The following is a 72,089-nucleotide window of genomic DNA, read 5'->3' on the forward strand; positions in this document are numbered from 1 at the left end:
ATGAGCTGCCCTTGTTTGAAGAGCGTGAGGCTCTTCTCTTGGAATCGGTGTCGGAGTCATCACTAGAGTCAATGATAACTCGAGAGCTAGTCTTTTTCTTCCTTTGCTCCTTCTTCTTTTTCCTCCATGCCATCCACTCCTCATAAGACATCTCATCATCGGATGTCTCTTCTTCACTTTCTAGTCCACCATTCTTTTTCTTTCCCTTCTTGTTGTTGTTGGATGGCTCTACATTCTTGTCTTTATCTCTTTTATCACTAGAATCACCTTTTTCACCTTCATTAACCGGATTCTCTTGATTCTTTTCATCATCCGACATCTTGACCTCTCCGGACGGTTAAGCCTTTTGAATGGAGAGCCTTGCTCTGATACCAATTGAAAGGATCTTAAGATGCCTAGAGGGGGGGTGAATAGGCAATCTGCAATTTAAAACACTTAACAAAAATGTCAGACACAGACTAAGCCGGATACTCCGGGTATAGGCCTGGATACTCCGGGTTTTGTGATCCGGAGTATCCGGAGATATATCCGGAGTCTCAGGGTATGAATGACCTGAAAAGAAAACTGCAAGAATCTGTGTATGAAAAGTAGATCGAGTTAGAGTAAGAGTACCAGGGGTTCCTTAAGGTGGATATCCAACAAACAAAACTTACTAGAAACTTGTGAGTGAGTAGATCGAGCTCAAACCCTAGAAATGAAGTCTCACAAGCAAATAGCAAAGAAATCAAGTAAACTAACACAAAGGAGACAAGGATTTGTTTCCCGAAGTTCACACTCGAAGGTGCTACGTCTCCGTTGAGGAAGGATTCGAGAGATGGTGCTCAAGAACCCCTATGCTCCTCTTCCAAGGGCGAGATCACCTCTCAAGCCCAAGGTTACTTACTATGGATTTCTCGGCGAGGAATGAAGCTTACAAACTTCTTGTGCAGCTCACAATCTTGATTGAGCAATCACAAGCACGCCTAGCCGTCTAGGAGCACAAGGCTCCAAGAGTAACAAACTTGAATCCGCGGGCTTGACCAAAACCAAGTGCTCAAGAGATGGAAATGAGGCTCACTAGCACTAATCCTTGCTCTTGCTTGCTTCTCACTCAAATCCCTCAAGGGAATCACTCAAGAATGGAGAAGGGAGAGTGAGAGAGCTTTTTTTGGCTTAGGTTTGAGTTCTGTTCGTCAAAGTGGCAAGAGAGAGGGCTGAAGGGGTATGGAGGGGGTATATATATTCTTCAGCCCAAAAATAGCCGTTGGGCGAAAGGGTACCCAGAGACTCCGGGTATATGCCCGGAGACTCCGGGCAACCCTGACTTTTCAGCCTGGAATAAGCACCCGGACACTCCGGGCAATGGGGTCCGGAGTATCCGGCCCTATACCCGGAGTATCCGGGTAAGGCAGGGAAAAACTTCAGTTTATGGCTCCTTTGAGGTGTTTTGTGGCTCACAAGTGTTTGTATAGGTTCTCTTGAGCACAAGATCTAAATCGAAACCCTTGAACCAAGTCCCTCTTGATAGCACGGCGTTCCTATACTCAAATTTCAAATTCAAAATCTAATTTCTTGAGTAAACTTGAACTCCTCTTTTTCATTTCCTTTTTGAGGGTCGTATATCGTCACTTGATTCACCTATACATGTTCACCACCTGCACACATGCTCAATTACACGATTAAGTGCACATGTGTTTTGTCATTAACCACCAAAACCCACTTAGGGGCCTAGATCACTTTCAAAGCAAGGTGGGCTGCACAAAGGTGGCAACGAATGCTGCATGAAGAACAGATGGAGGAGAAGCGCAAGAAAGATCAGGAAGAGATTCAGAAGAGGATTGCAGAAGTGGAACGTCAGAAGGCCGAGGAACATGAAGCTGACAGGGAGAGGAAGCGAGAGAGAGCCCGCCGTGCTAAGGGAGCAGGGCCTGAAGCTATTAGGAAGGAAAAATATCTCCGGTGCACTCAGTAAAGCACCATCATGTAATCCCGGCATTTTACATTTCCTAAGGCATGTCAGGTTTAGTCACAACACGAGGTTACCGTGTTGCACATGCCACTGTTTTTCATTGTTAAAGTACCTAGTCTACAGCAAAGGTCTCAGCGTTATTTACCGTAGTAGTACGAACGCCTTAGGCCTCTGCTTTGTAATCGTAGCATTGTTTACAAAATTATATTGCAAGCCAGGAATTTATGTTTCGTAACCTACCTTACCCTTCTATTTTCAGTACACTACATTCAATGAGCAATCTAATTCAAGCAACCTACACATTTAGAACTGCAACAAAAAAATCTTACTACACAAATACCTTCGTATTGTTACATGCTACGATCTGGTTCAAATACATATCCATACATAACGAAATGTAATTGTCACATACATGTGGGAATACATATCCATACATAACGAAATCTAAACGTGACGGGCTCCAAAATCCGGAGGCAATCCATCGGTGGGATTCCCAGAAGGTCCAACCTCGGCACCAGCATTATCTTCATAAGTTCCTTATTCTTGAAGCGCTCATAAAAGTTTGCACCCATATACCTTATGCACCATCTACTCACAACATCTGGCCATGCAGGAGGTTGTCCTCGACTTCCTTCATGTAGTTGCCTTATTGCTGCTAGAAGACCTGCATACCTGTCACTGATGAGGCAAACATCAGGACTTGCAGCAACAACGTGAATCTTCACACGTTCAAGGAACCAGTACCAGCTCTCTGTGTTCTCATTCTCAACAAAAGCAAAGACGATGGGAACCACCTGCTTGTTGCAATCAACTCCAATCACTGTCAGTATTGTCCCCTTATATCTCCCTGTCAAGAATGTGCCATCGATACACAGAACAGAAAGACAATACATAAATGCCCTCACACATGCACCAAGGCAGAAGAAAGCACGGAGCAGAAATCCAGGTCCCCCATGCAAACTCGGTACAATGTAGGTATCAGTCGCGCTTCCAGGACTTCTCTGCACAATTGCTGACAGCATGTGAGGCAGGTCATCATATGATGCCTCATATGTGCCGAACCTCATCTCAAACACCTTTTATTTTGCCCGCCAAGCCTTTGTATAGCTGATTTTGTATTGAAAACGGTCCTCTATGTCCCTAATTATCAATTTTGGCTCATAATCAATTTTGTCGAGAATCACCGCATACATCTTCTTGGCCACGAAAGTGGATGTGATGTTACGATGATTTTGCGCAACAGCAGTTAATCTACATGTATGTGGTGTAACAATTGAACACTCCCAGTGTGTCTTGTACCTGCCCTTGTAGGCATGTACTCGCCATGTACAATCGCCATTGACACACTTCCCCTCATATTCTTTGCTGCTAGACTTCACAACTCTGAATTTCTTCCTCAACGATATAGCCCAAAGCTTCATAGCATCCTTCACAACTTCAATGCTAGGATACTTTGCCCCCTGCACAACCTCATTCTCTCTGTATTCGTACTCATTACCCCTAATATTTTGTATCACTGGATTTCCAAAACCCTTGTCTCGCCATTCACCTAGCAACGGGTAGTCCTCATCGTCTGATGAGTCCCCACATTCTTCCATCATTCGAGCCTCCTGGTCTTCATTCTTTACAGCTTCCACTATTTCAGGTATCCGCTCCCCCTCATCAGCTAAACCTTGCAGCTCAGGTTGAATGACATGCACGTTCTGATCTTCTTTTTCTCCTACCTGATCAGCTATACCTTGCGGCTCAGGTTCTATGACATGCATGTTCTGATCTTCATTTTCTTGTTCCACTGCTTGGTTCATATGAGATGATGTACTTGTTGACCCTTCACGAAAATGAGCTGCCTTCTGATGAATCTGAATTAGCATTGCAAGAGGCCACCTGCGGTCAAGAGCTGCTTGCATGTAAGTTCGCCATTCTTCGGTATTTGTTATAAGCATCAACTCCCAGAAATCCCCTTCAGTTGCCCAATTCATCACAGTCTGAACGGTTAGGAAATGGGTCTTTGAATTTACATTGAATATCTCGTGAAGGCATTTGCGTATGGAACCAAAACTCCTCTCTAAGGGTTTATCTATTCCGCACTCTCTGCGTTCAAAAGCTGATAGATTTATTCCATACGCATCATGAAAAATATAGTAGTCACCATAATGAACTTGAAAACGAAGCTTGCTCGACATATCTGGCCACACAATAATGATATTAAACTGATTGCTAATCTACTGTGTCAACAAAAATAATTACAACATAATCTATTTGTAAAGCGTACAAGAATTTTGGTTACCTGCAGTCGCCGGCTCGAAAATCCGGTAGGGCTACGCCTCTCTCCCTTCCTCCCTCTCTTTTTTTGGTTTCTGGAATTTTAGTGATGCAAATGAGGGGTGGGGGGACCAGCCAACCCTTATATAAGGGTGGGGGAGCCTGTCACCCTGCTGGCGGACGGCCAGGACCCGCCGCCCCACTGCCGGGCGGCCTGGGGGGCCGGCCGCCCCTCTCCCGGGCGACCGGTCCTCCAGGGGCCGGCGCGCAAATTTTCTGCGAAAATTTTTGCAGAAAAACCCCTGCCGCCCCGCAGCAGGGCGACCGGGGTATATTCCTGTAAATTTCGAAAACGAAAAAATATTTTTGTAAAAAAACAAAATTGAAAAATATAAAAATAAAAAAACCGCTGCGAGCAGGCTGCTGTGCTGGCCTGGTGGCAACCCGCGTGCGCTGGCATCCTTGGCCATGTGCCCCACGGCCTGCTGGCTGCTGCGCCATCCGCGACCAGCAGTGCCCCGCGCACCTATGCGCGTGCGCTGCTAGCGCCTCTCGGTTCTCGCGTGCCGCATCCTCCGCTCTAAGACGCTCAGTTTAGAAGCAAAGAACAAAGAAGCAACGAAAAGACAACGAGCATGCGACTCAAACTTCAAATAAAAATATTCGCTCCCCCCCACCCCCGCGTCGCTCTCGTTGGCGACACGGGGGGCGCCTCGCGCTGCCGCCCAACAGCCCGCCCCGGGCCGTCTCCGGCTGCCGCCGCCGCAACCGTCCGGGCGGCGGTGGCGGTCCGTGGCCGTGCCGAAGTCGGCCGCCCCGCCCCCATGTCATCTTCTTCCTCTCCCACCTCCTTCCTCCGCCCGCCTTACAACCTCGCCGCTCCTCGCCGCCGCCGGCCGCCAGGGCCGGATCCGGGCCTCCCACGGCCGGATCTGGGTGCGCCATTGCCACCAGCTCAGGTTTGCACCTCCGCCGCCGCCGCTTCGGGTGGGGGGGGGGGGGGGGGGTGCGCTGCGCGCCGCCACCCTTGGGCCCCTGCCCGCTCATCCTCGGGTGGTGGGGGGCCTTTGGCCACGCCACCGCCACCTCGGGTGGCCACCTCGGGCGGCCAGTGGCCCTTGGCCGCGTCGCCGCCACCGCCTCGGTGACCAGGGGGGCCTGGCAGCGTCGCCACCGTCTAGGGTTGCTGGGTGCTCCTGGATGCACCGCCGCCGCCTAGTCTGGCCATCTCGCCACTGCCTCGTGTGGTCAGGGCTGCTGGCCGCGCCGCTGCTGCCTCACGTGGCCGCGCCACCGTTCGCCCTGGGCGGGTGCCGCCCTCGTCGGGGGCTGGTGGGTGGCCGCTGGCCTCCAGTTTGGGGTGCTGGCCTTCTGCTGTCATCGGCTCTGGGTTGGGTTTTGGGGAAGGCGAAAGCCCTGATCCGCTTGCGGGCTGGTGACGGCGACGCTGGAGGGCGTCGCTTACCTTGTTGATGGCGTCACTCTTTCCTCTATACCCTCCTCTTCGGTGTGCTTCCAGGTGAAAACCTAGACCATGTTGGTCGGACGACGACGGCGCCTATTGCGTCGCTTCCTTGCTGGAGGCGTTGTCTTGGAAGCCCTTGCCGGTGGTGGTCGCCTGCTTTTTTCGGAGAGGATCCATTTCTGTGCCTGCCTTTTCTTAGAATCCTCTACATCGCCCAAGCTGTGTTGGTCATCAGTTGGTGGATGCTTTGTCGCCCCTCTACTAGCAGATACTTTGCCGTTGTGCTGCTCTGGCGGATGCTTTGCCGCCATCGTTGTTGGTTGGAGTTCACTTTCAGGTGAATGCTTTGCCGCCGTTGTTGGTTGGTCGGGTGGATGCTTTGCCACCTTATTTGTGTTGTAGACCTTCGCGCCTTTGGAGATGTAGTTTCTTTTAGCAGGTTCAGTTTTGTGGTTTTGGTTAGGTTTGTGAGTCTGGGCCTATCTCGTCCTCTGTTGTTCTTGCTGTTCTCGTTTATGGTTATGGTCGACCGCCATTTGCTTGGTGGTACTTTGTATCCGCCTTAATAGTCTCTGCCTATTAAGGTTTGTAATGGTCGTATTGCTTTCCTCTTAATGAAATACGTGCTCAGGCACGTTCGCGAAAAAAAATACTCGCTCAAATTTCAATGAATTGAAACAAAACTCGAGACATAGATTCACAATTGCTAAAGCTAATAAATCTATAGAGAGAAGTTTGCAAAAAGATCGAGTAAATCTCACGGATAGAAATCACTCGAAACATACCGGAAAAACGCATAAAAGAAAAACACTCGGGAGAAGAGGAACAGATGCGAAAACTTCAACACATCAACGACTTTGATCTTCAAGAGGTCATCTTTAGACAAGCATCCTAGCTAGGAACCTCCCTCAACCTCCCACTTTTGGTGATGACGAGAAATCAAGAGCAACCACCCTCTCTCCCTGTCATCCCCTCTCATGAAGCCCTCTCCTAGACTAGAGCAAATGAAATTAGGGTTTAGTTGCCCACAAATCAGCCATGCTTGTGTCTATATAGTCCATGGCAAAAGATGGGAAATACCCATACGCTAATAAATAAGACACATGCCCATGTAGAGACAAAATGGTCCATCTTTTTTGTAAAAACATCGGACGGATACACTGCCTTCACAACTTTGTTTCACCCCGATGCTAGCTTCGCAATGGCACCACGTGTCCTCCATCTCTGCAATCCATCTACATTGGATGCACCTCCAGCATTGAGGTCAAAATCGGGAACCCTGCCTGCACGGTGGTTTTGAGGTCCAAACCACCCAAACCGTCCATCTCCGCTTGGCCGCCACATGCTCTTCTCGATGTCAACGCATGCCCAGCCTCTACCAAGCTTCTGACGCCTCCGTCCCGCTTGACTCAATCGACGCTGTCTTCATTCGTCCATGTGTACTTTCGCTCTTCAGTGCACCAAGTTGATCACCCTCCCGGACTCCTCGGGTCTCTCGGTCCAAGCCTACTTGCGTCCATCCTTCACTACCCTAGGTCCATTGGCATGAACCCTTCACTTGACCTTCACCGCATCCGTCGACGATCACGTCGCATCCTGCGTCTGCATATCACGAGCCAAGAGACAACAAATCAATAAAACGTCATCAATCACTCATCATCCAAGGGTGTCCACCATTGTCCCCACATTCAAATAGACAAATCACAACACTTTGAAAGGAAAAAAGAACTAATCCTCGGAAAAAACCTATTATCACATGGGAGAAATTACAGCAACACTAACAATAAGCTATTGTAATATTACAAATTTATTTGTCGCAACATAGGAAAAGATAAATCCAAAAATGCCTGTTGCTTGAAAAAAAGTAATGGCTATTGCAATATCTAGATCACATACTGCAATATTATAAATCAGCAATTCCGACATGCCCAATCCTTAATTTCAACATCTCAAATCACCAGTTGTAATATAAGTTTGCCTGGTTGCTTGTTATGGGATTTTGTGATTGAATTTGAGGCGGACACTACTACAATTATGGATTTTGCGAGGCACTTAGAAAATAGCTCTGAGACAGGCAAAAAAAATAACCATCTCTATTAATGCCCAACATTAACTGAGGCGGTCATGTCTTATTAACTGAGGCGGTTACAAAAACTACCTCAGAAAATCGTTTAACAGAGGCGGTCACATATAACGTGACGTAAATAGAGGACAAACCCTAAATATCTCCCACCCCGCAGCCACCTCCCTCTGTCTCTCTCCCTCCCCCATCTCTCTCTCTCTCTATCCCTCCCTCCCTCCCCCCCTCTCTCTCTCACACACAATGGCCAGTGCAGCGGCCTCTTTCTCCCTCCTCCTCGACGATGATCTGGCACGGCGGCGGCGGGGCACGGATGGGGGCGGCATGTGGGGCGGCCCCGGCGACGGCGGATCTGGCCTCCCCCATGCAGATCCGGCCTCCCCCGGCCCCTTCGCCCCGGAGGACGGCGGAGGCCACGTGCGGTGGCGCAGATCCAGAGGACGGCAGCGGCGCGGCTCGGCGGCGGCCCCGAAGGACGGCGGCGGCGGGGCGCGGACGGGGGCGGTGCGAGGGGGGCCCCGGCGGTGGCGGATCGAGGCCTCCCCCGCGCAGATCCGGCCTCCACTGGCCCCTTCGCCCCGGAGGACGGTGGCGGCTGCGCGCGGCAGCGCAGATCCGGAGGACGACGGTGGCACGGCTCGGCGGCGGTGGGGTGCGGACGGGCGGCGGACGCGGGCCACGGGCGGGTTTGTTTTTTTATTTTTTTTCAATTAACACAAGTAGTTGTTGCAAAACCGCCTCAGTAAATGCTTTATTTACTGAGACGATAGCTCAGAGGCGTTTGCCTGTAACTGCCTTTGAAATTGGATTTTGACCGCCTCTGAAAAGAATATTGTAGTAGTGAGATTGTGTGGCCAGATTAAAACAAATTGGGTTTTCAAAAGGAGAACCCGACTCCCTGTCATCGTGATAGTTCCAGGATTAGTAGCTATTACATGTAGAACTCATTTTAATTACATGTGATAGTTATACAATGCATTTAAAACATACATGAATTTAATTATTATATAATCTAGAGGATTATATTACAAGTTTTCTGATACAAGCCCCTCGGTTAAAGGAAAACAAGCCGAAAATGGAAGAGGTAGCTAAGCTTTTGGGCATCCTTCATCTTGGTGTCTCTCCTCCATAAGCAAACTTGAGCGTAGCATGGGCCATCCTAGTTACATCCATCGTCGTCAGGCTTGATCTTCAAGTCAGATCCTGCGTCAAACAAACTTTTCCCAATGATGGGATAGGTTCACGTCACAATCCATATGCAAATTTTAAGTGGACGCAAGTGTATAAAGAGTAGCCAAAGAATAAGGCTGGATTTTTCCTATGCAAGCAGCAACAAAGTATGTTCATCATCCAACTCCTCATCACGGCCGTCCTGGCATCCCAAGTCCCAGGATTAACACACACCTTCCAAAACCACCAAGTCGGTGCGAGGACTCCCTCTCCTCACACCTCAACTGTCCTAGGCAGGAAATCATCACTAGGGGGAGGTAGAAATCAAGTAACACAACCTAATGGAAGTAATAGAAAAGTGGGGTTGTTCATAACCGAGAATGTGGATATAAACATAGTTTTCACCCTGCAGGTGTTGTACACCTGGACCCACTCGAATCAAAGAAAGGCAATCCGTCGACCACTTGAACGATGAGACACCGGTCTACTGAGAAAGGAACTAGCCGCTATGACGAGACACCATCCTGCTTTCCCGGGTTTGGGCACGTCCTCCCGCAAGAGGTCGTCCCGGGACTGGGAAGCCTCCCTTGCCACTCGGGGATCGTGAGGCCAATACCCCTTCCCACGGCACTGAACCTCCCCAGCATTGATACCCTATCCTCCTACAGGCTTGGTGCCACGCGTAGCTAGCTTGGACCGGATCCATCCGCATAATGACCGGATCCATACTTACATAGTCCCACGAATCATAGTTACTGCAACAAGGCGTATCCGCCGCAACGGTCCCTCGATAGCACCCATTACAAATAAGTCACCCAAACACTTAAGTATCCATGTATCCAGAAAAAGAATATACCTGCAACATGCACTCCGTAGGGTGTGCCCAACACACACACAACCCAAGCCCCTGATCTGAGGATCAGGTTAATTCGCTCGTCGTCGGCTAAAATCCCTAATCATGAACTCCTCATATGTGTATCTGCACTCACGCCAAGACTATATTGTAACATCCTAGATTTTTCTGGAATGCTAAAAGTCGAAAAATGCGAATTTCAAAATAATTTTGCATGGTATGCTCTAATAAGTTCATTTAAGTAGGATCTCTCCCATCTGGAAATTACTAGTAAGTAAAAATCACGAGTTGAATTTAGGATTATTAAGTGCTAGTGTATTCAATTTGGAGTTAATTTGGATTTTAAGTCGCATCTACCTTGTTTAATCAAATTCGTTTTGAATTTATTTTCTTGTTTGGAATTGAGTGGAATTTAAATTGAAGCGGGCCCTTCAATTTAAATTCGGAAACTAACCCGCTAACTATCCTCGCGGGCCCCACCAGAGCCTCTAGCGCTGTCCGCCCTAACCCTAATTTGACCTGCAGTCTAAACTGCGATTCGATCGACGATAGACACTCAGCCAGCCGACCCAGCTAGCCAGACCGCGTGCGCAGCCTAGCTGACCGGCCTGCTAGCCCGCACCGCCGCTAAGACCGTTTGTGGTCTGCTCAGCCCGTTCGCGCGGCCCAAAACCCAATCGGCCGTTTTGGGCCCAAACCGGCCCAACCCGGTACCTATAAACCTACCCCTACCCCTAACCCTATCCTCTAACTCCTCACCCCTCAGCCGCCGCCTCCTTCATGCTCCTCCCTGTGGCCGCCGCCACTCCCCTTGTGCCCGCCTCCCTCTCTGAGCGCCGCCGCCAACCTTCCTGTGCCCAGCCGCCGCTCCTCCCTTGCCCTCCCTCTAGCGCCGCCCTAGCGCCACTCCACACTAAGGCCGCCACTCCTCTAGCAGCCGCCTCCTCCCACGCGCGCAGCCGCGCCTTCCTCACCCACGCACGGCCGCCGCCCCTAGCTGCACGGGCCGCTGCCACCTGCACACTCACGCCGCCGCTCCTGCGCACCGCCCACACGTCGTCCAAGCGCTGCCGGCCCTCGCGCGCGTGCGCTCACGCCTGGCTGTCGTGCTCGACGCTCCGGCCGCCAGGTACGCCGCTGATCTGGCTTCTTGTTGTTGGGGCTGGCTAGCCGCCATTGCACCTTCAATGGAAGCTACCCTTTCTTCCAGGGCGCGCATCATATCTTCCAGTTCAGTATTCTTTCTCGATCGGCTTCGATAGGTCTCAATGTTAGCACTGAAGCAATGCTTCCATGGAACTACACCCATACCTCGCACATATTCTGTGTGTTCCGGTGTCCCGAGAGCGTACGTCAGCTCATCTTTCTCTCTGTCCGGCTTGAAACTGCCTTCAGACACGGCTTTTAGTGCCTCATCAGACTATTGGCCGCTTCTCTTATGGCGTCGCTGGTGACAAACGAGCCATCTTTCGGGTTTAGGTAGCCTTCATGAGCGTAGAAGAAATACTTTGCTCGCTGCGGCCAGTTGAAAGTCGCCGGTACGATTCCCCTTGCAATGAGGTCGTCTTCCATTTTCTGCCATTGCTACGACCTCCCCGCCCCTTCTTCCCTCCACAGCAACCTCCACCCTAGGTTGCCGTCGTCGCGGTCATGCCCCCATGCCCTGCTCCCCGCCGCGCGGAGGTCTTCGCCACGCACTGCCGCTATGGCCGGGCCCCACCCACGGTGCCTCCAGCCGCTCGCCGCTCACCACAGCTCCTTCCCATGCGCCGCCGCTAGCCGGAGAAGAAGATATGGCAATCTTTTGAAAATATGTTGATCTGGATTTTGATAAATGTTGAATCTATTGTCTTGAGATGTTGAAATAGTTTGTAAAAAGTATTAAGGGTAGTATTTTTCAACATGTTGATGTATGTGTTTCTTTAAAATCTTGAATATATTATTTTCAAATATTGAACTATTTTTTCTGAAAATGTTGAATCTAATTTGGATCTAATAAACTTTATAGATACATAGTTTATCCATCTTTCGAAAGTTATATAGGAGCCCCCTATCTCCACTACTACTATTTGTAGAATGTTTTATGGGAAATAGTATGGATACAAAAAACGAAGAATGTTTGTATACGAGAGTCCGTTTAATTTAGATTAGAGTGAATTGCTGCAATAAAGAAAGTTAGTTTCTTTAGTGGTTGTTTCACAGAATAAAATTATGTTTATTTTGTCAACGCTATAGCAGCTCCTAGGGAGCTGCCGTCATGACCGCTGTAGCAGAAATAGCGGTGATATTAGTCGCTCCAGAGCATAGTTATTATTAGTACCGGATCGGAGATTGAACTGGTGAGGCCATCAGTCCACTGGTTCAACTTTAAAGAACCGGTTGAACCGCTAGTTTGATAGTTTCGGACTGGTGAATTGAACCGCCCACAAATACTTCAAATCGGTAATATATAATAGCACATCTACAGATAAACTGTTGAATAACATAATTATATTAACAGATTCCAGCTAATCTAGCCACAAGTCCACAAAAGATACTCCAAAATTACCATTTTGTGTGTTTGTAGTTGTTAACTCTGGCTAAAATATAATAATATAATGAAATAACAATGTTTCGTATTGCATCATTTAATTTAATAAATTTCATAAATTTTGGTGCTCTAGAGTTGTTTTAATAAATATACATGAAACGATAATCCATAGGGCTAGTTTAATTTGGAAAATATCCAAAGGGGGCAGATGTTGATGTTGCTCCCTCCCCTCCGTTCTAAATTATATTTCGTTTGACTTTTTTTTGACCCCAAGTTTAACCATTCATCTTATTCAATTAAATTTGTGTGGACATAATCAAATTTAAATCATTCTTGAAGAACTTCTATTAATAAAACAAGCCATAACAAAAGAAGTAATATTTTGTATAAATATTTTAGTAAAACAAGTGATTAAACTTGAGGTAAAAAAATTCAAATGAATTATAATTTAGAATGGAGGGAGTACAAGTTTAGAGGAGCAAATCATTAACTTCTAATTAAAACCACGCACCGCATCACACCATACCCAAATTTCTATGCTAGAAGTAATTAGATTTCTCATCTGCATATCCATATAGTATATATATGGAATAGAATAAATCAATAGAATTTCTCATCTGCATATCCATCTAGGATATATATGGAATAGATTTCTCATCACACCTCTCTAGTCTAGCTATAAAAACCAAACACATTGGTTCTCCTGGGGTATGCAGTATACGCACAGCCAACACTCGTCGACAATCACATACAGCCATGTCGTTCAGAAGGAAGAACCTAGTTGTCGCCGGCCTCCTCTTGGCCTTGTTGCTCATCGCATCATTCCATGAGCTCCCAGGAGCCAGGGCCTCATATTGTGAGTTCCCAGGGTCGTCGAACATTCAGCTCGAAATTTCTGTGAAACAAAAGAACTCTGCTATATCTAGCTAATAATTCTTCCAGAGATAGTTAACCTTAATTAATTTTCTTGTTGAGTTGAGCAGCAGGAGGAAGAGGGCTCTGCGACGTGAGCACGGGGCTCGGGTGCACGTCCGACGCGGTGTGCAGGGCCATCTGCAAGCCAAGGGCCAGAGGCGACTACGTCGATGCCTACTGCTCCAAGGATCGCCCCGCGCCCGGATGCGTGTGCCAACAGCTGTGCGGCGACGACGGGCGGCCATCGACGCCGCCGCTCGCCGCGGGAGGACGAGCGTCCGCCGCTGGAGAGGCCGGCGACGACAACGGTAGGCGCCGGATTGGAAGATAGGAGGCGTCGATAGATGGATGATAAGAAAGATTGTGGCTACTCTAAGGGATTTCAGTATCATAAATAAGATCACATAAGTAAATTTGATGATAGTGCAAGCGTATATTTTTTTAGTGAACTAGTGCATTCAAGATATTTTCTTAAATTATACAGTTCATTCCCTATGAATGCACATGCGCAAACTTTATTCATATAAACATCTTCAAAATTTTCGAGATTGACGAAGTTACTGTAGACACCCCGCAGTCGACAAAAACATCGTCTACCATGGAAAGCAGGCCCATCGATGGCCTCAGGCCAGCTGGGCGACGGAACAGGGCCCCCAACGGAGGGGGCTCCAAGTAGTTGGCCCAAGGCGCAGCTGAGCTCTCTACTATTGCCGCACGATGGTAGGATTACGCGAGTGAATCAACCAAATAGAACACAAACCGATCGCTGCTAGCTAGAGCTGGGCTACACGTGCATCCACCGGCTGCGATAGCAGGCCTGCGCGACGGCAACCTCGGTGGCCGCTTGGTGCCTACCGGCTACCACCTACGCTGCCCGCTGGACGTTAAGCGCTGGCCCCCTGGGAGGATGGAGGACCAACCAAAGAGTGCGTGACGCCCTGGAACACCACGCTCCACTCCACGGCAGGTATGGTGTTTTCATTTTCCAATCTCTTTATTATTTTACAATTATCGTTTGATATATTTCTAAATAGTGTTTGAAATAATTGATATTAAAGTTATATAATTGTATTAAAAATATATTCAATATATTTGATATATATTATTCTTATATATTTTAGGGCCTCATTTTGCATTTTTCCCTTGGGCCTCGAATTCCTGGAAACGGCCCTGATGGGAAGTTGAACCTAGAACCTGGGATGTTACTGAAACTCTGATAACCACTAGATTATATGCCCTTTCATATGACATTATTTATATTTCAGAAAGGAAAAAAATCCTTTTTATATCTGTGAATTATGGGACGATCGAGTCCGCGTTTCCTCCCGAGACGACAAAACCATGTGTTTGTACTTCTCAAACTCGCAATAGCGGACATACCATCTCCTTGACTGGTTTTCTCAAATGGTTTTCCTCCTTTTCTTTTATATTTATTTTGCTTGAATCTTTAAAAAAATCATAGTAAATCATATAAAAACTATAAAATAAAAAATCTATTTTTTTGGACTCCATATGACTAGACCTATGTACAGAACATATGATATGGTATACTATAGTACAAATTGTTTTTGTAGTTTTAGATATATATTTATTTGTAATTAATTCATAACTAAAGTTTTTGCGGTCCAATTACGATGAAAATTTTATGGTGTGCTAACTATTACATTCTTGAGCTGTAATAAAAATTTCACACTCATTGGATCATGCATGCGTGAGTTATAGATTTGTCTAGATAAACATTTAAAAAATCTTAGTAAATAACAAACAACTAATAAAATAGAAAAAAATCTATTTTTTTGGATCTCATGAGCAGATCTATATAGTAAACATATTATATGCAATAATTTAGTACAAAGTTTTTATTGTAGATTTAGATATATACATTTTTTGTAACTAATTCATAGCCATAATTTAGTGGGGAAGACAAACAACTCCTATTTCTAACAAAAGGGTAAAAGAAGGCAGGGAGGTAGGCAGAAGTTAGTTAGTCAAGATCTATCTAATGTTCTTTAAATTATTTATACCGTTTACTAGCATTTTATACTTTACACTTACCGTGTGTTTGGTTGTGGGACTAGTAGGGATGGGTTGGCTCCAACCCTCGTTTTGGGGTTGGCTCCAATCTCTATCATGGTTGGTTTGTATTTGGAGTCGGGGTTGGGTTGTTTCCATTTTTTGTTTGGTTGGAGGGATGAAAAAAAGGGGATGGATGGTTCATTTAACACCGTGAGCAACCGTGAGCTACTTCATGGTGGGTCCCACCTAACATAACCGGTCCCTTCTTCTTCCTCGGTTCCTCTCCCACTCTCTGTTCCGCCCAGCCCCCACGCCGCCCCGCTGGCAAAACTCGAGCCCGCCCCTGCGGGACCATGCGCGGCCCTCGCCGCAGCGGGCGCCGCCGTCCGCCCCCGCAAATCCTCAGATCTGAGGCGGCCACCCCGCCCTCCTCCAACGACCTGCCCCGCCCTCCTCCGCCACTCGTCGTCGCCGGATCCGCACGCGATCGAGCTCGTCGTTGCCGGATCCGCGAGCGACCGAGTTCGCGCCGCTGAAGCCCCGCCGCCGTCGCCCTACCTCCGATGCCCCGCCGACGACGCGCCGCAGCCCGGCCTCCGCCGCTCGCCGCCGTCGTCCGGCCGCCGACACGTCGTTGCGCGGCCTCCGCCGGCCCGCCGCCGTCGCCCAGTCTTCCCCGCTCCGTCTGCTCCGTTTGCAGCCGTCGGAAAAATGGGTCGGCTCCAGGGGGTTCGCTTTGTCTGTCGTTTTTTGAGGAACGAGATGAACCCGCATCTGAGAGGAATATTCCTCGAAGGGACCAACCCAACTCCCCTCGGATTGCATCCAAACAGCCGTAGGGGCGGGTCCAACCCAACCCACCTCGCCCGGGTCCAACCCAACCCACCTCACCCCAACCCTCAACCAAACACACGGTTAATGTGATTAGTCTCTATCTAGTTATTCCTAATACACGGGAGCACTATGCAAATGGCTGACAAATATGACTGTCAAGCCATCACATACATTTATACCCTCCTACCCCCTAACCGAACGTGGACGATTACGATGGCACTAAACAGGGTTGTCACCACTTGCAGGCTACCTCTACAAACCAAGGGAAAGGGCGACATACAGCAACACTTAACTAACTCAGACACCATGTCTACACTAGCAAGCGATACTCTAGTACCCCGCGCGGAGCCCCCACCGATGGACAGACAGCATACTAGAGCAAACATACAAATATTGGAGCATGTAAAAGTTAACTAGAACTAATTTTCTAACCAGGCAAAGCATATAGTAACAAAGTAAACTAATTATAAAATCTATGTCTGACGCAGCAGGGCATAAATCATACAAATACAAATAACTATAAGATAAGTCAAGTATACACGACTGAACATTACAAAGAGATCTAGTAGCGAACCCATACTTATTTCCTGAAGAATGTCCGGCGACTCGACAACTACTTCACCTAAGCTCCACTAACCTTAGAACTACTAAAGAGAGAAAGTGAGAGGAGTGCTTCTTGTCTTCTCTACCCTATTCTTACCCCCTCTCATATTTATAGGGGCGCTCAATGGGCTGCTTGCGTCTGGTTACTTGACACGTGGCACCCCAAAACGATCTTGAGAAGGCTGTAGGAAGCTTCCTGTAGAGGGGGTAAGTCGGTGGAGCCTGGCCCCACTCGTCCGACCACTACGGTTGGCCGACTGGCAGGTGGGCCCCACCGGCCCCCTCTGCTCTGGTGGCCTCCCACGTGTCCCCTTGTTCATTTTCCCAGGCGCCTAAACTTCTGGTAAGTTAGTTTGGTGCTGCATGTGGGCCATTTGATCCATGAGAGTCTGAATTGTGCGCCTAAAATAAAAATTTCATTCTCATTGGTTCATGCAAGCCTGAGTTATAGATTTATCTAGGTCTATTAATATTTATAGATTTATCTAAGTTATTAATATATTTAATTAGGTTTTTTCTAGACAAATCTATAACTCAAGAATGCATGATCCAATGAGCATAAAATTTTTATTACATTTCAAGAATGTAATGGTTAGACCACCATAAATTTTTTACCATAATTGGACCACACAAACTATAGCAACGAATTCATTATAGAAAAGTATAGATCTAAATATACATAAAAAGTTTTGTAAAAAAATATTTTATGTAATATATTCATTGCACGTGGAGTCCAACAAAATATTATTTTCTATTTTATGATTTTTATATAATTTACTATAATTTTCAAATATTTAGCCAAAATAAATATAAAAGAAAAGAAGGAAAACCACTTAGAGGAAATGGTAATATGTCCGGTATTGCGATTTCGAGAAGTCCAAATGAGTGGTTTTGTGGCCTAGGAAGAAAATGCGGACTCGTACCATAGTCTAGGAGGGTGAAAAGGATTTTTTTCCCTTTCAGAAATATACTCCTATCTTATATATTAAGTATGTGGGCTGAATTTGTACTAAGTTTAGGCCCAATCCAGCCCTGCAGCCACCGAGTGTATCTGCACTGCTACTAGTAGTTCGCTCTGCGTCTCTTCCTCTCCTTCATTTTTCCCTCCAGGCGGGCGGTTCGACTTCCTCGCCGCCGCCCACGCTGATACCCCGCCGCACATCGTTGTCATCGCCGCATCGCCGGTAGCCGAGTCGTATTGCTCTCTACCTGCTGCCGGCGGCCGAAGGGAAGGAACAACCCACCGTCGGTGAGGCGATCATAGGTTGCACGGATTTCCTCTTCCCATGTTGATCTCCGCTCTTTTTTTCCCCCTCCCGGCTCCCGCAGAACCGCTGTGGCGCACGCAACATGTTCGACGGAATGAGGAAGAAGGCGGCGGGGGCGGACTGCGAGGACCGCATCAGCGAGCTCCCGGACGCGCTGCTCCACCACGTGCTCTCCCTGCTGCCGGTGGACGAGGCCGTGCAGACGTCCGTGCTCGCCCGCCGGTGGCGGCAGCTCTGGAAGGGCATGCCCGCCCTGCGCCTCGTCGGTCCCAGGACGAGGTTCCCCAGCGCCGAGGATTTCGACAGGTTCGTCAACCGCCTCATCGCCGCCCGCGGCGATTCGCCTCTCGCCAGCTGCGAGATCGTTGCCTACCTTACCAGGGATGATTACGCCGGGGAGCCTGACGAGCCCGAGCCGAACGTACAATTCCAGTCGTGGATCCAGTACGCTCTGGCGTGCAGGGTTCGGGAGCTCAAAGTTGTCGGCGACCTTGTTGGCTCCGAGACGGAGCTCGTCGTGCCTCTCATCTCCCAGCACCTGACGAGCTTGGATGTTCACTCGGTGTTCTTGGACAAAGATTTTGTGGATTTCTCAAGCTGCCCTGTGTTAGAGGAGTTGAAGATGCTGGAGTGCGGCTTTTGGGTGCAGAACGTGTCATTTCCTTCGCTGAAGCGTATGTGTCTTGTTGAGTGCAACTTCTCCGAGGGTTACCGCGTTCGTATTTCTGCACCTAGTGTTGTTTCGCTGCGCCTTGATGATTGTAGAGGCAAGACTCCTTTGCTTGAAAGCATGCCGCTGCTTGAAACAGCGTCCATTGACCTTTCGTATGGGTGCAAGGATCAGTGTCGGGGTTGTGGTGGTGATGAAAGCTGTGAAGGTTGCCATGGCTATCCTGTTGGGAGTTATCAGAGCGTGCTTCTTAATAGTTTGTCCAATGCTGTCAATTTGGAGTTGAAAGATCAGCCTAAAGTGGTATGCTTCCCTTATATTGCACACTATGTCTATTCTTACTGTTATAGTGTTATTTGATATATGGTTTGGCATGCATAAGCACGTACTTAAACAACTTCTTTAGTTTTTCATTATCATTTTTTGGTGCTTTTACCGTCAGTAATTTGTGACATACTTTTTAGTTTGTTTCTGATGATTATGATAAATTATTCTTACTATATGGAGTTGTCCATTTCGTGCTCCCTACAATTGTTAGACTGAATAGCCCTTGTCAATTTCTTTAGGAGTTTATAACGTCAGCCATTGTGGTCAATATATCAATTTTTCAGATGCAGAAAAACTTAGAAAGACATGGGTTGTTAATACTTCTCTTTAATTAGAATGGCATATGGATTATGAACAATTCTCACTGCATTTGCATAAGTCAAAACTAGATGCTAACTATTGTACTTACCAATTTCCAATCAAGCCCTCGTACTATTGATTACTTTATGCTAGCCCTCGAATATTTAATTTGTTGAAGTGCACCCTTGGATCACTTCATTTATATATATGAATTTCCTATTTAGAGGCCTGATTCGACAAAATGGTATTCAGGGCCTTCAAGTGTACTTCTGTGTTTTTCCTATTTATATTTAGGAATTCATAAATGTCTACCAAAGTTTCTAGTAACCCCAGTTATTTCATTTCAAAAGCTGTAAATTCTGAGTTTCTGAAAATTATTGCTTCTCTGCAATGTGTACAGTATATCTACGAAAGGGATTTGGAATCCTGCCCCATATTTGGAAGATTAAAGACTCTTTTACTCGACATGTGGTGTAGGACTGTTGACATGCATGCACTAGTTCGCATTCTTCAGCACACGCCTATTCTTGAAAAACTCACTCTTCAGCTTCGCAGTGACGAGGTAGATTTTCTGTATATATGCTACCATTATACTAGTGAATGGGTCATGTATATTATATTGATCTTACTAATGTCTTGTGTCCTGTAGAACTTCTTAAATGCAGGCCGAGGTGAAAGAAAACATGTTCGCATTGCGCAATCATTTGTATGTGCACATCTTAAGGAAGTCAATATTGAATGTGAAGAAAAACTAAGGGTCAAGGATAAAGTCAGGCAAATTGTGAAGATCTTGAATAGAGGTGGCATACGTACTGAGCAAATCAGTTTCAAGAAGATCCCAAGGCCAGAAGGTTGTAAGTTAACTACTGACTTTATTCATGATTCACGTGTCTCTAATAAAAAAAACCCTGGAACCATGTTCTAACCAATATGTTCTAAGCTGTAATTACTCAAGTAGAGTATATAATAACACACTTAACAGTTTCATCCATATTCAAGTTATATTATCCTGAAGTAGAGCTGATGGATTCAGAATGGGTATTATTATCTCACCAGGAACATGGTGCTACTAATAGTTGAAATAGGTTTTGATGGTGCATTGGTGCCTATAAAATCTGTTCTCTTCTACTGATTACTTTCTGATGGATACAGCAGTTCTCATCTTCCAATACAGTTTACCTCTTCCATACTCCATTTCCTTGTTTCCGTCTCACTAAGAACCATTGATTGATGACTGTTTTCATTTTTTATGATTCTGTGCCCAATTTGCCTGTTGGGGATTGATGGTATGCTGCCATTTCCTGATGATCTCCCCTAATGACACCAAGGAAACTAGCATGCCGCCACTCTTCTGACTGAATGCTGAAGCTCTCTTGAACCTTGAGACCTGGCTGTTATGTAGTTCTCTGCTTGAAAAATCATATCCAATCAATCAGAAATTCCTATCTGATCAATGGATGTATCATATAATAGAACTGATAATGTGTTTTTTTTTGTGCAGGCTATCGTTTCCAAGTTGTATCACCTAGGGCCTTCGATGACAACTGGTCCGGTTCTGGTGGCGACTAAGGTGTATGTTCAGCCGTGATGTTAAGCCTGTCGTGTCGTTTGTGCAATCCTCTTTTAGTGGTGGCCCTGTGCAGGCTGTTAGTTTCATGGTGCCACTTTGCTAAACAACTTCCAGTCTGGTCTGTTGAGACATTACTATTTTGGTTTTGCAATTTCTCAGTGGACTGAAGACTTTCTCAATCAAATAGATGGCAAAATGTAAACTGACCATGAAGTTATCATTAGTATATATATGATTTATCTGGTTGGGTTTGCCGGTCAACCAATGGTTTGATAGCAGTAGCAAACAAGACCCACTGCGATGAATGTGATGATTGATAGCAGTAGCAAACAAGACCCACTGCGATGCTATATATGAAGAATACATAGCAAACCTACCGAAAAATTAAAGGATGCATACTAACCAAGCAGCGATGAGCCGATAGGTACAATCAGACTAGCAAATAGATGAATTTATCATGGTCCGCAAGTCTGGCCTTCATTTGCACCTTGTAGATGCACAAAAGGGAGTAATGACCCAGTAAGGGATTTCCTCATCAGCTGTTCAGCTCCAACGATAAACTACAGATAACCTAGTCCTGGAGCATTAGTTAAATGGGATAGATGTCAAGCTAGACACATCTAACGATTTACAAAGATCATGCATTTAGCAGCTTCGGTTGCAGCTCAGCCAAGATGCTGCTAAGCAGTCGTCGGGCATCATCACATGCTTTGTCAATGCTTCTGCCCTCCTCTTCCAGTCTTGAGAGCTCTGATTGTTCATGCTCTCTCTCCTCCTTAATCTTCTGTCCTTTCTGGCGAAGGTGCTCATGTATCTTCTCAAGCTCAGCTACAGCCTTATTATTTTCATCAAGCAATGAACTCAATTGGCTAAGGGAAGATATCTTCTCCAACTTCTGTGCTTCAACTGCATCTTTTTCTTCAAGAAGTTTGGTATATTGAGATTTCACCGCAGTCAATCTACTCTGGCAGCTTTGCACAACACATTCAACATTAGCCTTTAGTTTGGAAAGCATACTGTTCCTCTCTTTAAATGATGCCTCACTATCTGCTCTGCATGATGTCAATGTACTTTCCATTAAGCCATTGACTACAGTTGCATCCTGTGAGCTATGCTGACTAAACTTTTCTTTGGATCCTGTCTTTTCTGGCACTGCAGATCGTACAGCAATTGTCAGTTCAAATGCACCACCATGTTGATCAAATCAGTGTTAGAGCTACTACTTACATCTTTTCAAATGTGTAACATCCTTCCTACTTGAACCTGCTTGATTAGTCTGATCTGACACCTTCACATAAATTTACAATCAGAGCAGAAAATGCACATGAACAAGGAAAAACAAACATAATGAAGGGGACTAACATTATCAGAGGAATCATTGTTTCCATTAAATGCTTCTATAGGGTTTGTTTTTCCACTTTGGTTCCCAGGAAGCATCGTGTTACCAGATAGCAGGCAAGAACTGGGAGAATGGTTGCTTGCAGAACCTACAGCTGATACCATTTGCAGCAGCTGTGGTTCTCACTTTGCCTTCTTTATAGTGGAATATTTAGGATTCTGACTATGTTCTGTTAGCAATTCAATGGTTACTCTCATGGATGAGAGGATGACACTCAAGCTAGGGAAGTTTTCTAGTTTTTCTTCATTTACACTCACAATGCCATACCATCCAACGGGAGGGGTGGCTACATATTTATACAACCAGGCAGGGCACAAGCTAGCTGCCTAGTCCAAGATGCTCCTACTGTCCTACTGTCCTAGCAAACTGAAAGAGAAGATGTTGTCCTACCTAGATGCTAACTGCTGTCCTGCAGTCCAAGATGCTAAAGACTACAAGATGCTGCAGGGGTAGAAGAGATGATGCAGGGGTACAAGGGACCACAAAGACCAACAACAAAGACTTATCCATCATTCTCCCCCTAAGTCTTTTGCGTCGTCTTGTGGGAAGATTGGACCATCCCGGTCCTGGAGCAGAGCTCAAGAAACTTGATCCTCCCAAGAGGCTTGGTGAGAAGGTCCGCAATCTGGTCCTTGGTATTGATGTAGCTCGCCTTGATGCTCCTGTCCTCCAAGCAGCCTCGGATGAAGTGGTATCTCACCCGGATGTGCTTGCTCCGTTCATGGAAAACGGGGTTCTTTGCCAGGGCTAGGGCGGACTTGCTGTCCATCCTGAGCTCCACCACTCCAGTGTCTCTACCAAGTAGATCACTAAGCAGTCGAGCGAGCCAGAGCGCCTGAGTCGACGCGGTGGAGGCCGCTATGTACTCGGCCTCGCAGCTGGACAAGGCCACCACCTGCTGCTTGACCGACTGCCAGCTAACGAGGCACTCGCCGAGTAAGAAGAGGATCCCGCTAGTGCTCTTGCTGGTGTCGATGTCGCCGGCGTGGTCGCTGTCGCTGTACCCGACGAAGTGTGCCGCCCCAGGGCACCTCGGGTAGTGGAGACCGTGATCGAGAGTCCCTGCAACATAGCGGATGATCCTCTTCACGGCTTGCTGGTGTTCTGTCGTCGGTCGCTGCATGAACCGACTAACGTAGCCGACGGAGAACGCCAAGTCCGCCCGTGTGTGGGTGAGGTAACGGAGGCTCCCCACGAGTCGCCGGTACTGCATAGTGTCCACCTCCTCCGCTGTGCTGTCACGGCTCAGCTTCAACCGCTCCTCCATCGGAGTGAGGTCTGGGTTGCAGTCGGTGAGCCCAACTATCTCAACGACGCGCTTGGCGTAGGCGGTCTGTCGAAGCGTGATCCCGGAGTCGTCCTGGTGCACCTCGATCCCCAGGTAGAAGGAGAGAGGCCCCAGGTCTACTCATTTGAAAGGTGGCCTTCATCTCCTCCTTGAACGCCACCAGCTCCGCATCCTTGGTGCCGGTGATCACCAAGTCATCGACGTAGACACCCACCAGCAGGGCATTGCCTGCATTGCCCCGCCGGTAGATGGTCGCCTCGTGCGGGCTTTGCTCAAAGCCCATCCCCTTGAGCATGGAGTCCAGCTTGGCGTTCCACGCCCTCGGGGCCTGCCGCAAGCCATAGAGGGTCTTGCGCAGCCGTAGCACCTTACTCTCCTTGCCGGGGATCGCAAACCCCGGCGGCTGGTGCACGTAGACCTCCTCCTTCAAGTCGCCGTTGAGAAACACCGACTTGACATCCATGTGATGGACGCGCCAGCCCTCCTGGGCAGCCAGCGCAAGGAGAAGTCGCACGGACTCCATCCGTGCCACAGGAGCAAAGGCATCGTCGAAGTCGACCCCCTCCTGCTGCACGAAACCTCGTGCCACCAGGCGAGCCTTGTGCTTGACGATGGCGCTGGCTTCATCCCTCTTCAGCTTGAACACCCACTTAAGGGTGATCGCACGGTGACCGCGAGGGAGATCGGCAAGCTCCCAGGTATGGTTCTTCACAACCGCATCCATCTCCGACTGCATCGCGGCACGCCAGGCCACGTGTCCCTCGGCCTCTGTGAAAGACCGAGGCTCACCGTCGTCGCACGCGAGGTGCAATTGCGCCTCCAGGTCGTGAGGCACCAGACCCGGTGTCGGCTGATCGCCGAGAAGGTCCTCCATCGTGTGGTACCGCAGCGGCTCACCGTCGTGGTACGCATCGATGCGCTCCTTGTCGTGAGAGAGCGGAGTAGCGAACTCCACCAGGCTGTGCTCAGCATGAGCAGGTGCTGGAGTAGGCGTGCTCGGAGGAGTGGCTGTCGGTGCTGGAGTGCGTGGCGTCGCCGGCTGTGGTGGTGCAGCCGGAGTCGTAGCTGGAAAGCGTGGTGCCGCTGGTGTGGCGAGCGCTGGAGTCAGTGGAGGCTCGGGGATCGGAGTAGGCACGCTCGGTGAAGAGCTGCCTACTCCCCCAGCTCCCTCGAAGTGGACGTAGTCGACGGTGAAGTCGTCGTATGTCGGAGCCGAGCCGTCATCCACCGCCTTGTCCCACGCCCATCCTCGCCCTTCGTCGAACACAACATCGTGCGTCGTGCGCACATGCTGTGTCTCCGGGTCGAGAATGCGGTAGGCCTTCGAGGCCTCCGCGTAGCCGATGAACACTCCCGGAGTGTTCCTGTCGTCGAGCTTGCCGATGTGGCCAAGCTCCTTGGCAAACGCGAGGCAGCCGAAGACCCGCAGGTGGGAGACCGCCGGCTTACGCCCATGCCAAGCCTCATATGGCGTCATGCCATCGAGTGTCTTGGTAGGCGAGCGGTTGAGGATGTAGATGGCCGTCACCACCGCCTCTCCCCAGAAGACAGCCGGCATCCCCCTCTGCTTGAGGAGGGCTCGGGCCATCCCCACAACCATCTGGTTGCCGCTTGACGACGCTGTTCTGCTGCGAGCTGTACGGCGCGGAGTAGTGGCGTTGGATGCCCTTATCCGCGCAGTACGCCGCGAACTTGGCCGCCGTGAACTCGCCGCTATTGTCGGTGCGCAGCATGCGCAACTTGCGGTCGCTCTCCGCCTCCGCAGCAGCCTGAGCACGCCTGATGGCATCCGCAGCCTCTCCCTTGCTGCCGAGGATCAGCACCCACATGTAGCGGGAGATATCATCGACGAGCAGCAGGAAGTAGCGCCGCCCTCCTAGTGTGGCCGGTGTCACTGGGCCACACAAGTCCCCGTGCACGAGCTCGAGCCGCTCCCTGGCTCGGAAGCTCGCCTGCTGGGGGAAGGGGCGCCGCCTCTGCTTCGTCAGCACGCAGACGTCGCCGAACTGCTCCACGTGGTCGAGGCACAGGAGGACTCGCACCATCTCCTTGGCGCCGAGCCGCTTCAGGGCCTCAAAGTGGAAGTGCCCAAAGCACTCGTGCCACTGCCGTGCCACTGCCATGCCTCGTCATCCCTGCGAGCTGCAAGACAAAGTGGCTGGGCCACCCCTACGTGGAGGATGTAGAGGCGGTTCTTCCCTCGAACCACTCTGGCGAGAAGCTGGCGACGATGGTCCCAGATGCGGAGGACCCCGCTGTCGATCACCACGCCTCAGCCGCTCTCATCGAGCCGGACTTGGCGGTGAAGATCACGGAGCCCACGCACTTGTTCGCCACGGCGGAGGAGTCCCCAAACCTGACGGAGCCACCCACGTCGGTGTCCTAGTCGGAGAAGAACTCCCGTCGTCTGGTCATGTGGTGCGTGGTGCCGGAGTCGAGGTACCAGCCGTTAATCCTGTCGTCGTCGGAGCCGTTGCCGAGGAGGACTCGGGCACGCGGCTCGTCGAGGTGGAGTAGGATGGTGGCGGACGGTGCCGCCGGGTGAAGCTCCATGGCCCCGTGGAGCAAGAACAGAGCCGCCTCGTCATTCGGCTGGGCCTCGGCAATGTGGGCTTGGCCCCCACGCCTCCGCTGCGGGCAGTCCTTGGCCCAGTGGCCGGGCCTGCCACAGTTGTGGCAAGCGTCGTCTCGTGTTGCTCTGGGCCTATCGGCGGCGGCGCAATCGGCGCGCCCTCGTGCTCCGGCCTGGGCACCTCCGCGCCCCTTGCGCGGCTTGCCGCGCTTGCGGCCACCAGTCGAGGAAGAGGGCTCCGCCTTCTTCCTGTCACCACGCCGGGCCTCCCACTGCTCCCGAGTGAGGTGGAGCTTCCCTTCGATGGAGATACCTCCCGAGGGAGGTTGTGGCTCGTCGCTGTCGACGACCTTGAGGCGACCAATCGCCTCCTCGATCGTCATGGTGGAGAGGTCCAGCAGAGACTCGATCGAGCGAGCGGTCTGCCTGTACCTCTCGGGGACGCACCGAAAGAGCTTCTCGACAGCTCTCTCTGTCGTAGGTGTCGTCGCCGAACGTCACCATCTTCTGCAACAGAGTGTCAAGACAGAGAGCAAAGTCATCGACGTCTTCACCTGGCTTGAAGGCCAGGTTCTCCCACTCCTTGCGAAGTGCCTGCAGTGTGGACTTGCGGGCGCGGTCGCTACCGATGCGAGCTGCCGCGATGGCGTCCCAAGCCTCCTTGGCAGTCTCCTTCTGGGAAAGCGAGAACTGCATCTCGGGAGGGACTGCAGTGATGAGCGCATCCAACGCCCGACGGTCCTCATCGTAGTCGACGTCGTCATACTGGACGTCATCCCACATGTGCCGCACCTGGAGCCTCACCCTCATCACCGCGGCCCACTCGACGTAGTTGGACTTGGTGAGGGTAGGCCACCCGCCACCGGGACCAACGTCCCGGACCACCGCCTGGATGACATGGTAGCCGGGGGCGCCGCCGCCTCCCTGCGCGCCGCCGCCAGGAGCGCGCGGGCCCCTGGACCGTCGCCGGGCACGCCGTCCTCCGGGCCGCCGCCGTCGGGGTGGGCTGCTGCCCACCGCGTGGTCCGCTCCTGCGCCCTCTTCCTCTCCAGCTCCTCAAGGTCCCCGTCGGCGGTGGTGTCGCTGGCGATGGAGCCACTGAGGCTGCCGCGCAAGGTCTCAACCTCAACCTCCGCCGCACGCGCTGCATCTTCCGCCTCCTCTGCTTCGACCTCCGCCCTAGCTGCTGCCAACTCCGCTGCAGCCAGCCTGGCCGCCCTCGCCGCTGCTGCAGCGGCTTGAGCCGTCGCTCGCCTGCGCTCCTCTGCCGTGGCGAGCTCGGTGTCTCGCTGACACCGTGCGCTCGAGGCGACCGAGCGCTGAGACGGTGCGTCGGACATGGCACGCCTCCAAGGGGCTGCTGCGTGGAGTGGGGGATGGGAACAGGGAAGGAGAGGCAGCCGGAGCTACTGCTGTTGCGCTAGCTGCTGCTGGGAGTGGCTGGACTGCTTGGGAAGGAGAAGAACAAGAGATATCCAGTCTACAGAAAAGTACGGCTCTGATACCAGATGTTAGCAATTCAATGGTTACTCTCATGGATGAGAGGATGACACTCGAGCTGGGGAAGTTTTCTGGTTTTTCTTCATTTACACTCACAATGCCATACCATCCAACGGGAGGGGTGGCTACATATTTATACAACCAGCCAGGGCACAAACTAGCTGCCTAGTCCAAGATGCTCCTGCTGTCCTACTGTCCTAGCAAACTGAAAGAGAAGATGTTGTCCTACCTAGATGCTAACTGCTGTCCTACAGTCCAAGATGCTAAAGACTACAAGATGCTGCAGGGGTACAAAAGATGCTGCAGGGGTACAAGGGACCACAAAGACCAACAGCAAAGATTTATCCATCATGTTCATCATCACTAGAAGTCATCTCAACTGGTGATCTTGGACGTTTCCCAGACGCGGAATGCCACCTCAAGTCAGCCTGTCTCTATTGAAGTTTTGAAATATCAGAATGGAGCAAGCAAGTTGTAGGGTAGGATGCGACGCTGAAAACATTAAGACTAAACTAATCTATTCTACTGTAGCCACCAAAGTCTCTATTACTATTACTAGTTGAATGTCCTTCCACAGTTAAGAAACTGTATTTAATGCCCATTGTTGTGAACTACCGTGTGTTATAGCAATCTAGCAAGCCATGGTGCCATCTGCACCTATATCATAAGCAGCCTGGAAATAAAAGTACTAAAGAAAATAGCTTTTAATATAACATTGCAGGTTTCTTTTTCCAAAATAAGTTCATTTCTTCACAGACAAAAAATTATGAGCAATCCCAAGTAAAATGAGATAATGAAAGAACTAAGCATGAACCATGAATCTCATATAGGATACAATGCCAAAAAAAAAAATCCATGTACAGTTGCAATGAGAAGATTGACAGTGAAAGAAGACTAAAAAGAATCTCAGCATTTAGCCAATGTCCACAAAAAGGGTGACAAAAATGGCTATCCCATGAATTTCCTTGCATATATCTTGAAAAGTGAATCTACATAGCAAAAAAACAGCAAGTGCGATTCAAGGCACTAATGCACTATGATAATAGATACTTTAAATCTAATAAGTCTGAGAAAGAACAATGAAACCATACAATAGACTCTCATTAATTAAATAGTGAAAGAGAGATACGAACCCATGCAAATATAACACTTTTAAGAACCTTGTAAGTTACAATTCTAGGGGATGCGTTTCCAATTAATAAAACTACAAAAGAACCTTAACAGAAATAAGGCATGTTTACACCAATGAACAATGGGTACTCCTTAAAAGACGAAAACTGCAGACTGTTGCATGAATAAATTAGCTAGAATTTAAAGCAACTACTAGTACACTTTCAGAAAGAAAAGCATGGTGAGATCCATAGATTAATTAGCTAGGCATCAACTAAAATGGCTACCCAGCAAACTGTTGGACAAATAAATCAGCCATGTTTATGAAGTTTTCAGAACTAGTAACTGGTCAATAGACTGTAAATGTGACGAATGAACAAATGCATCATTCGCTTCTAAAAGGATTCTTTACACTTTAAAGCCATCTGTTTAGTAAAAACTATTTTATTAGTTTTTCTTATAATACAGGAGAACCAAATTGATCATCGACTTCTATTCTTCTAACTAAAAAAAGTTTTACTCCAAATAGACACATGCCACTTCTCCTAGTTCTTCTCACAGTACTAACAGATTCACCCTGTTCGGCTGCTCGGCAGCTGCGGCTGCTCGGCTGCTGCTGGCTGCTGCGGCGTGAGCGCAAAACCAGCCAAGAGCAGCCGGCCGGGCACCAGCAGACCACCAGCCGAACGGGGTGATTGTTTACACTAAGAATCCCGCAGGTATATGTACAAGCATCCAATCTCCATTTACTACAGAAGACAATCTAGAAGTTTCACGTAGTGGTAATTATTTTCCTACAAAAGTATGAGCAATGTAGATTTAGCCAAAGTGAAATATTCAGATACATCCTTTGCGAGTTTTGAAGCTAAGTAACCTGGATTAATACTAAAAGGAAAACAAATCACAATTAAGCCACACAACTTCTGGGGCATTCCTGATAGTTAATATAACCACATTATCCTTTCTCCTTTAGCTACACTGTAATAATTCAACAATTAGCAAGGCAAAACAGTAAAAAGAAACAAAAGCAATTGTAACAAAATTGTAATCATGGATTGATCATTTCAGAAGTTTCTCAAAAAAGTACTTGATATCATTTAACAACAATACAATATAATTACCACAAAAGAACACATTTCTTCAAAATTCTCATGCGAATTTCAACCATACTACCTGGTTGGTAGGGATGTAAATAGATCGCATACGAACGGATATTATTGATATCGTATTTGCTTTAATATTTTTGTTCGAATACGGATAGTGCTAGTTTTTGCCGGATAAGATTGCAATGGATGTCGACATCATAAAAATGTAACTTTTGAGTATTCGGATACGGATCGGTTACGGATATTGAATACTCGAAATCAGATATGGACGGATAAAAACCCTTCCAGACCGGATCGAATTCGAATACAGTCGGAAAATTTCCGTACCATTTACATCCCTACTGATTGGTGGTTCGACGCATCAAAATTAAGGAAATAAATTATTATTTCTGTATTTCAGTTCTAATTAAAATTGAGATTTTGAGGGGATCGGACCAATAACATCGTCTCCCATCAGAACCACTGCAATCCATTCACCGCAAAAACAAGGAACTTCACAGTTTTTTTTAGAACAGAACTTTACAGTTACATATCTACTAATCTACATCATCAACATGACTTTATGGCAAATAGCATGAAATGCAAAGCTAGAGAGGATGGCTACGAAATGGAATTTTTGCTGTATTACCTCAGTACTCGCAACGCTCCAGTGACTCATCCCACTCATGCCGCGGCCGGAGCAACTCCAGCACCTTGATCACCACCTGCTCGGCCTCCTTGCCATTGACAATCACCTCATACTCATCACCCTCCCCGGACATTCCTCGCACCACCCCAGGAGACCATGCCCCGTTGCAGTACGCCTCCACCGCAGAGCCAGGCGCAATCTGGAAACCGTCCTCCCATGCCCAATGCCGCTCCACGGCCGGTCGGATGTACTGCCAATGCAGATACTCCATCACCTTATCCCCTTCCTCCTCCTCATCGGAATACTCCACAACGTAGCTAAGCCCATCGACCGCCTTCGCCACCGTGGCAGGGAACCAGGAGCTGCCATACGGCTCCCGGTCCCTCACGGCCTCGATCTTCTCCCCGGCCTCGTAGACCCTGACCGCGCGGGCCGGCTGGATGGCGATGGCGGTCTGCGAGGGCACCCACTCGCCGCCGACGTAGTCGCGGCGGGGGCGGACATAGTGGCGCGGGACGGTTATCACCTCCCGGGTGATGGGGAACGCGACGGTGACGGACTCGGCAGCGCCGGGGGGTGGCGGGGCAGGGGAAGACGACGCCGGACCACCAGCCCCTGCGGTGGAAGTGGAACGCATCGACGACGTCGTGGGTGCAGAAGCGGCGAGGGGTCGGCGGCCGCGGTGGCCGCGGGCGGACGTGCGAGGCGGCGACGGACTCGGCGGGGGCGCCGCCGCCATCGGCCGCGATGTGGGAGTAGCCTGAGTAGGCGACGGTGTAGCGGGCGGCGCCGGGGCCGTCAAGCTCGGGCTCGAGGCGGACAACGGTGGCCTCGACCCAGGCGCCGTGGAAACCGGCGTCGTCGACGAGTACCTCGACCTCGGCGCCGGGGGGGCAGTGGAGGCGGCGGCAGCGGCGGCGGCGGCTCCTGGGCAGTGGACGGCGCTGCACCGGCGGCGGACGCGGGGCGCTTCTCCTTGCTCGGCGCGCTGCCGAGCTGGGCAGTGCGCGCCGTCGAGCTGCCGGCGGCCATGGGGAAATGGGGGGCTTTTTGGGGCGGCGGAGGCGGACACTGACGGGCTTCAAGCCTTGAAGACTTCAAGTCTTCGACAGTAAGCCAGCTGCCAGTCTGGGGGTCTGGTTTGCCTTTTTCAATACTCCACGTGCAAATTGTAAGACGACCATTTTTGGATCCACAAAATGCTCACTTTTCTTTTCGGCAAAAAAAGGTTGTGTGAACTGAATCCTCATTTTTTTGCGACCTCATTTCATTTTAACAATTTTGCATGTAGTAACAGATAAAGGCATTGCTCCAATCTTTATATTTTATCATAAAATAAATCCATCTTATACCTATGTTATGATGTAATTCTTTTCGAAGACACAAACTGCATATACCATAATAACAAAACTTACCAGAGCAACCTACCCACCTGAATGCTCGTCTGACAAAATCTTTAGTATTGAAACAAGCATTTATAATTACGCACTCCACACCTGTCCTGTTTGGATTGCACATGGCTAATTTTTAGTGGATTTGGATGCCAAATGGGTGGATTAAATGTGGGCTAATTGAGGGCTAACTTGCTCGGATAATGGCTAACTGGTGATTAAAGACCATTAGCCCTATTTAGCCCAAAATTAGCACCAGCCCATTATTATATCTAGGGCTAATTTTTAGTCTCTCAAATTTAGTTTGTTCAACCCTTTTTGTACGTACTCTCTCCATTCCAAAAAAGGCGGTTCATTTAGCCTCTAAAAATTATTCCACAAACACTGTTCATCTAGCACTGAGACCATCATAAAACTCTCTCCAATTCACAAAGTCAAGCAACCTGTTCTCGTGCCCCTCAGGCGGCCAGGCCAAAGAACGAAGGTTAATGTTGCTCCTGTACACTACAATGTTGATTTTTGTTGGTGGACACTATTCAATCTTATCTTTGCTCATGGACACTCTTCAAGTATGTATATTTGCTATAACACACTTTAGATAATATACTAGTCATTTTTAGCAAGAAGGAGGGAGAAAAGCTTCAAAATGACGAAAATACCCCTGGCTCCAACCCTAGTCGGTTCAACCCACCCCCACCCCCACTCGTCTGCCGCACCCCCACCCCCACCGCCACCCCGTCAGGGGCAAGGGTTGCCACCGCCGCCGCCGACTCCTGCAGAAGCGGCCCTCGACCGCCGGCCTCCTACAGAAGCAGCCGATCGACCGGCCCTTGCAGAAGCGGCCCTTGACCACCGCCCGCCAGCAGGCTGCCGACCTCCTGCACAACACAACTATAAAAACTAATTAACAGCGACCTTTTTTAGGAGCTCTAAGGTAGGCACAAAAAATAACCACCTCTGTTAGTGCCCAACATTAACAGAGGGGTTATTTGTTATTAACTAAGGCGGTTATGGAAACCGCCTCTTAAAATACATTAACCAAGGCGGTTATGTTTAACTCGACCGCCTCAGTTAATGCCCTTATTTTCAGAGGCGAACACGTTATAGATGTTCGCCTCAGTTAATAGACTAGCCCACTTAAAGCCCATATTAGCCGTTTCGCAAACTCTAACCCTACTCTCTCTACCTTCTCCCTCTCCCGGAGCAGCGGCGGCCGCCCCTCTCTCCCATCTCCCTCTCCTCCACTGCCGCCCCTCTCTCTACCTTCTCCCTCTCCCCAAGCAGCATCGGCGGCTGCCCCTCTCTCCCTTCTCCCTCTCCATCTCCCTCTCCTCCGCCGCCGCCCCTCTCTCTACCTTCTCCATCTCCCCGAGCAGCGGCGGCAGCTCGGATCCGTCGCCCAGGGGTCGGATCCGGTGAACAAGGGCCGGATCCGGTGAACAGGGGCCGGATTCGGCCTTCCCCCGCAGCGGCGGCTTGGATCCGCGAGCAGGAGGGGCGTGCGGGTGGGCCGCGCTCAGCGGCGGCGACGACAGTGTCAGCCGCGGGCGGGCCGCACTCGGCGGTGGTCGCGCTCGGGCCGGTTGCTGACAAACACGGCGTATGGCGGGGCAGACGCGGCGGCCACGCAGCGGGTGGCGGCGGACAAACACGGCGGACACAATGGACGAACGCAACGGGCGGATGGCAAGCGGCGGCGGGTTGGGCTTGGCGGGCCCATCCTTTTTTTTGTTTTTTCAGTTCCATTAACAGAGGCGGTTGCGCAACCACCTCTTAAAATGTCGTATGTTTAGAGACATTTGCTCTGAGGCGGTTGCCTTTGACCGCCTCTGAAAATATTTTTCGACCACCTCTGAAAAAGAATATTGCAGTAGTGCAAGGCGCTGCCCAACCTGGCCTCCTGCACAAGCAGCTGCCCGACCGGTCCCTGCACTCGCCCCTGCAAAAGTCACTGTTCGAGCTATCGATCTGCACCAACAGGAATTAACTAAGCGAATCACCATGGATTTACCCAAGAAATCCAACCTTTGATGGGTTCCTGCAGGGTATGTGTTCAATCGACCAGGCATTTGCATTCTATGATTTATGTTTAGGGATGAATGTTTGCATATGGGTTACAATTTAATTTTTTCTTTACTTTGCATTCACATATGTGTAGGATGGATCGTAGCTCGGCTTGTCGAGTTGTGATTCAGGTTCCTGCATATGTGGAGCAGCCTGGGAGTATCATATCACTAGCAATAACAGAATTATTATAGACAAGGACACTACAAATTGGGTTGATTTCTTGGCTGAGCTAGATGCAACAGTCAAGCATGGTGAGTAGCAAGAGTTGCATATCATTCTTGGACAAAGCTTGCAATGAATATGTGCGGATTGCTTCTGATGCTGCACTGGTTGAGGCATTTTCTCAGTGCTAGTAGATAAGGAGGCTACCACTACAAGTGATTGTTCATGACCTTGAACCTTCTAAAGAGGTTCTTCCTTCTGCTAACCTAGAGAGTGCTCTAGTTGTTGCTTGTGTCGAGCCATCTCCCATTCCTAGTAATAAAGAACTAGACCTAAACAAGCCACCATCTTGGGGGAGAGGATGACGAAATCGAATATGTTGGGGTGGAGGATGAGAAGGAGAAGTATAACGATTTAATAACAGACGATGGAGTTATTATTGACCCAAATTATGTTCCTAATTCCGATGAGGAAGATAGTGATGATGAGTTGACTGTGGATGATGAGAAGGGATGTGAAATGCATTTCACGTCACTGATGTAGAAAATCCTAAGATAGAAGTTGGGGTTACGTTTGAAGATGAGTTATGTTCTAAGAGATGCATTATACAATATGCAATCCTTAATAAAGTTGAACTTGCAGTGCCATATAGTGAGGCTGGAAGGTATAGAGATAATATGGAGAAGTGTTTCAAAGGCATTTGTGGCCTGCGTCAAGGGTGTATGGAGTTGAGCTTTTTTAAGCACACTACAACAAAATGAAGGAAGCATGTCCAAAGTCAATGAAATGGATTGAGTAAAACCACAAGCACTTGTGGGCTAGGAGTATGTTTTCTACCTACAGCAATGTCGATTATGTTACAAAAAACATTGCAGATGCATTCAACAATTGTATTAGAGATGAAAAGCCACTTCTTGTCGTTGATCTTATGGATAGGATTAGGCATATGATAATGGAGAGATATTTCACAAGGGCAAGAATTGCTGAAAAGTTAACAGGGAAGTTCCTTAAAAGTGTTGTGAAAGAAGCGAATGACAAGAGTAGGAATTTGAAGTACAAACCGCACAAAAGTCATCCATTTATTTGTGAAGTGAGTGGAGTTGACAAAGATCTAAGAGTTTGGAGACACATTGCCAAAGCTCATGAATGCTCTTGTAAGAAATGGCAAATGAGAGGCATACCTTGCTCACATGCTATCAGCTACATTGTTTCTCGGAGAGAGTTAGACCTAGAGGATTTTGTAAGCGCATATTATTCAGTTTAGATGTTTAAGGCATCTTATGCTAGTTGGGTGCGAGGATTGGCTGAGAAGAGCCTTTGGAAGAAGGTGAACATGACACTACTACTGGGCATAAAAATTGAAGTGCATGTGCTGTTTAATTTTACTTTTGAATATGGATGAACTTGTATGGCTTAACATGTATGGTTTTGAACCTTATCATGGCTGCCAGCATGTATGGATATTGACCATTGCAATGCCTCTGAAATGTATGGATATTGAGTCTTGTCATGGCTTTGAAATGTATGAATTATGAAACTTAGAATGACTATCAAGGTCTATGGATTCTTCAATCAATATTTTATTATGCTTTGCATGACTGTGTAATTTTATTATGTATTTATGTATATACAATGTGACTGACTTCATTCATGTTCATTTATGTCGGTTTATTGCCTTCGGACAGTGCTATTGAGCAGCTTGGCATTGTACGGGTATTTTGGTCATATTACTCGTTTTTTCTCTCCTCTAAACTAGGAAATCATTATTTTAATGAATAAAGTGTCTTATAGCAAATATGCATACATGAATGAGTAAAGACAAGATTGAGTAGTATCCACCCAGCAAAAACCAACATTATAGAGTGCTCAGGAGCAAAATTACCTAACAACGAAATGGAAGCTGAATAGTCTAATGCTGAACAGCTATGACATTTAATGTTGTACTTGAGTTATATATGGACTCGATGATCCATCCGAGCTTGCAAAAGCAAATTAAGGATACTAAATAGCGGTATCAAGGACATTTTACGATCTTAATATTCTATCTGAGATTTACTAAATGAACAGTCTTTTGTGGGATGGAGAGATTATGGTGTTATTATTGGAGGTGGCTTATATTTGAGTACATGCAGGTGCTATGCTCTGGTGCTTTTATGGCTATTAATTTCATGGCCTAGTATTTTAGTTCACATTTCGCTTTAATTGATTGCTAGGCATACCATTTTTAATTTATTTTGATATATTTTGGATCAATTCAATAACCCAAAACAAATGTAACTTGCATCCCTACTTGTTTATAGTTATTAACAAGTTTGGTGGCTTGTTGCCATATATAGAAATTAGGAGTAAGGTCAATCTCAATGGAGGTTTCCTGGAGAGTTTCATACATAGTATTAAATTCTATGCCACATGATTAATTTTAGCTAATATGACAAGAGGAGGGGGAGTTTCATGGATGAGAGAGAAGTTTTATCTCCATGAAACTCACTCGGTACAATTACCTACTCCTTCCATACTCGAAAGGAATGTCGTTTTGGACAGCGAGACAATCTCCAAAGCTTAACTTTGACTTCTTATTTTTTAAAAAATATTTATCGCATAGTGATATATTTATATTTTTATGAAATTATTTTTCAAGACAAATCTATTCATATGATTTTTGTATTTTGAACCACGACGAGTGAAAAGTTATTCATGACTTATATTCTCAATGTTTGACCAAAATCTTGTCCAAAACGATTTTCTTTTTTGAGTATATACATACATATTGTCTATGAAATTGTTTCAGTATTATATTTGTCAATGCATGAAATCGCACATTAGATGGCAACACCCATTTACTTTTTATTGGCTTGTGTCCATTGGTTTCCTTTGGACCACATCTTCTCCTTTTCATTTCTTTTTTGTGTTTTTTCATGTTTTTTCTATGCTCATGAAAAATTTAATAATAAAATTAGGCTTGTGCTGAAATACTTTTAGAGTGGTTGTCTCTCTCGGGGAGTTTGTTCGAGATGAGATAAAGAAACGAGTTTAGAGATGACTCAAAAAATTTCGAAGGGGCTAGAGCGCCCAAATCCGCTATATATTGACACGGGTTTGCCCATTCTATAATATTAGAGTAGGGAGTACTAAACTGCCACTAGTACTAGTACAGCTTGTGGCGTGCTAGCGCGCGTACTCTTCTTCTGCGAGACTCCATCCAAATCCACCACTTACTCGTTGGATGGTGTTCCATTCTGTTATCTTATACTATGCTGCCTTCTTCAATTCCATTCTTCGCTTTTTTGCCATTGTACTTTCCAATCAAATTGATTATAAGACTCATAAGGATCAATTTTATACGAAGATCCCATTGTGTTCCAGAAGCTCGTAACATTGGGCCCGATAAGCCCCAATACAGTTTCTTCTCCGCTAATAAAACCGATTCCTTCAACTCGTTCTAAGAAAATAGGATTCCATGTAATGAGTTGTTGATATTCAACAACCCCTTGTAAAAAATAATCATAGAAATCTAAACGCTTATCCATCCATCCACAGCTACTCGTCGACATAAGCCAAGAGGCAAATCTTGTGCCACTCCACCGGGTCGTATGAAACTGGCATGCATCCTAGCTCCCGGAACTCTTTCATAGAATTCCAACAATTTCTCCCGCTCCTCAAAAGCCCAAAGGAACGGAGTTGATGCTCCCACATCCATAGCATGAGTTGTTGAAGCAAGTGAATGATTTGAAATTCGAGTTATTTCATAGAACAACACTCGTGTATATTGAGCTCGTAATGGTATCTCACAATTCAAAAGTCTCTCTACGGCTGAAGAATGAGCACATTTTTGGGCCATCGTAGAAACATAGATAGGGTCAATGACAGAACAAATAATTAAACTTTTACTACAGCTTTTTCGTACACGTTCACTTGCATCACATACACAAGTGCTCTCTGAACCGTGCAATAAGGCCACCCACACTGTGCAATAAGGTCACCCATAACACGGCTCTCCCACTGGAGTTACCTTAGCCCCAGGCCATGCTATTCCATGATATTGGAAAAATTGCAGCCTAACTATTTATTATCATCATCTTGAAAGCTGGGTGCCTTTTGAATATGACTGGGCGGCGCCTTCGTGGAGCCAAACCGAAGGAAGAGCAAAAGGGCGAGGCCACACCCAGCTTCCAATAGGAGGGGGCCTTAGGATCCCGCCTGCTTGCAGAAATGAATGGATCAGAAAGGGGGCTGGACCGGGTAGAAGGTGAAGGCTAGAAGAAGAAGAGAAGTGCACCTTCCCAATAAGGAAGGGGATAAAAAGGTGCTATCATCTATCTCGACCTGTTTCCCGAGGCGTTGGAAATGAAGAGCGGCTCAGAGAATCACTGGCGTGCTTTCTCTCCCCCATCGTTTCGCCAACAAAGAAGTCATCCTTAACTTGACGATTGACCATTCCATCTCCTACCGAGCCGGCACATGACTTTCCCTTAGAAATAGCCCATTTCTATTCCGAAGAGGAAGGCCACTAATTTTTTTTATTTAATTAGTAAATTGATTCACCTACTACGGAACATTTCAGAATGGAAAATGTGCAACGTTTTATCTTGGGAGTCTGGGGCCTTTGACTTATTGCTCGTTAGTAAGGAGGCAAAATAGCACTAGGTTGCCTTTAATTGGGAGATTGGAAAATCAATTTGACACCTCATTGCATAAAGTTTGATCGATATGGAGAAAGATAATTAATTTTCCAATTTAATTATTGTGCTCATCAAACTGTAGCTATAGTTTTTTGATAAAGTAAATTCATGTGTATTTTCCTTCCTATATGTTTTTATTTGAGTTGGTGAATTGGAGGCCCATGGAGATAAAATGTCTTGCTGTTCCATTCATGCGGGCTGTGGCTGGTTTGGGCCCAATATGAGAGCAAGAGGGAGAATGGAGGGGAGAGACAACGCCGGCATGCAGGCAGCACTGCAGCAGCGGCAGCGGCCAAGCTGACCTAGCTCGTTCTGGTTTGGGCCCCCAGAGTTGCCTCGCGCGCGCCTGGGAGGGAGGGGATCAACGGGCATTATATCTGGGGCCCCACGTCATCAGAGTTACGAGCTGGCCGGCCAGAGCGCCTGCAGCTGGCTGCTGCCAGCCTCGACGACGTACAAAAACAGAAGGAAACGCGCCGCCCGTGTTTGGTTGACGCAACGAAAAAATTTCAAAAAAAAAGACAAATACATGCATGGAGTACTAAACGAAATTTATTTGCGAAATCTTTAAACGGATGTGTGTAACTTTTCGAGACGAATCTAACGATGGTAATTAATTCATGATTTGCTACATGGATGCTACATTACATTGATACTACAGTACAAATCTTTAAATGCATGCCTGGAGTATAGTGATTTCGCGAATTTTTTTTCAGCTCTAACCAAACACGGCAATTCCCTCTCCGGCCCGCAGCCGCCAGATCTACGCCAGCGAGCCGCCGGGCCTCCGCCCCGCCGCAGGTGCGGAGGAACCCCGACCGTGTCGCACGCTGGAGCGGGCCTGGGGTAGTGCCCGGCCAACAGCTTCAGCTTCTTCGCGGACTCCAAGGCCGATCCAGAGGCCGCAGCCTTGGGAGAAGCGGCGCGCTTATCTGGAGAGGAATTAAGCCAAGGATGCCGGAGAGGAGAAAAGGTCCCCGGAGGCCGCGCCGGAGCTCTGCCGTACGTTGCCGCCGCACCCACAAGCTCGTCCATTTCGTTTCTTTATTATTTTTCTAGCTGGACCCACAGGCTCGCTCCCTCCGGAACCCTAGTGTGCCCGCGATGGCTCCCGTTTTGGTCCCTTTCTTCGATCGCCACAGCTAGAAAAGCCTGCACGCTGAATTTTCGACACACTGTAGGATTAATGGATTATTTACAACCATGCAAGGCTGCGAACTCAACGGAAAAAAAAAGAGTGATCGATCCTCAGCATATTTAAAACTGGTATATACACATGCATGCATGTCATTCTCCAGATCGAGAGAGAACATATGCATGGTGATGCTAATGCATCCATAATCAGGATATTATAAAATCAACATGCATGGGGCTTAATGCTTTGATTTCACTCTATAACATATTTTGTGGAGATAGTTTAGGCCCTACCCAGTCAATAAATTAGGCAGGTAAAAACTGGAGAATACATGAGTTAACTGGTAAATATTTTTTCTTTTTGATTGACGAGTACTTTAAGCTAGCTAGTAATAATAATACTAGCTAATCAGGTAATATTTTTTCTTTTTGATTTCACTCTATAACATATTTTGATTGTAATAATACTACCGTACGATGTATATACATGTTCGAGTACTTTATTTACTTTTTCCTTGGTTCGCTAATCATTGCATAATTTGATGTTAGCAGGACGGAATCCATTGAAAAAGGATCTACCTCAAACTACTATTTTTCCAATGAAATAGTTGGTGGCAAAGTATTTTACTTTTAGTAAAGAAAAATTTCTTTTTTTTATGTTGGCTCACTAAATTATTGATTGTTAACAGGTCTTATCCATTAGGAAAGCTGCTACGGCGTGTAACTTTTTGGTGGCATCCTTCCACAGAAGCGACATCTCAATTAACCGCCCAAGTAATTGTCTTTAGTATACTGATATGTACATGCTTTTTTCTGCCTATAATTTATTTTACACGTTTATCCTAGTAATGAACTACATAAATACAGAATGCATGTTATTTTGTTATCCTACTGTAGAAGAAATATCAATAACTTCCTTAAGTTTTTGTATATACATCTGTTTTTCCTATTTTTGTAGCTCAATTAGCTACCTGTACGTTCTTCTTTTTCTTCTTCTCTCACTATGTCAACCCATGATGATATTTCATGTTATTAGGTCTTATCCATCAATGAAGCTGCTAAATCATGCCATTTTTGCATGAGATCCTTCTGCAGAACTACATCAATTACTTCCTCAAGTACTTACAGTTAATCGGTACATCTTTTTGCTTTTTTCCACCACAATAAGCTGCTACTTCATTTGTTTTCTCTTATCTCATTGAAATATTGCATGTAGGAGTGGTAATGGGCCATAGCCCTAGTGGTCTCTTCACAGTCTGAGTTGGCCCTTATATATTTAATTTTTAATTCATAATTGTATAAGATTAGAGCTCGGTCCTCAGATAATCTAAGTCAGATTTTAAGGCTCGTTACCAGGCCTAATTGCATGACATGATTTTATTAACAGGTTTTATCCAATAATATAAAGCTAGTACCTGTACTATTTTTTGGAGACATCCTACTGCAGAAACATCACCAATATTACCCTGCCAAGAATATATACTTCTTCACTATTGACGTAAGTTTTTATTAGTTTTGCTGATCTTCAGTTCTACTCTTTATTCAAGTACTGCCTTTGTAATGTCATGCCATAGAGATGTGTGGAAAAGCATGCTAAGGTACAATATATTTAGATTATTGATACAATATCCATAGGTTTACATAATAACGTAGGCGGTTTCTGTTTTGTTTGGCTCAGTAGTTGGCTTGCCATAGTCATTACAATGATATGTGTGGTTATGTCCATTATACTTTGTCCATTTTTTATGGCATACATTAGCAAAATTGATAAGCTGGGATAGATATAGCGAACATCATATGAGTTCTTTCAAAATTTTCTTTGTGTATGCCTTGCATTTAGAACACGTGAATAGCACCATTTTATTTCATGGTTGCTCTTGCTTCCCATTTAGAATCTGCAAATATTCATGTTTGCTTAATCAGACACAAATTTTAGGAAACCATACACTATATCTATCTTCTACACATTTTCTCTTCATTACTGCTATGAGTGCAGGTAGATTTTCATCAAAATTGACCAACTATTTTTTTGATACTTAATTGATTGACCAACTATTAAATGTAGCTAACCCTATTCCATGGACACAGATTATTACTTCGGTAATGGCTCATGGTTTCTCCATCCGGGGCTACACGGAGAGCATGAGGGGAAAGGCACTAGAAGAGCTCAAAACATTTGGCAAATCTACCAAGGACCTGCCAAAAATAACCTGCGGCCCAAACCGGTGGTGGAAGCATGAGCTGGAGGCTTTCAAGGCAGCGGGGGTGCACGAGGACGAAAAGGATGCACCTTGGAAGGGGTACATCACCTCTGCGCACTTCAAGGCAGTGCCTCCAACAATGGATGCACCCGATGGCGGTGGCAACACACTGGACAGGAACAAGAAGGCACAACAAGACACCATGAGCAAGGTGACGAAGCGGAAGCGAACAAGGGTTGAGGAAGAGGTGGTGGTCGTGGAGACATCCGCTGCAGGAGAAGGGCATGAGGTGAAGGGCAGTTTCAAAAGAGGGGTAAGTTGTAACGTTTGTTTTTATTTATGTTTATATGGTGTTATGCCATGTACTATTACATTCAGATAACTGAAGCTAGCTAGCTGCTAAAACTTTGTAGATACAAATGCTCACAATTTATCATATTACATTTTCTATGAACACGAAGCTTCTATAATTTAGAGAGATCTATATAGCTCATGAATTATTGTAGGCTAAGCGTAAAGTACAGAATTGAAGTATGATGGGAAAGAGAGAAATAGGTAGGCATGTTTAGCTTGTAAAATTCTGTTAAAGCTGAAAATAACAGTGTTCGTCATTATATTATTGCTTGGTTTGTTTTTTCCTCAGCCTGAAATAATTAACAGATTTCCAAACCTCAACAAATGCATATATATATGCATCGTTCCCTAATAATGTATATATATATATATGTATATATATATATATGTATATATATATATATATATATATATATATATATATATATATATATATATATATATATATATGCATCTACAAGATGCAAATGATGGTGCACTTATCGATGTCGCTGCAATTTATTTCCTAGCTGGAACCCAGACACTTGGATCCTGCACTGGCTGCTGGGGGAACCACACCTTCCTGATAATTTAGCTAATAGGTGAACACCAGCATTCCAAGTTGGAAGAGGATCGGATGTTCATGATGAAGATAAGGATCTCTGCTGCTAGTGATAAATTTCATATATGTTCAAGATACAGGAGGAATCGATGGAAGCCATTTTGGAGTAAAGACCCAATCACCACTACAAAAAATAACACTCGGCAAAATTTGAATCGAAAAAAACGCCACCCGCTCTGGCATTTTTTGCGCAATATTCACGCGCTACACAACTGGTGGGATTCGAACCCGCAACCTCCTCATTGCGCTTAACCTCCCCTACCACTGTATCACAGTCTCACTTGTGTTTGTACTATATTTTCTTTCCTATATTATACTAAACCGAGAGTAAATTGGTTGTTTGAACCCCTAAATGAATTCAAATTAAAAAGTAGTTAACTATAAAGTTTCATAACTTTTTGAGATCTACAACTTTTATTTTGGCTGTTTTCCCATCCAAGGTTATTTACAAAATTTAAATTTCACTTTGTCGTGTGCCAGATCAAAGTCACATAGCAAAGCCCAGTTATTTGCCGTGTGCCCTGGATCTGGCACACAACAAATTGAATTTCAAATTTCAAATAATGCATTTGTAGGTGGCGGACCGTCCACCGTTTAAGGCATTCGGACATCCGAACGACTTGACCTGCGGACGGTCCACCATTGGGAGCCGATGGTCCTCCACCTACAAATGGGTAATGACAAATTTAAAGCACATTCTGAAGCAGTAACAAAATGTATAACTTCTGAAGATCCACAACTTTTATTTTTGTCATTTGATCATTTGAAATAGTGGTAATAACAATGTCCACAAATTTTATATATCTCTCTTCTAGTTTCAGAAAACTATATGAGAGATGTTTCGATTTGTAAGCATCATACATGACAAAATTGTGAAACACACTCCAATTTTTACCACAACCTCCATGTATGATATCATGAGATATTGACAAATCTCATAATTTTCAGACTTCATTTGCTTTTTTAAAAAAATTTAAAATCATTTGGACACACGTTCGTCGCCATATTTCCTGAACAAGATGTTCGAAATTTCTTTTCATTTAATAGATATGGCCTCAAACTAGATTAAATAACATTAATATTATTTTTTCACACATTTTATTATATTATTTGAATCACTTTCCGTTTAAATTGGACTTGATTCAAAAAATCGTTTGAAATGCAATTAATTAGTTAAATATAGAAAATAAACACAAAAATGTACCAAATCTTAGCATGGAGTACCACATGTTGTATGTGAAGAGTAGAAAAAGTTTCGAGGTGAGAAGAGAAATTTTTTTTATTACTTTGCCTTGTGCAAAAAAATGCATACAACAATTTTATGATTGTGCTGTGTGCCAGAAAAAAGCACACGTCAAAGTATGCTTTGTTGTGTGCCAAGGAAAAGCACATGGCAAAGTTTGGCTTTGTCGTGTGTTATATTTTTGCAGTGTATTTCTTTGTCAACACTCAGCAAAAATGTGTTTTGCCATGTGCCCGAAACATGACACACGGCAAATGATGGGGCACACGGCTTATAAGCAGTTTCTGGTAGTGCACCTTCGTAACAGCTGTGCATCCAATCAAAATGTCAACACGATGTGCGAAGCTAGAAATTTATGTTGTACTGTAGCAGTTATCAGGGTCGACATATTGCCATCATATAGATATATAAAAGACTTTTGCCACTTTTGTGATAGAATTATAGCAGAATTAGCAAATCAGGGTCAGCTAACCCCGATGATTGTACATAGCTCCACCCTAGCCAACACATTTCTTATTGATTGACTGAGGTATATGTATAACCATATATGTGTGGAATTCCCTCCTTGGAATCATCTGGGACCATATATGTGTGGGAATTCCCTCCTTGGAATCATCTGGGACGTGCGTAGGGAGCCTCCTCTTCCGTTAAAAGAATACTTGTGTCAACCTCCACTGCGAACAGAGTCATATCTTCAACCTTATTGTATTCTTCTTCATCTGTGACATCGTCGACTCCCACAATTTTTCTTTTACCTGCCAGAACAATATGGCACTTTGGCTCATCTCCGGCACCTAGAAAACTTGATTTATTCCTGAACTTGTCCTTTCTCGATTTGCTAGATATGTCCTGCACATACACATAGAAAACTTGAGTGACATCTTTAGCTAGGACGAATAGTTCATCTCGATAGCCAAGCTCTTTGAGGTCTACCGTTGTCATTCCGTACTCGTCGATATCGACACCTTTTCTTTTCAGTTTAACCCATTGGCAACGAAATAGAAGGATTTTCAACGGCCCATAGTCGAGTTCCCAGATCTCTTCAATGTAACCAAAGTATGAGTTCATTTGGCCACTAGAGTCAGTGGCATCAATACGGACACCACTATTTTGATTGGTGTTCTTGTTATCTTGGGCGCTTGTATAAAATGTGTAACCATTAATTTCATATCCTCGGTACATCAGGATTGAATTTACCGGACCCCTGGCCAGCCAAGCTAGCTGCTCATGAATTTCATCGTTGGCCATGACTTCCTTTTGCAACCAGGTGGCGAATGTATCGTTACGATGTTAAGTAATCCATGTCTTAGACTTCAAAGGGTACATGCTTCGCACAATTTGCATGTGCTCCTCCATGTATAGAACCACCAAGGCTGATTGTTGCAGAACTATGAGATGTGCTTTGCTCAACGTGGCATGATCTATGGCATTTACTGATTTTCTTCCAAGTGTACCCTTTCCAATCAGCCGCCCCTCATGATGTGATACTGGAATCCCAATTGGGCAGAGTTCTTCCATATAGTCAACACAAAACTCAATGACCTCCTCTATGACGTAACCCTTCGCAATGCTTCCTTCTGGACGAGCCCGATTACGAACGTATTTCTTTAGGACTCCAAAGTATCGTTCAAAAGGGAACAATTTATGAAAAAAATAGGATCGAGGATACCAATCTCTTTGACCAGGTGAACTAGAAGATGCGTCATAATATTGAAGAATGATGGAGGAAATATCATCTCAAGACTAACTAAACTTTGGACAACATCCTCTTGTAGCCTGCTTAAACTTGATGGATTGATTGCCTTCTGAGAAATTGTGTGGAGAAAGGTGCATAGCTTTATGATTGTTGCTTGAACATTAGCTGGTAGAATACCTCTAAGTACAACTGGAATCAATTGCGTCATCAACACGTGACAGTCATGGGACTTCACGTGTGCGAATTTCTTCTCTTTCAGGTTCAGTAGCCTCTTTATGTTTGAAGAGTAGCCTGATGGGACCTTGATACTATTCAAACAGTCGAACATACTTTACTTCTCTTCCTTACTAAGAGTGTAGCACGCAGGACCTAGCTAATGATATCCTTTATCTCTTTTTTTCTGGATGTAGGGCGGCCCTTTATTTCATACGTTGAAGATCTTACCACGCTTTCAATGTATCCTTTGGCTTACCGTAAACACCAAAAAAGCCTAGAAGGTTCACACAAAGATTTTTTGTTAGGTGCATCACATCAATTGCGTGGCGGACCTTTAAGACTTCCCAATAAGGTAACTCCCAAAAAATACTCTTCTTCTTCCACATAGGTGCACGTCCGTCATCACTCTGCACTGATATGCTGCTAGGTCCTTTTCCGAATACAACGGTGCCTAGGCTTGGTACGATGATCTGCCTTTCCACCGTAGTGAGCATGCCTCCTCCTTAATGGGTGCTTGATCGGAAGAAATCGACGATGACCCATATACACGATCTTCCTACAGTGCTTGAGGTACGTGCTGTCAGTTTCTTCTAAACAATGGGTGCATGCCCTATAACCCTTATTGGAATGTCCGGAGAGGTTGCTTAGTGCTGGCCAATCGTTGGTGGTTACGAAAAGCAATGCACGAAGGTTAAAATGTTCCTCTGCATGCGCGTCCCACATACGAACACCCTCCTCTTTCCACAACAATAGAAGATCCTCAATCAGTGGTTTCAGATACACATCTATATCGTTACCAGGTTGCTTCGGGCCGGGGATAAGCACCGGCATCATAATGAATTTCCGCTTCATACACAACCAAGGAGGAAGGTTGTATATACAGAGTGTCACATGCCATGTACTATCACCACTGCTCTGCTCACCGAAAGGATTCATGCCATCCGTACTTAAGCCGAACCTTATATTCCTCGCATTATTTGCAAATGTTGGGAATGTTCTGTCCACCTTTCTCCAATGCGACCCATCAGCAGGGTGTCTCAATATATTGTCTTGCTTATGTTCTTCTTTGTGCCATCGCATCAATTTAGCATTCGTTTTATTCATGAACAAATATTTCAGACATGGTATTAGAGGGAAATACCACATCACCTTGGCAGGCACCCTCTTCTTGAAACGCATCCCCTCAACGTCGCCCGGATCATCTCGAGGGATCTTATACCGGCATGCATTGCATACAGGGCATGAATCCAAATTTTCATACTCACCTCGATATAGGATGCAGTCATTAGGACAAGCATGTATCTTCTGTGCCTCTAATCCTAAAGGACAAACAACATTTTTTGTCTCGTATGTTGTTTCCGGCAAGGTGTTACCCTCAGGGAGTAAGTTTTTTATAAGTTTTAGCAACTCCTCGAATCCCTTGTCAGACAAACCATTTGATGTCTTCCATTGCAACAATTCCAATGTGGTACCCAACTTCTTTTGCCCTTATTTGCAATCTGGGTACAACAATGTTCTGTAGTCCTCCAATATACGCTTCAGATCTCTCGATTCCTTTTCTGTTTCGCAAACTTCCTCAGCTTCGCGTAGAATCTGACCCAGATCAACTTCTACATCGTGTCCTTCAGCATCTTCTTCAGGCTCACCCATTGCAGTGTCATAAAAAAAGGCACCGTAATTGCCTGCAAAGTCAGGAATCCTGTCCTCTTCTTCTTCATTATTATCCAGCATTACTCCTCTTTCTCCGTGCTTCGTCCAAACATAATAGTTCGGCATGAAACCACTACTGAACAAGTGACCGTGGATGGTTCTTGATGATGAGTAATCCTTCTCATTCTTGCAGTTTTTGCATGGACAGCGAACGAAACCACCGTACTTGTGGTTCTCAGCAACTTTTATGAATTCATGCACACCATCGATGAACTCCATTGAACGCTGGTCCATCATGTATATCCATTGCCGACTCATCTGGGTTCACATTTCATTTATTAACATCAAACGAGTGTCAACATAAACCATTTTTAAATAAACATTGGAAGTAATAATAATAAATTGAAGGAATCAATGATTGATTACGAAACAAATTAAATTGGAGTGTCATCAAAATTATATACTATAAATATATATATAATACATGCCTAATATAAAAATAAAATAATTCAAATTCTAACTACATATAAATAAATAGTTATCTTATACATAATAATTTATATAATAATAATATAAAACCATAAAACTAAATCAGGTCCAAAAAGACATCTACAAATATTTATTATGTGTATAAACTAAATCAAGTGCTAACTACATCTACAAAATTAATTTGCAAAAGTATTGAAAATAATATTACTAACCTTTTAAAAAAAATTGAAAAAATTTGCCCCCCTCCCCTCACTCAGCTGCCATGAACAGTGAGCTCAGCTTGGAGGGGGGAAGGGGGCGGGGTATTTATAGTCGGGGCACAAAGGCACCGGTTGATGATCAACAACCAATGCTAAAAGTTAAAGTTCAGCACCGGTTAAAGGTACCAACGGTGCCTTTGTACAAGGCATGCATTGGCACTGGGTCATAGATTCACCAGGTGCTAATGTCTACTCCAAAGGCACCGGTTCGTGCCATTATCCGGTGTATTTGGTGCATGGACCATTCGGAACCGGTTCATGGTTTCGACCGGTATCTTTGATATTCAATTGGTACTTGTTTCTGACGCGGCGCAACTTTCCGGTTCTTGGTGCAGGCCAAGAGTACCGGCTGTTGTTGCAACCGGTACCAATGCCTAGTATCAGTACCGGTTGCAATATGTGCCGGTACTTTTGGCCTGGACCTTTTGCTCGTTTTCCAGTAGTGCTCATGGCAAGCAGGAAGCAAACCGACTGCAAATGTATAGACCCCCTTGAATCTATTCTTTTATTAGACTTATGTTTTTCTATGAAAAATGTATTTCTCATGATTTAGTAGTTTTCGCTTCCATTGAAAAGGGTTTGGTTGTGAATCAATATATAGTTATCCTCATTGATTTGAAGGTTATTACTTGCTTGGATCAAAATATTTTCACTCGAATAGGAGTTTCTAGTGCTAATTCGAAAGTTTCCACGAAGTAGATGTTAATTGACTTGAGCCAAAACTTTCTCTTGGCACTTAATTGAAGGAATAAGCTCCATCTTTTTGCTTGTTCCCAGGGGAGCACGAGATCATGGATGTTGATGCATCAAGAGAAAAGATATGTGCATGCAACAGTATGGCTGTTAACACACTTAGTACTTCTTAACTATTTCTTCTCTTTTTTAATCTGTTGTTCTCCGTTTTAGCTTTTGGTAAATTATTGAAGACATATCATTGTTGACATCATGTTACCAAATAAGGATACTTAAAAAAAACACGCCAGATTGTTGTTAGACGGTTCTCCTCAACAGAAGATTATATATCACTAGTGATTACTATGCCATGACCGATTTTATTAAATACTAGGGACATATCTTCATCCAATCACCTTAGGAGGCATGGTGAAGAGAGATGGCTATAGATAATAAGAGGAGAAGAACCGCCACAACCTTAGGAGGCATCATACATAGGCACCTAGCAAGCAAAGTGCTAATGATCTATTTCGTGATGACTGGGTGATGAAACAAGGGAGAAGGGACGACAAGACTAAACCTGATTCTATCTTTGGCTAGTTCCAACAAAGTGGTCCAATATATATAAAGGAAGGAAAGTATCTACCACAATATGGTAGGACTTCGATGCTTGCATGGTGGTTATCTCTGATCCTATTCTATTGTAACATCCATCTATCTATAGATCTACCTATCTATCTACCTACCTATCTACCTACCTACCTACCTATCTACCTACCTACCTACCTAATGTTGAATAGCTCTATCTATCTATCTATCTATCTATCTAATGTTGAATAGCTCTGACATTTAATGTTATACTTGAGTTAACATATGCATGCATTTAATTATATATATGGACTCGGTGATCCATCCGAGCTTGCAAAAGCAAATTAAGGATATTGACACTACTAGAAAACTTGTCAATAGTACCGGACGGAAACCCCCAGTTAATTAATACCGGTTCCCCGCCCGATACCTCCTGGTCGGTTCTAAGTGCGCCGACACTTAGTACCGGTTAGGCCGTCCGGTACTAAATGGACCATTTAGTACCTGTTGGTAACATCAACCGCTACAAAACTGTCTGCCACGTAGCTGTGCCTGATGCGGCAGTTTCGTACCAGTTGGTAACACCAATTGGTACTAACTTTTCTTTTGTTTTTTGTTTGAATAGGTTTCTATTCTTTTTATTTTTTATTTCACTTAATTCGTAATCGTATTCGTATTCATGGTCATTTGCGTATTCGTATTCATATCTAGTATTCGAAGTTGTATCTAGCATATCAAAGACTATATATTATATTTATATACACTAGAAATATTACAATTACTTCTGACATAAGTTGTTTCCGATAAATTCTTCAAATAATTCTAATCCTCATCCCTGAGTGGCTCAAGTTGAGCCAAGCTGCACCTGTGATCTGTATAAAATTTCTATTTGAATTTATGACCTCATTGAGCGGAACCCACAGATTTCCTCTTGAATTGCCCTGATTCTATCTAGTATTACTAATTGAGAGCCTAAAATGCAGTTTTAGAAATGTTTGTCGATGATAATTTAATTTGGTAGGCAACGTTGCAAAAGGATGTGGAACCTTACCTCCGCGAATTAGCAGTTCTTAAAAGTATACGTGAAAATTTTTGGTGCACCTGCAAATTCTGCATTATATTGCCGATAATAACAAGCTAGCACTGCTTTCTCAGTATGCTATAGGTTCGGTGGCAACCCTTTGGGGGCAGCGGAAGATGAGGAGTCGTCTGTCTCTCTCTCCTGGCCTGGCCTGGCCGCGGCCTGTCTTTTTCTCCCAGCGGCCTCACGCAGTCCCGGCGGCACTAGACGCAAACCAAGGAAACGCCGGCCCCTCTCCAGTCGTCATTTCATTCCTCTCTTTCTCCCGGACAGGCAGGAGAGCGCCCCGGCCGCCGTCTCCCACCCATAGATCTCCGTCTCCCACCCATAGAACAGCCTATTAGGCCCCTTAATCCCGCGCCCCCTTAATCCCGCGCCCTGATGGGGGCGCCCAACCCATTAATGGTTGGTGGGCCCCCACTGTACAGCGCCAAATAAATAGGAGTGAGGGGCCGGGGCGCTCGGTACGAGGTTCACCTTGCCGCCGACGCCCTCACCCAGATTCCCAAAACCCTAAACCGATCTGGAGGGGGCGCTGGAGCAGTGGGAAGCACAACCATCGCCGCCGCCGCCGTCGTCCACGACAACGTCGCCACGACCGTGAAGCCGCTGCATCACTCGTTGCTACCCTAGCGTAGATCACCATCAGCAAACAAGGGATGGCCGGGTCAAGCTCCTCTGGTGGCGCCGAAGGTCTCTCTACTCTCTCTCTCTCTCTTTCTGTATATTTCCCGTAGATCTAGGAACTCTTGTACTCAGATTAAAGGAAAGAGAAAGAAACCCCACTTGATCCGTGTCTAGTTGATCCTAAAAGTCTAACAATGGTATCATTCGCCTTGCTAGTGCATAGATCCAGTAGGGGAAAGGAGGATTCGAGTCACGAATCCAAAGAAATGCGATGAAAATCGACAAGAAAAGATCTATTTTGAGGCAAATCGAACACACATATCGACCAAACCCTAACCCTAGAGTAAAGATAGGCGGCCGGACTCACCTGGGTCTCGGCGTGCCTCCCACCGCCGGCTACCATCGCACGGGAAAGTTCTGCGCCGCCGCTCGCCGGGGTGCAGTCAAGAACAGGGCCGCCGCTCACCGCCGGGACGCCGGGGCGCACGCGCGTGGGCTCTAAAGCGAGGTGCCGTAAATGGCGAGCTCGACGGCGGCGCGCTCCCCCAACGGCGAGTGCGCGCTCCGGCGAGCAAGCCGCGGTGGCGCCGCCTCGTCACTCCTCCGCGGCCGCGATGGCCGTTGCCGTTTCGGTAGAGAGAGAAATAGGGAGGAGGAAATGTTCTAGGGTTTGGAGAGCACCGGCGTCGCCGGGGTTTTGGGTTGGCGAAACGCGCGGACTGCTGTTTGATCCTAATCGACGGCTAGGATCGCGCCTTGGCATCTTGGGCCGGCGCACGGCCCATGCGGACCAGGGGGGACGCCACGGCGGGCCTTTTCGGCGGCCCGGCCGTTGGCTGTCGGGCTCCGGGCCCAAAAGCAGGAGGCTGAACAGGACGCGGGCCGAGTTCGCTTTTGGGCCGCCTCCACAGTGATGATTTTCAATGTTTTTTCTATTTTTCAAAAGCATTTTCATAGTATTTTGAATGGATTTGTTTATAATTTGATCCCTATTCAAATTTGCACCAACGTGTATATTGTTTAGAGATAAAAGTTCATAGTATTGCTTCTGAAAATAGAAATTTCTTCATGTTTCCGCTGCAAAGTTTATATTGTTGCTCTTTAATTTAATTAGAACCAACGGGACAATTAAATCTTAAGAGCATGGTTAAAGAGTTATTTTCAGCATTATGGTATTGTTATTTTCTGACCAACGTTGATAATTTCAATACTATAATTCTATAGTTCTTTTGCATTTATTTATATTTCTGCCCAATAGTGATATAGATTTAATTGCATACACAGTTGTATATTTTAATTTTGACCAATGTTGGAATTATTACATGCAATTGTTGTTATTATGTTCTCACTATCTTTGAAATTTTCAGCGGGGATTGAATTTGATGGGATTCATCAACCACATCCCGACCCTCAAAGGAGACAACTATGGCGAATGGATCAAGAAGGTTGATCTTGCTTTCGTATGTGGAGAGGTGGATGAGATCATCACGACTCCAAAGCCCATAAAGGCACCGTCTCCGGTGAGAGCGACAGATGACACTGATGCTCAGTGGCAGAAAAAGGAGAGGGATCATGCTCCCATAAGGATGGCATATGATCTAAAGAACATAAAGTGGAACAATGCCAACAAGAAATGTGTGGTAGTGATAAAGAACACAATTGATCCTAACATTTTGGGTTCAATTGGAGAGTGTGATTCTGCTGCAGAATACCTTGAAAAGATAAAGAATCAATTTACTGGTTCTTCAAAGACCTATGCCACACAGATCATAGAGCAGTTGGTCACAAAGAGTTACTATGGCAATGCCGGTATTATAAGGGATCATATCATGGGGATGTGCGCCTTGAACTTCAAGCTCAAACTCATGGACTTGGATCTCAAGGAAGAGTTTCTTGTTCACCTGGTGTTCGCCTCTCTGCCAAAAGAGTTTGCAACGTTTGTTGTAAACTACAACTCACAGCTAGAGAAGTGGAACATGGAAAAAGCAACATCAATGTGTATGCAAGCAGAAGAAAGATTGAAGTGCCAGAATGGTGGTTCAATTAATTTCGTCCACAATAAAAAGAAAAGGTCTTTCTAAGCTGGCTCTTCCTCACAGTCCAAAGACAAAGCTCCTATGCCACAAAAGTATCAGCAGCAGCGCCCTCTAGCACAAGATGAGTGCTTCCACTGCCATGACAAGGGGCATCGTAAAGCAGATGATCCAGCTACTTAAAGATGGTAATGGCAAAGAATGGTGAGAATGTAATTTCATTTATAAATGAATCCCTGTATATACAGTTTTCTAAATCTACTTGATGGATTGACTCTGGTGCAACTGTGCATGTTACAAATTCTTTACAGGGATTCCATTCGACAAGGACTACGCTAAGAAGCGAAAGACACATTAAAGTTGCGAATGGAGTACAAGCAGAAGTTGAAGTTGTTAGCGATGTCTCCCTCGAGCTAGTTAATGGTTTTATGCTTATATTGAGAGATGTTTTATTTGTTCCTTTGCTTCATAGAAACTTGATTAGTGTGTCACGTCTAGACAAAGATGGTTATGGTTGCTATTTTGAGAATGGCAAATGTGAACTATGGTTTGATAATAATTGTGTTGGTGATGTTTTCCTTCACAATGAGTTTTATTTATTATCTGTGCGTGATAAAGTACATTATGTGTATGATGCGAATGTAAATGAGATAGTGTCCTTGTCAGTGAATGCGAACAGGAAAAGAAAGAGAACTCAAGTTGAATCGTCGAAATTATGGCACTGTCGTTTAAACAATATTTCGAGGGGGAGAATTGAGAGATTAGTAAAGAATGAAGTTCTTCCCCCACTAGAGTTATCTGATCTTGAACAATGCATAGAATGTATTAAAGGAAAATTTGTAAAGCAAATTAAAAAGGGTGCCAAACGAAGGGCAGGAATTTTAGAGATAATTCACACAAACATTTGTGGTCCTTTTCCTGTGCGAAGTGTGGATGGTTGTGACTCGTTCATAACATTCACAGATGATTTCTCCCGTTTTGGATAAATTTATCCAATTAAAGAAAGATAAGAGATTTTGGATAAATTTAAAATATTCAAAGCTGAAGTTGAAAATCAGCATGATAAAAGAATTAAAATAGTATGATCCGATCGTTGGGGGGAGTACTACGGTCGGCATACCCCGTATGGACAAATTCATGGACCTTTTGCGAGGTTTCTACAGGAAAATGGAATAGTCGCTCAGTATTTCACACCGGGCGAGCCTCAGCAGAATGGAGTAGCTGAAAGGCGTAATCGTACACTGATGGATATGGTGCGCAGTATGATGAGTTACTCTACCTTGCAATTGAGTTTGTCGATGGAGGCATTTAAAACCGCCATCCATATTCTCAACAGAGTGCTGAGTAAGTCGGTGCCCAAAACGCTGTACGAGCTATGGACAGGAAGAGTACCCTCACTAAACCACCTGCGTGTGTGGGGGAGCCCGGCTGAGGCTAAAGTATTCAACCCAAATATTGGGAAACTGGATCCCAAGACAGTAAGCTGCCATTTCATTGGCTATCCAGAAAAGTCAAAAGGTTTTTGTTTCTATTGCCCAGACAGACACACAAAGTTTGTAGAAACGAGACACGCTGTTTTCCTAGAGGAAGAAATGGTAAGGGAGAGCATGGTAGCTCGAGAAATTGATCTTCAGTAGAAGCGGGTGTGTGTGCCTACTCCGATGATTGAAGAGCCATTTTTCTCACTACCTGTTGCTGTTGCATCGACAATACTTGATATTGTGGTGCCAGCACCTGCTACTACACCGACAATACCTGATATTGTGATGCCAACACCTGTTGTGAGTTCTCCAGCTGTGGAAATAAATAATGATAGGGAACCTGTCCTTTAGAATCCGACAGAACCAATTGCCACAGATGAGGGGGAGCCACAACAGTCCCAAGAGAATAATGTGCCACAAGTTGAGGTACAAAATATACCAGAAGTTGAGGCCCCTAGAAGGTCTCAAAGAGTCAGGAGGTCAGCTATTTCTAGCGACTATAAAGTTTATAATAAAGAAGAGGTTCATATGGAGGGCGATCCCACTTCATATGAAGAAGCCATGAGAAGTGTTCACTCATCCAAATGGCTGGAGGCTATGGAAGATGAGATGAAGTCGATGAGTTCCAACGGTGTTTGGGATTTAGAGGATATTCCTAAAGAGGCCAAAACAGTAGGCTGCAAATGGGTCTACAAGATTAAACGTGACTCCAGAGGGAATGTAGAAAGGTTTAAAGCACGACTCGTGGCAAAGGGCTTTATGCAAAGAGAAGGGATTGATTACAATGAGACATTCTCTCCAGTCTCATGTAAAGATTCCTTCAGAATTATAATGGCACTGGTGACACATTATGACATAGAGTTACATCAGATGGATGTAAAGACGGCATTCCTTAACAGAGATCTATATGAAAGTGTTTACGTGGCACAACCGAAAGGTTTTGTCATGGAAGGAAAAGAGTGTATGGGATGACGCCTAAGGAAATCCATTTATGGATTAAAGCAAGCCTCTAGACAGTGGTATTTAAAGTTTGATGAAACCATAAGGAAATTTGGGTTTAAAGAGAATGATGAGGACAATTGTATTTATGTAAAGTTTAAAAGTGGAAAATTTATTTTCCTTATCCTGTACGTGGACGACATTTTACTTGCTAGCAGTGATGTCGGTCTGCTACTGGAGACAAAGAAATTTCTGTCCTCAAATTTCGATATGAAAGATTTCGGTGAAGCTTCATTCGTTTTGGGAATTGAAATTCATCGAGATAGAAGAAATGGGGTATTAGGATTGTCACAGAAGGCTTACTTGGAAAAAGTTCTAAAGAAATACAGTATGCATGCTTGCAAGACTTCACCTGCTCATATAGTCAAGAGCGATAGATTTGGGAAATTTCAATGTCCTAGGAACCAGTATGAGATCGATCAAATAAAAGTGGTTCCATATGCTTTAGTTATAGGAAGCCTATAGTATGGTCAAGTTTTTACACGCCCTGACTTAGCATTTGTTACCGGGATACTTGGCAGATATTAAAGTAATTCAGGACAGGCACACTTGATCATGGTAAAGAAAGTTTTGCGTTATGTGCAAAGCACAAAAGGCCTCATGCTGACATAAAGAAAATCCGATTATCTGAAGATAGAAGGGTACTCAGATGCGGATTTTGTGGGGGACATCGATGACCGAAAGTCCACGTCCGGTTATGTGTTCACACTCGCAGGGGGAGCTATATCGTGAAAAAGCTCCAAACAAAGTGTCACTGCATCAACGACGATGTACGCTGAATTTGTAGCATGTTACGAGGTCTCGGGGCAGGTTGAATGGTTAAAGAAATTCACACCCGGTTTAAGAGTAGTAGACAGCATTCAAAGACCACTCAGAATATACTGCGACAATGAACCCGCAGTGTTCTATGCTCACAATAATAAGTTAAGTGGTGCTGCCAAACACATTGACATAAAGTTTTATGTTGTGAAAGAGAAAATCCAAAATCACTCCATCACCCTCGAGCATATAAGTTCAAAGAAAATGCTTGCGGATCCGCTCACAAAAGGCTTACCACCCAATGTATTAATAAACACATAGCCGGCATGGGTTTAATGGAAAGCCTGTGATTTCTGGAGAATAAAAGGGCCCAAAAGTTAAAGAATTTGTTTCAAAACAGTGATATGTGTTGTCGCTCTTGAGTCCATCGGTCTTGGACCGTGACGATAAAACATGCTCTATTCATTAATATGGGATGGAACAATTAAAGGAAAAAGTTTCAAATTGAAGTATAAAGTTAAAGTACAAAGTGAGAATAAGAGGGAGAATGTTGGATTGATCTCTTTCCTAATAAGCCCAACGGCCTATTAGGCCCTTTAATCCCGCTCCCGGATCGGGGGCGCCCAACCCATTAATGGTTGGTGGGCCCCCACTGTACAGCGCCAAATAAATAGGGGTGAGGGGCCGGGGCGCTCGGTACGAGGTTCACCGTGCCGCCGACGCCCTCACCCACATTCCCAAAATCCTAAGCCGATATGGAGGGGGCGCTAGAGCAGTGGGAAGCACCACCATCGCCGCCGCCGCCGCTTCGTCCTCCACTCGTCGCCGTTGGCGCCGTCGTCAACGACAACGTCGCCACGACCGCGAAGCCGCTGCATCACTCGCCGCTGCCCTAGCGCAGATCACCATTAGCGAACAAGGGATGGCCGGGTCAAGCTGCTCTGGTGGCGCCGAAGGTCTCTCTACTCTCTCTCTTTCTGTGTATTTCCCGTAGATCTAGTAACTCTTGTACTCAGATTAAAGGAAAGAGAAAGAAACTCCACTTGATCCGTGTCTAGTCGATCCTAAAAGTCTAACACTCCGCCCCTTCCACTCCCATTCCGTCCCGGCAGCTGAGCGCCCACCAGAAAATGCTCCCAGCAGACCTCTCTCCCCGCCGTCACGCGCCGGATAGCTGCTAGCGGCTTCTCCGATCCGGCTCGATCCGATTGAGCCTGCTGGAGTGCTGGGAGGGGAGCCGCCCGGGTCGATCGATCGACAGGGGCAAGAGCTAGCTTGCGCCGCGCGCGGGCCGGCAAGCAGCTAACCACTAACCAGCCACCGATCGGTACAGAGGAGACGCGCCGCCGGTAGCTGTAGAGGAGGGGAGCTAGCGACGCCGGCCGCCTGAGAGGAGAAGATTGCCGGACGGCCACAACCGTCGTTGCCGGTAATTTCTTTTTTAATTTTGTACTCCCTTTTTTTTTCCTATTGTGTGTTACTGAGGGCCCGTTTGGCAGGGCTTCGGCTCCACCAAAAACAGCTCCGGCTCCAGTTTCTCTGGTGGAGCGGCTTCTCTAGTGGAGCTGGAGCCGTTTTGTAAAATGTTTGGCAAAACGGCTTCATACTGATTTTTATGACTTGATAGAACATGTGAAATGTCCAATATGCCCTTTGCTATTTGACATGTTTGTGTACTAAATTATATATGTTTGTACCGAGTTTAAACCTTGAAGTCATGTGAAAATAAATAAATAAATAGGTAAATAAATAAATAGAAATATTAGTTAGGTAATAATAATTTATCTTCTCGTAATAATAGTTTGTCTTCTCAATCGTCACATAAATCATATAACCATGGATACAAGCTCATGATGATCTAGTTATTGCCCGTGCAAGGTCATCACGGAATCTATCCATAGACAAATCGCTAGATTCTGGAGTTGATGTATCTCCTGCATTTTGGATCAGTCGACTTCTTTCATACCTTTCCAGTATAGTGGGCACATAATTTGGATCCCGATCACATTTAGCAAAATGTTTATCTTGCGCATTATTCTCACGAATGAAGTTATGGAGGCACATGGTTGCAGCAACAATCATATTTTGCTTTTCCATTGGGAAACTAGGCATCTTGAGAAGTAATCTCCACTTCATTTTTAACACACCAAAAGCACGCTCTACTGCATTGCGAATACTTGAATGCAAATGGTTAAAGTGTTCATGCTCACCACTTGGAGCAGGACCTTTCCTCCAATCTGGAATATGATACCTTGCACCCTTGAATGGTGCCAAGTATCCTGGCCTATTTGGGTAGCCAGCATCAACAACGTAATATTTCCCTAAAATAAAGTAAACAAAATTATATGAGCCACTTACAAATAATTTACATGTGCAGACTTGTGAGTACAACCAATGTTCATACCTGCCAAGAATTCAGTACCATAAGTTACTACATCAAGTTACTACACAATCCATTTGAAGTACTGCCCATTCCATTGTGAAAAAATGCAAGCACACAATGGGTTCCATGTTCACATTCTAATGCATGATACGGCACTCCAATATTATCTAGAAATTTGGTAGCAAGGGAAGTGTTCTTACATTGGATCAGTGAGATCAATGTCGACGGTAGCACTGGCAGCACGAGCCGCTGCCCGCGGTCTAGGTGCACGGCCACCACGTCCTGCTCGTCGGCGAGCAGGGACTCCTTCAGCGGCCTCTGCTTCTCCTATGGTTGCATGGTTCCCGATGGATGTCGAAGCCGGCGCCGTCGCTGCAGTCAACATGCTAGCGAGCCACTCCGGCCCGAGTGCCGCCGCCGCCGCTGCGTGGGTCCACCAATCCATCAACCCACCTGCCATGGCCCCCCCTCCGCCAAGCACGCCGACGCTAGGCAGGAACGCGATTGGGGCAGCCGCTGAGGAGTTCGGCCACGCCGCGTCCGCGCTCCTCCCTCGCGCTGCACCTTGGCCGGCCGCCGCGCCATGGCCGGTCGTCACGCCTCCTCCTGCACCTTGGCCGGCCGCCACGCCTCCTCCTGGGCGCAGAGTGCCATCCGGCTCGTAGGAGAACCCTCCGCCGCACCCAATGCCCGGATCGAGCTCTGCAGGTGTGGATCCGTCGATTTCGCTCGCCTGAGTGCCCTCCCGGCGCGCCGCCGGCCGGTGGAGGGGGTTCATCGGGCGCTGCCGGTCGGTTTCCGAGTGGGGGAGAGAAGCGTCGTTCTGTTTCGCGTGGACTGGGGAGCGAGGTAGCAGCGCTGAAGCGTCTTTTTTTCCCGAGGGCAGTGGTAAAATTTGTGTAATTAATTGGAAGTTGCAGGGCAAATTGGGAGCACACCCGTGGGCCTCAAGACGGAGCTGCGAGAAGCCTCCTTTCCCTGGCTCCGTCGCTGCTACGGGAGCCGGTTGCAGCTCCATGTCCTGCTCCAGACCTGGAGCACCTCAAATTTCCACCCTTTGGCAGTGCTCCGACTGGAGCTAGCTTTGGAGCCGGCCGTGGAGCCCTGCCAAAGAGGCCCTAAAATCGATACGAGAAGTCGAGAAACGAGAGTACGACTGTACGAGACATGGGGACAAGCTAGCTAGCTAGGTGGACCGTGGACCCACGGAGCGTCGTCTCGAACCCTAGCGGCGAGCGGCGGCGCTCGCCTGCCGATCTGGCGCGCCGCCGGCCTGTCCGCTAGCTCTCGGCTCGCGCGCCCAATCTGGAAACGGCCAAGAATGTAGCAGGCCAGTCGGGCACTTGGACAGCCGGCAGCGCTCGTACGTGCTCCTGGTGGCCGGCGTCGATCGGCAGCGCGCACGAGACATTTGGGACCAGGAGAGGGAGCCCTGGAGCGAGCGGAGTGGCGGCGGGTGGCTCGTGCCCTGGTAGGAGTGGACAAGCGGCCCAGCGAGTAGCTCACGCGACTGATTTTTGCCAGTCGCCTGGTAACAAAATTACTAGACGAGACGAGAGTGTACACTTTTCTTTTTATTACCAAATCAAGCGTCATAGGTTCTGGGATTCGGTCCGAATTTCACTGAAATTCACCCATTTCGGTCTGGACCAAAACCAAAACGAAATGATCAAAAAAGTCGACCAAAGTAATTTTTGTCTATTATCATTCAGATCAATACCACCCCATACACCTTTCTAGCTATAAAGCTATGAATGAATTTTAGTTATTATATATTTCTTTTAGCTTCTTCAACTTTGTAACAGCTGATGAGCGCATAAACATCGTGTTTTTGCCATCATTCTCCTATGCTCCTCACATTATCTCTCTAGTTCTATCCCACTACCTTCTCTAGAAGTACTTAATTCCTAAATCTCCATATAAATGTAACCAAATTTCATATAAAAATGAATTTGTTGACTGGTCAAACAATCGAATCCTAGTCCGAAATTTTAGAAATTCACCCATCTCGGTAAGGACTGAAATTTTTTCGCATTTCGAATCCCAAAACCATTGGCTGTCGGATTGCATGATGCATGGACTTGTATATATAATGAACATTCTGCACAAGCACATACACATAAAAAACTGGTCAATCAAGAAACTATCCTTTCTTCGTAGCTTGTAATAGTAAAAATTTTCTAATTCTATGAGAGTCAACGGTCGACATGCACTTCTGATTTGGTAATAAGGACACATGCAATTGTTGGAAATGTGCTTTTAAATAGACCAGATTTTATTTTGAGGCAAATTACACAAAAAAACAATGTTACTGCTATGTATTTAGGATCGAAAAACAGATAGATAGAAAAACTGAAATAAACCGATGTATAAATCCATCACACGACACAATGCAGATCGTAGTTGAGGCAGCGTAGAACGAAATAGATTGGCCTTGAAAGGTTGCACAATTGCGCTGCCCAGAAACCTTATTGCAGTCGCGAAGTAGATCTTGCACAAAACTTTATTTAAGATAAAATTCTACATGAAATTGTAACATTGCATGATGCATCTAACCGTACATCATAATTTTTGGCACAGAGAAGGAACCTGAGTTTCGATGGTATGTAGGTCATTGAATGTTCTCCAATAATTAATGACACATTGCGATTTCCTTCTATATTCAATGGTACAGATACTATATTTTTCTTGAGTATATATCGTATATACGAGTACTATACTGTATTGCATTTATAAAATTAATATGAGTTTAAAATTTATCTAATTTCTTTCCATTCTTGCAGTGTTGAAGCCATCATGAAAGGATTCTGTTCCAAGAGATACATCCTAGAAATGGAGCAACCAGATGGTTCTCACGGTACTGCATTTCACAACTCATTTCCCCTTGGAGTACCTGATCATCATGCCCTCAAGCCTTCTTTCAATCATGTGATAGGTTCTGTGCAGCTCGGAGAAGACCGAAAAGTTATTGTATTAGCGCTTCGTGCTCCTAACAATCCAACACCTAAACGCAAACGTCGAACATTTTGGACTGCGTGTGAAAGTTGCATGGAAAAGAAAAAGTATCCCATACAGTATCTGAATTGCAACCTTTCTTGCCTTCACTGCAGTAAGTCATTCACAGCAGTTGAGGTATCAAAGGCCTACGAAGCAGCGTAAGACCAATATTAGTAATATCAGAGGACAGACTCAACATGTGGAGGCAGTTCAAATGCCATTAGAAAAGAGATTCTCTGAAGATGATATAACGATGCTTTTGAAATAGAAGGGCAAGAAAGTCGTGGAAGAGAGAATCAAAGAAACCATGTGTGCAAAACATAAGCCAACCCCAAGGTGATATTCTTCAAATAATGAATATCTATTATTTTATTTCATGGAATTTACTTGTATTAGAAATAGTTTTCCATGAAGTTTTGTAGCATAAGAAAATTAAGGTCATAAGTTATAATTAGCAATGCTTAAGAAATAGTTATCCTGAAGTTGTGGCGTGCTGTGCTATCATGGCATCCAAACAGGTCCTACATTAGAATTCAGAAATGATTCTGATTTATTTGTTTGGTTTAATTTATCCAACAGTAATTTTATACCATTCAAATGTTATAAAATCAAGAGTTTCACTACAGAGATATATTTCAGTTCAACTGGTCAATTTTTGGTTCTATAATTATAAATGATGTACCTTCAGTAATTTTTTCAATGAATAATACGGTATATTTTAGCTTGTGTGTCAGTAACAAAGAGCAGCAATGTCTCTAAACATGTTAGATATAACAGATATCACTACTACAGAATAAGCCTTTGTTCCAGATCATTTGTCCCGGTTGTTTTTGGGCCCGGGACAATAAGTGGCTTTTGTCCCGGGTCCAACGGCTAGCCAGGCCAGCGGGGAGGACAGGGGCCTTTTGTCCTGGTTGGAGGCACCAACCGGGACAAAAAGGACCCTCTTTTGTCCCGGTTGGTGGCTCCAACCCAGACAAAAGAGGTCTTTTGTCCCGGTTGGTGGCTAGGGAGTTATGTTAATCGCTTACAAATTCATGTTATGATGACCGGGTCCATTATGCACCAGTGGCTACAAATACATTTTTTGCTAGCCGCATCGGTAAATTACTCAACATAATAGATGCGTATTTGTGTGGACGCATGTGGAATTACAATATTTATATGGACAGGAGAGGATCATAGTCTTCCGTTCAGATATACGAACATCATATGTGTTTTGGGCCAGCTTGGCTTGTCCCTCACGTCTTCATGTGAGGAGGTTGCCATCGGATCTTACGCAATGCAAGGTTACTAGGTGATAGCCCGATCTGGCTCGAGGTAGCGTGCATGGGTCCCAGCTTCCTTGCAGCTTTTGCTGGCTATGACTTTGCTCCAGATTGCCCCATATGGTTCCTTCCAATTCTCAAACCCATGGCTGGTGGGGAGTTGGGCCGGATCTAGTGGCCTTAACGGTGTAGGGCAGTGCTAGCCATTGCCCTAGCTTGCTTTCATGCTTGTCATGGTACTCGGTGGCTATTGGTGTTGCAGCTACTCAACACCAGCATCCGTTCGAGGTGTGGTCATCATGATGATTTGGCATGCCCATGGTAGTTGTGCTCCTCGCCTTCGGCAACAAGCTATGCAGGCTACTAACATTCATCGCGGTGGCAGTGTCATCAAGTTGTTGCCGGCGCTTGCGAAATTGCCTGTTCTGTTCAGGAGGCATCTTCCGCTACAGCTTTGGGAGGCTGGCATCTGTATTGGTCATGATCATCTAGGTGACCTGGTCAATTTAATTGGAGATGCCACCGTGCTACATGTTGTTTGCTTTTAGTCGTGTGAGTGCCTAGTGCATGTCGATCCAAGTTCTTTTTGATCGTGCATTGAAAGCTTGTGCTCGGTGTACGGAGATGTCTCATCTTTGCACGGTTCGGAGAAGAGCTTGTCATCATTACTTGTGAGGGGTTTGTATGAGCCTTTTGTGCCGCTTCTCCTCCGGTACCCATGGTTGCCAACCTTCCCTCTTTCATGACTTCTGCCGAATGGTGAAATATTGGGTGTGCCCATGGTTGACAACCTTCCTCTTTCATGACTTCCTTCTGCCGAATGGTGTTGGAAGTGGCATGAAGCTTTTCGAGACTATTATATATATGTCACACTCTGATCTGTTTCAAGAGATTTTTGTGGTTCTATCATTCGTATTCAAAGCCCAACGTAGTTGTTAGCCTTGGATGTTCTGGGCGTCCAAGCCCCTAGTCTCAGAACCCAGGTCCTCCCATGCTTACTTATCCCTGCTAGATCATTTATGGCTAACACCAATGAGTGCTTGATGCTGACAAACAATAGTTTCAAGCATCCTGGTTTGTTATGCTACAAAAGAGTGGGCACATAGCAAACCTAAAATGCCATAAACTTATCTTCCACATGACTGTACACCAGGGCGAATCCAGCCAACATATATATAAAGAGGGGTTCATCTCCCTTATCTCCTTCTTCCTACCCCCTTGATCTTATTCATTCTTTCTTCCCAAAAATGGAGCGGGGGCTTAGAGGGTATTTATTGATCTTGGGGAGGTAGGGGAGCTTAGCACCCCCCTTGGATCCGCCCTGTATGTGTTATCTCTAGGTATCGTTGGGATCTCGGAATAACATGGTCGGAGGATTTTTCAACTTTATTTATATGCATCTACAAGATAAAAATGGTGGTGCACTTAACGATGGACATGCAATTTATTTCCTAGCTGGAACCCACACAGTTGCATTTGGTGCTTCCTATTGGTCCGAACGTGTGGTCCGAACTTGCTGTTGGCTGATCTTCCTCCATGGCAAACTTCTTGCTGCTCGCACCCTCAGACTTGGCTGGTTGTTTCACACATGTTCCTAAATTTAAATAGACTATCACCATTATATAGTAGCATCCAATTCTGAGAACTATACGTATGGATAGCTAGAAATGAAATTACCTAAGAATTAGACATGTAAGCTCATTCTCCAGTTTTGCGATTTGTTATTCTTGCTATCCCATTGGTGTGGTTGTATCAGGGGCAGGGGTGTCCACTACAGGAGCTAAGAAGGAAGACGGCAAAAGCATATTGTTCTGCATGTACTAGCCATCACAAAATGAGAGACATACAAAAGTGGCCAATATTTAGGATTTATTTGTATTTTATATATAGAGAAATATGTGGGCTTGCCTGGCACAAAAATTCAAATTCGACTGAATTTTTTAATGGTTTGATTTTATATCAGTCCTCACTGAAATTAATGAATTTCACCGAATCTCGGAACTGACCAGGATGTATCATGATCCATATCTGCATTTAACACATTTTCTGTGCAGTGAACAATTAATGTGTATGACATCGAATCTGATATAGAACTATAGAATTGATACTTCTGTTAAAAGGCTAAAAATATAGACTGAAAGTAGGAAAATTAATGATATAAGTACCTAATCCCTCCGTCCCATGAAGAGTGTAATCCTGGCATTTGACAAAAATCCCAAAAGAGTACAATTCTAGGAATTGGAAAACAATAACTGCCTAATAATTTAGTGGTGAAATCTGTTTTGCATGCCAAAATTATCTTCTACATGATTTTGTGAAGTCTGGTTAGTTGCATGCAGTAAAAAAAATTAGGGCATGCAGGTCATTTTACATGACCAATCTGTCTGGAAAATTAGTATTGCACTCTTAGTAGGACAGGGGGTACACCCTATATTGCAAAAAAGAAAGGCTTAGGAGGCACCTGCCAATATTTTTTGGACTTGTTTGTGTACCCTGGAATAATAAGGAAGACACTGTAAGTGTTGATTTTACTTTGACTACTTCTATTTATGGTCTTTTCATAAAGTGTAAATACTAAAAACAAAGCTTAAATTTGTCCCCAACACATTCATGATAGAAATCTTACCGAGATTGAAATATATTGCAGAGATATACAATAACTGATAACAATATGCACCATAGAACTATAGATTTGGAATCCAATTACGTTGGGAGCACGGGGCAGGCAGAATGGTCAAAAATGAAAGACAACTTCATTGTGAACCAATTAGTGGTATAATTGCATATGTCGTCTGTTCGATATGGGTGAGCTAGGCTGTTATTGGAGTCTGTCGGTGTTTACCGCCAAGTCTGCTCAGGGATACCCTTAGCAGTAAGGTTTGTAGGTAGGGATCGACGGCTCTGGAACTCGATGGTGTAAGGAACACAAAGATTTAGACAGGTTCGGGCCGCGAGTTGCGTAATACCCTACGTCATGTATGGTGGTTTGTATTGCCTTAGGTGTTGATGTTATTTCAAGGGGGTCCCTGCCCGCCCTTATATATCCGGGGGGACAGGGTTACATGGAAAGTCCGAGCCGAGTACAGTTGGAGTCCTACTACAACACAATCGGGTAGTTTCCTTTGTACTGCAGCTAGTTCTACGCCTATTCGGGTAGTTACAAGATAGATAAGAAACATCCATGAGCTATCCCTTACTCTAGAACATTCTATGTCTATAAGCAGTCCTGCTGCCCTGGGTTTGGCAAGCCACCGAGCTCTTCATAGCCGAGTCCTGCAGGTGTCGAGTACTTGGCTGAGCATCTTCGAGTACTTCAAGTAGTCATTACATTCTTCTGACTTCTTCTGGGCCTTCCTTCAGATACGTCGAGTAGTCCTCCAAGTACTTCCGGTTGCTCCAGAGCTATGAGGTGCTCAAGCCCCGAAATCTTGATCATATATGGTGTGCGAAGTACTCACGCTCCATATGGTGTAGCCTCCAAGCCTTAGGTTGAATCATAGAATCAGGCTGAGGGTCACTTCAGTCTTTTCCCTTCATTATTTTTTAAAAAAATTTGAAAAATAAATCTCTATTACGCATATCCCGCAGCCCCGAGTCTTGAATTTAAATATCTCAATTTAGATTTAAGAATCAAAAACTCGTGACAAAATATGTGATGAAAAAACTCCCGAAAAAGTAAACCATCCATTGAACTTCTAGGTATTCACAAAATTGCCATCAGAGACCATATAAATCCATTCAGTAACTTCTAGGGTTTTACCCTCTTAACTCCTGGCCACCGTCAAATTCATATTCGCACTTCCCAATTTGTTTTTGACATCCGCTCACCCCTCTCGTAGCCCCCGAGTATGAACTCGTGACACTGAGATGGCTCCCAAAAAGAACAAGTCCAAGATCGAAGATGAAGCAGTTGCAAATCTTTCGACGAGTTGGCGCAAAAGTAAAATATCCCAAGCGGCTGTGCAAGAATTGGAGAATATGGGTCTTCTCCAGAGTCAAGCTGTAATTCAATGGCGCGCAGGCGAAGGAGAAGAATATCCCTTCGAAGGTACCCTTGAGACCGTTATATTTTGTGATTTTGTGGAACGTGGTCTTGCCGTTCCTGTGTCTGAGTTCCTCTATGCTCTTCTGCAATTCTCGGGAATCCAACTGCATCATTTGACTCCACAATCCATCTTACATCTTTCTATATTTACTCATTTCTGCGAAGCATTCCTTGGTATCCTTTCCCACTTTCATCTTTTCCAACATTTCTTCATCCTCATACCCATTCCAAATGCTGCCAAACCCACCGTCATCGGGGGGCATGAATTGGTGCTCAGTCCAGAGACCTGAGACGAGTAATTAGCTTATGATCCAGCGGGTAAAGGAACCGAGTGGAAAAGTTTCTAGTTTCATGTCGGGAACTTTGAATCTTCACTTCCAGGAAGAGTTGCTGGTGCCCCCAAGTCCAGACAAATTGGTCGAGTACCGGACCTGGTGGCAAACAGGTCGAATGTATTCTTCGTGCCACTGCTAATTTCAAAAACAAGGGAGTTACTGGTGATCATGTGGTCTTTTCCTTTATGAGTCGTCGAATTCAACTTCTTCAGCGTCGGAAACATCCTGCCTTCCGATACGAAGGTAAAAAGGATCCCACCAGACTCTCGCCAGAAGCAATGGCTCATTCTGAAGTAGTCAAAAGATGTTGTAAACTACTTGATAATTTCGACAAGTCTTTAAAGCACTATTCTCAGCACTCAATCCACCCGAGAAGACTTGGGTAAGAGTTGAGAAACACTGTCGTGTACTTGTAGTCATGCATTCTAACCTTCTGATGAATTCTTGCTTTCTTTGCAGAAGAACTATAAGACATGGTATTGCAAGCCTCCGTCTTCGGAAGATGCTGCTCCTTCTGATGATAGCAAGAAGCGGAATACAGCTCCTGGAGCTTTATTGCAGAGAAAAATACACGTCTCGACAGTGGCCAGTAAGAATCTGATCTTCTTAAATTATATCTAATTAGCCTCAGCTTTCTTATTTTGAATCTTGCTTGGCTAGGATCCAATATCTTCCAGCACACGAGAGGGATCAGATTCAAGACTTCCGTAACTGGATAGAGAGTGGTCCAGAGACAACTACTTGATCAGCCCCCGAGTCTCCAGTAATTGGGTTGATCGAGAACTCAACTGCCAACTCCCCGAATGCTGACACACCTGGGACATCAAAGGAGCCGAATCTTGAAGCACCGCCACCTATTCCTTCTGCAGCTACTGAAAGTACTCCAAGTGCTGCTGGAAATAGCAGTGGTGGTGCTGAAGGATCAAGAAATCCTACTATTCGAGTAGTACCCTTTCAGTCTCTGCCACAGTCTACCCAGGAGGAATTGGGAAAAGAGCTCTTTGATGATCCATTGTTGTCTATTGAAAATGTAAAGAAGCTCGCAGATTATATGCAGTGGGGCTTCAAATATACGAAGGTAAATCTTCTTTTGCTGATGTTGCTTATGTTGAGTAGTTGGTAATATCTAACCAATTTTTCTTTGTACTTGTAGGAAGTTGCCAATTGGTCCTTCTTGAAGTCACACTCTTTGTATAAGACTGTCGACAATCGGAATACCTTGGCGCAGCAAAATGCACTAATTCCCAAACGCCTCGATGAATCCCTTGCTACACGGAATAAGCTTTATGAAGCGAACCGAAAGCATCATCAAGAGCTTTGTGAGATGAAGCGACAGATCAAGAGCCTTGAGGAGGAGAAAACCAAACTCCAGGAATAACTACAGACTGCTCGAGCCTGTAAGTACTCGATCCTTATCTTGACAGTGCTTCGCCAGTGATTCGATAATCATTGAGATGTCCTTTTATCAGGTTCTTCAAGTTATCATACTCGACTAGTAGCAGCAGCTTAGGTTATTGTAGATATGGTCGATTATGAAGAGGGGTCCTCGAGTAGTAAATCTTTGGTAGAGCGTTTAGAAGAAGCTCCCAAGAAATTCTTCGACATCATGACAACCACCTCCAAGAATTATTTGACCCATATGATTGGGGTTGTCAAGTCTTACTGGCCTCAGCATAACTTAGCTCCCATAGCCAAAGGAATAGCCGTTGATTGCTCTGATGAAAAATTCTAGAGCTATTGTAAAGAGTCAGAAGTGATTGCTGAGGAAATTTTGAAGAACTTGGCAGAATAAACTGTCTGTAACACCACTTGTCATCTTGTAAAGTCTTGCCTTGGTATGTATTGCTTTTATCCTGTTGGCGTGTCTTCAAAAGCATGATCTGATACCGTAGGTTAGATACAAACTACTCAAGTGGTCGGATAGAATGATCACATGGAGTAATCTCTATAGTTAATCAGTTAGGATGAATCCCGTCGGACTATCCAGATAGAAAAACTTTGTGGAGATATCCATAAACTACTCGAGCAAGCGAGTAGGGTGTCCTGGCCAAGGACTGGAGTAATTTCTAAGATAGATCTGTTAGGATGAACCCCGTCGAGTTATCCAAGACAAAACCATCTTAAAAGTATCCAAGACCTACTCGAGCCAGCGAGTAGGGTGTCTATCATGTAGACTGGAGTAACTACTAAGATTGACCAGTTAGGGTGAACCCCGTCGAGTTATCCCAGTAGGACTAATTCTAGTAGTATCCAAAATGTACTCGAGCAAGCGAGTAGTTTTGCCTTTAATACAAGGCTGGAGTTCCTTATAGTTGACCTGTTAGGATAAACTCCATCAAGTTACCTAAGATGGACAAACTAGTAAAGGTATCCATATACCTTCTCGAGCTAGCGAGTAGGTTGTGTCCTTATACTGAGGACGTGGATGTGGCTTGTATAGTTATTCCCATGGAGAACTGTGTAAGCTATCTTGATCAGGTTATCCAGGTCGGTATGAATCTATGGAGATTATCCTGGTTGGAAAGACCCGTTAGTGACTGGTCCAATATGATGCTGCCAGGTTGAAAACTGCCTTTTAATGTAGTTGACTGGTTAGTCGAAACCCTTAATTTATTAAAGAGATCAACTACATCACCATGTAACTTGGATCAAGGATAAAATCTGCGCAAGTGCTCGATGTTCCAGGAATTGGGTACCTCGTTACCATCTGCATCAGTAATTCTGTATGATTCGGGTCTTGTAACCTTGGATACAATGAAAGGTCCCTCCCATCTGGAATTTAACTTGTGCAGTCCTTTTTCATCTTGAATCCTTCGTAGGACTAGATCACCTATACTGAAAGATCTTTGCTGGACATTGCGATCGTGGTAGTGTCTGACTCCTTGAAGGTATCTAGCCGATTGGGTCAAAGCATTGATCCTGGCTTCTTCGACGGAGTCCAACTCAAGTTGTCGAGCTTCATCTGCTTCTCCTTCTTGATAGGCTTCTACTCTTAGAGATTTCCACATGATATCTGCGGGTAGTATAGCCTCTGACCCATAGGTGAGGAAAAAAAGAGACTGTCCAGTTGCTTTGCTAGGCTGCGTTCCGAGCCCCCAGACCACATGGGGTAGTTCTTGAATCCACTTGCCATCTTTCTTAGAGTTGGCGTCGTAGAGTCTTTTCTTCAAGCCGTTGAGTACTAAGCCATTGATATGCTCTACTTGACCATTTGCTTGAGGATGAGCCACTGAAGCATATTTGACCTTTATGCAAGAATTATCGCAGAAATCCCAGAAAGACTGCGATGTAAAGTTAGAGCCAAGATCTGTGATGATAGTGTGAGGAAATTCAAACTGGTGTATGATGTCAAAGATGAAATCCACTGCTCTATCTGATGAAATCTTGACGATGGGCTTGTACTCAATCCACTTGGTAAACTTGTCGACTGCTACCAGCACATGATTAAATCCTCCTGGAGCTATGGTTAGAGGTCCGTTCATGTCCAGACTCCAACAGGCGAATGGCCATCATGGAGGGATTGTTATCAGATTGTGTGCTGGGACATGAGTCTTCTTGCCGAAGAAATGGCAGCCAGGGCATCATCTGACAAGGTCTTCTTCATCCGATACAGCTGTTGGCTAGAAGAACCCTGATCTGTAAGCCTTGCCGACTAGTGTCCTTGATGTTGCATGGTTGCCACAGACTCCTTCATGTATCTCTCTGAGGATGTCTTTGCCTTCTTCATGGGTAACACATTTCATAAGGATGCCTGAAGCAGAGCGCTTATGTAGGTTTTCGCCAATGAGAACGAAACCCTTGCTTCGCCTGATAATGCGAGCAGCTTCCGCGCTTTTGGCATCAACATGTGGTGGAAGCTTGAACTCCTTGATGAAGTCGATGAACTGGATCCGCCAGTCTTCTACGATCATTAGCACTTCTCTGACTGTGGTCGGGGCCTCCTCATCAGTAGCTTGTTGGCTTTGTAACTTGACTGATGGATGGTGTAATTTGTGAACAAAGACTCCAGGTGGAACAGCTGCTCGAGTAGATCCAAGTTTGGAAAGAACATCAGCTCCCACGTTATTGTCACGGTCTACCTGGTGGATTTCCAATCCTGAGAACTTGTTCTCGAGCTTTCTGATTTCTTCAACATATGCGTCCATTGTGTCCTTGTAAATGTCCCATTCTTTATTTATTTGTTGGATGACGAGTAGAGAATCGCCGTAGACATGTAGTCGCTTGATACCAAGAGAAACTGCTAAGCGAAGCCTGTGCAGCAGTG

The 72,089-nt window shown here is 45.6% G+C and overlaps 2 protein-coding genes across 6 annotated transcripts; one reads left to right on the forward strand and one right to left on the reverse strand.

Moving 5' to 3' along the window:
• Positions 1-17,779: 17,779 nt before the first annotated feature.
• LOC120685537 (F-box/LRR-repeat protein At3g59190-like) lies at positions 17,780-21,072 on the forward strand. Of its 2 annotated transcripts, XM_039967523.1 has the most exons (5): positions 17,780-17,925; positions 18,006-18,917; positions 19,642-19,803; positions 19,891-20,092; positions 20,743-21,072. In XM_039967523.1, exons 2-5 carry the CDS (start codon positions 18,027-18,029, stop codon positions 20,808-20,810), a joined length of 1,323 nt encoding a protein of 440 aa, XP_039823457.1. In that variant the 5' UTR covers positions 17,780-17,925; positions 18,006-18,026; the 3' UTR covers positions 20,811-21,072. The 2 variants fall into 2 exon arrangements, with proteins under 2 accessions (XP_039823457.1, XP_039823458.1); XM_039967524.1 differs by having other exon boundaries at positions 17,783-18,917.
• Positions 21,073-21,234: 162 nt separating this feature from the next.
• Positions 21,235-31,471, reverse strand: LOC120685538 (protein AGENET DOMAIN (AGD)-CONTAINING P1-like). 4 transcript variants are annotated; one of them, XM_039967527.1, is made up of 3 exons: positions 22,174-23,133; positions 22,039-22,099; positions 21,235-21,963 (listed from the first exon to the last, which is right to left on the reverse strand). In XM_039967527.1, the coding sequence occupies exons 1-3, from the start codon at positions 22,312-22,314 to the stop codon at positions 21,449-21,451; spliced, it is 717 nt and encodes a 238-aa protein (XP_039823461.1). In that variant the 5' UTR covers positions 22,315-23,133; the 3' UTR covers positions 21,235-21,448. The 4 variants fall into 4 exon arrangements, 2 of the variants coding, with proteins under 2 accessions (XP_039823461.1, XP_039823459.1); XR_005679613.1 differs by lacking the exon at positions 22,174-23,133 and adding an exon at positions 30,415-31,471 and having other exon boundaries at positions 21,248-21,963; XR_005679614.1 differs by lacking the exons at positions 21,235-21,963; positions 22,039-22,099; positions 22,174-23,133 and adding exons at positions 28,011-29,253; positions 29,378-29,474; positions 30,415-31,471.
• Between the last annotated feature and the right edge of the window lie 40,618 nt (positions 31,472-72,089).

This window comes from Panicum virgatum, chromosome 8N, assembly GCF_016808335.1.
Source record: "Panicum virgatum strain AP13 chromosome 8N, P.virgatum_v5, whole genome shotgun sequence".
NCBI lineage: Eukaryota > Viridiplantae > Streptophyta > Magnoliopsida > Poales > Poaceae > Panicum > Panicum virgatum.

Bases quoted from the DNA above. Each gene is read 5' to 3' on its own strand.
- LOC120685537 (XM_039967523.1), top strand. From the start codon at position 18,027: ATGTTCGACGGAATGAGGAAGAAGGCGGCGGGGGCGGACTGCGAGGAC. The intron at 18,918-19,641 runs GTATGCTTCCCT...CAATGTGTACAG, and splicing joins TGAAAGATCAGCCTAAAGTG to TATATCTACGAAAGGGATTT. The intron at 19,804-19,890 runs GTAGATTTTCTG...TGTGTCCTGTAG, and splicing joins TTCAGCTTCGCAGTGACGAG to AACTTCTTAAATGCAGGCCG.
- LOC120685538 (XM_039967525.1), bottom strand. From the start codon at position 31,153: ATGGCGGCGGCGCCCCCGCCGAGTCCGTCGCCGCCTCGCACGTCCGCC.